This window comes from Phalacrocorax carbo, assembly GCF_963921805.1.
Source record: "Phalacrocorax carbo chromosome W unlocalized genomic scaffold, bPhaCar2.1 SUPER_W_unloc_7, whole genome shotgun sequence".
Lineage (NCBI taxonomy): Eukaryota > Metazoa > Chordata > Aves > Suliformes > Phalacrocoracidae > Phalacrocorax > Phalacrocorax carbo.
Window position 1 is genome coordinate 310,927 of NW_026990258.1, and position 72,089 is coordinate 383,015.

The 72,089-nt window shown below is 42.8% G+C and overlaps 1 long non-coding RNA gene and 2 pseudogenes across 1 annotated transcript; all 3 read right to left on the reverse strand.

The window, feature by feature from the left end:
- Nucleotides 1-599: 599 nt before the first annotated feature.
- Nucleotides 600-2,024, reverse strand: LOC135310904 (ciliogenesis and planar polarity effector 1-like; annotated as a pseudogene).
- A 10,752-nt stretch (nucleotides 2,025-12,776) lies between these two features.
- On the reverse strand, nucleotides 12,777-14,414 carry LOC135310901 (ciliogenesis and planar polarity effector 1-like; annotated as a pseudogene).
- A 36,149-nt stretch (nucleotides 14,415-50,563) lies between these two features.
- Nucleotides 50,564-54,184, reverse strand: LOC135310900 (uncharacterized). The gene is made up of 3 exons (XR_010370850.1): nucleotides 54,133-54,184; nucleotides 53,570-53,700; nucleotides 50,564-50,601 (listed from the first exon to the last, which is right to left on the reverse strand). It is a non-coding gene; the product is annotated as an uncharacterized LOC135310900 (long non-coding RNA).
- Between the last annotated feature and the right edge of the window lie 17,905 nt (nucleotides 54,185-72,089).

The window sequence follows — 72,089 nt, forward strand, 5'->3', positions numbered from 1 at the left end:
AAGTATCCCCCCCTTCCTTCTTCTTCCCCCCAGGTTTATACACTGAGCATGATGTCATATGGTATGGAATATCCCTTTGGTCAGTTGGGGTCAGCTTTCCCAGCTGTGTCCCCTCCCAGCTTCTTGTGCTTTTTCAGCATGAGAAGCTGAAAAAGTCCTTTACCAGTGTAAGTGCTACTTCGCAACAACTAAAACATCACATTATCAACACTGTTTCCAGCACAAATCCAAAACATCACCCCATACTAGCTACTGTGAAGAAAATTAACTTTATCCCAGCCAAAACCAGCACAGGATGGATTTAGAAAGCGTGCAACATAGAGAAGGACTGAAGAAGCGTCTTTCAAGGAAAAAATATTTTAATTCTTTTAAACTGTAACAGAATCTATCAGAACAACATTTCTCAAAACATTGAGTTCCCAACATCCAGAAGACAAAGTTTTCTTACTAAGCCTTTAAGCATTTCATCTCTTACTGCATTCTTTGTATTTCTGTAAATCTATTTAAATTTCTGTAAAAACAGAATTATTTTTTACCACATAAATATTATCCAGTATTTTAGCTAGTTGATTCCTTATACATTCAGTACTAGCAGTCTGAGTGTTGATGAACTATAGAATGTGGAATCAATCTAAGGTTGTTGAAAACATTTCCAAGCTTGCAGCCCATCTCATATTGACATGCCAATAAGATGGTACCATAGTTCCAGATCCCTTCTGGTAGCTGTGCTGAACACTTCCAAATTCCTTACTCTGGAAGCATTAACTTATTTTTGATGAATAGGAAACCATGAATCTGAAAAAAAAACCCTGCACCTTAGAAAAATATATTATTAAAACCCAGTGCCGCCTTTTTTTGATGTAAACTAGCATGGAATAGTGATATTCCTGTGTGCTGTTGTGTTTCTCTGCAGTCAGTCTCCTCTTTTACAGGTTTAACAGGTAATTAAAGTAGTGATTGGCTGTCTTACAGCTGTTGGAAGTCTACATACTGGGTCAAGTTGCAAGTGCAGTAGTGGAATACCAGCAGGGCTGTAGGTAATCAGTGCTTTGTCCATATTCACATTTGCCGAGAACTGCTACTGAAGTGAAACGTCTTGCTGTCCTTCATACTGATCTAGATTCAGGTGTTTGGGAGGTACCTTATGCACAGTTTCTGCCTATCTTTTCTGCTCCTCATGCATTTGCCTTTGGATCTCAGGGTCATATCTACTCATGTTCAAATGTGCTGTTGACTTACTGTTTCTTGGTTTGTATGATGATTGATGGTCCCATAAGGAACCTGATGAACACCAAGCTATTCATAGTATGGGGGTGGTCTAGCAAAAGCTGATGACATTTCTATTGGATGTAAAAAATGCTGGTTTGAAATTATAACCTGATTCAAGCTTAAGCAAAGGAAATCGATTTGAGTAATTCAGTGTTGGTTTTTTTTTTTCCAATAGGGATAAGCTTGGGTGTTTTCTGGATGTCTGAGGAAGGAGCTAGGAGATGAAGTGGTTTAGCAGGTGCTGAAGAATGCAAATCTTGAGACAGTGGCATAAATCCTGTTTCTCTGCTGTGGCTTTCTAATAGGCTTAAGGAAACATTCACGTTCAGATTATTCTAAACCAGAAAAGCAAACAAAACAGCATTTACAAATACCTTGAAATAGCAATCATGCACTAAATATGCACAAAAATGGTATAAATCTGTTTTGTCTACAGCAATCACTACAAAAACATTTCCTAATTTAACAGGACAGATAACATATCAGATATACAGTCTTCATAAACGACACTTTGCTATACCTACTTTTATATGGCCATTGTTCCTTTCATCTCTTAAACTATTCCTTCGTTGAAAATCAGAGCTCTTTTGATCAGTTTTTCCTTTATCTTCTTGAGTGGGCAGTTGTGTTTTTAGAGGGCCATTGCCTTTGGCAGTGTGCGCAGGCTGGCTTCCTTCCAGGTGAACAGATGGATACTGTTGCAAAATTTGTTGCACGTTTGGCAGGTTGGCAAAGGATGACTGCACTATTTGCATTGAACTCATGAATTTGATTTGCTATAGCTGGATGCACATACACAAAGTTAACACTGTAAAAACCTTTAATAGGGATCTTAGCAAAAATTCTGTGTCTAGGCTATGTTATAACTGTTCATTGTCCTAATATAGGTGACAAAATAAACCACCACCCAAAGTTTCAGTAATGATTCAATTGTATGATTTTTATTGTACTGGACTTTCTTTTAAGATACATTAAATACCTGCCACAGACAGGTTATGCTAAAGCAAGACAAATTCCTTCACTTTTTTTTTTTGGTGAAATTTAAGTAAATGAAAGGTTAAATAAAATTGCTTCAATATGCTAACAAAAATTAATTTCTAGTATAGCTACAAAGTTATTACAGCTTCAGAATCTTTTCTAATTTATACTATTAGAGCATACCAAGTTATGTGAACTAAAACACACTCAAACTTATTATAATATTACTCATTTTCTTGAGTCAAAAATCAAGAGTTAAGTCTAAAATAAGTTTTCACAGTAGTTATGTGGCAGTGGAAATCTCTTTTAAAAACAACAAAACACAGAATACCTTTAAAACAGTATCCCCATTGTTTTAAATAGCATAGTTTATACTGTGAATGCTATTTTCAATAATGAGATGCTCTCACCTGAACTAACGTAAACATTTCATGTTGGAACATCTGCCTGACAGTTTCTGACAGTGTTTAGTTCATCTTCTGTAGGGACTTCATTCTTGATGCCTTGCTGCTTTGCACAAATGGAAGTATTGGAGGCAACACTTGACATAGTTGACACAAGAGTCTGAGAAGGCTGACCATCACTCAGACAAATCTTTATATTACTTAAGACCAGAAGGAAAAGAACAAAAGTATTAAAAACATTTGTAGTTCAGAACACCTATAGGCAGCTTAAATCAATCCAGAAAATTTGAAAGACATAATTTTTCTAAAGCATATTTAATTTGTAGGATCAATTTAATAATTAACACTGCACAATCTTCACTGGAGAGCATGTATGACATCTTTTTCCTAATGATTCCTAATATACTGAATTAAAAACAGCAGTAAAGACATAAGCTCTATCTGATTTTTTTAGTCACGGGGTATCCAAAACATTATCTTTGCTAGATACAGGCAGAAACCAATGATTTGACAGAAAGAGGGCCTGTTAGTCATAAAACCAAACAGATGATGGAAAATGGATAAGGACATTGTTAGCTGAAATAAGAGAGATGGCAGATTTACTTTCACTTACATTATTAAATGCACCTTTATCTATTTGGAATTAAAAATCAACAACAAAATTTCAGATCAGAAAACAATTAAAATTAAAATAACATGCACATGATGCAATATATTGAATTTTCCAATTACTCACAGAGATAATTAGATCTTATAGTAGGTAAAGACTGTTAAGTAGATGAAGTACTTAAATGAAGAAGAGAGGGTTAGGATTTACATGAAGTTATAAATAAACTGAAGGACTTTATCTACATCAACAGAAATTGACCCAAAACATATTTCTCTCTTTAAGAAAAATGCTAACTTTGCTACAGGTACAGGCAAACTTTGGAAGATTTTTCACAACTGAACAGGATGGTCTCCGAACATATGAAGAAATAATACAGAAATGTAAAGCAATGGCTAATGAGTAATATTGGAAAGGTTTTGGATATGTAATGGGTGTGAGTGGCACAGGAAATCTTTTGGAAGACAATTAAAATGTGTAAGCATGGCACAAAAACCTAAAGTTGGAGAAAGGTTTTTTAAAAAAAGCTGGCATGAAAAACTCAAGAAGGAAATGAGACTAGAGACACAGGAAAATGGAATCTGAAGGGATGTGTACTATAAACTGAAAAAACCACATATTATAGAAGACACTTCTAGAAGCAAAAGCCTGAGACTGCCTCCTGACCCCTTTTCCCAGTTCCAACTTTCTCCCTGTTTATAGAAATATTAGGTATATGTTTATGTGCACCTAGAAGTTACTGTAGGACATATAAATTTTAATAATTTTATTAAAAATTAGTATAAGTTTATAATATTATTTTATGTGGCAATATCTTCTATAGTAATATTATATAATTGTAATGATTCTGTCTGGAACCAAAAAACAAAAGTGTCACTTCTCTTGAAATCTGGTAGCTCTGAATTAACATGATTGATTCATGTGATATTCTGGACAACATGCAAGAGTACATGATCCTCAAGGATTACAGTACAAAGAGGTTTCAGAAAAGGCTACTTAGTACTACAGTTTGCAGGTACAATATACTATACCTGCAAACATTTTATACTCAAATCTACACATCATGTTACTTGAGACTGAAAATTTAGTAGGGGTAGTCCATTATTTATTGTATAAAACATTATAGGTTTACCTTACCTGGGAACTTCTGCATCTTGTTCTAAAGAGAATTAGTAAGAAATGGTGCTAGTAACAACCTCAGTCCTTCTATAAAGGAAAAATTAGTATTGTAAACACTACAATAATTTGTTATGCTGTTTATTTTCATTTTATATACATATATTTTTATATAAAAATATATATAACCATCTGAAAAAAATTTTAATTAGTATGAGATAAAATACCTGAAAGCCACATGATCAGAGCTATACTGATCTGCATTGCTTCTATTACTGCATTATACTGCAATTTGAGCTGGCAAATATTGACATTCATGCTTTGTCTTCCTAACAATCAGAAACTTAAACAAAAGCACTGAAAAGGTTCTTGCTGTCCAACACAAACAGCAGGAAAAAAAAAAAAAGAGGTTGACTGAGTTGACAGAAGAAGAGAAAAATCTAATTTAAGCAACATTGTTAATCTGATTACAATCTGCATTCCTAAAAAAGAAAACCTAGTATCATAAGAAATCTTTGAGGGGCATCTAATGTGCAGTTATTTTTGTTTCTTTCAAAATAAAGGTATATCAGTTCAAAATTTTAGAGAATTCTGTGTCTTTTAAAAATTAGGCCATTTTAAAGTTTTTAACAAATGTACATACACAGGAATATTTATTTATATGCCATCACAATTAATAAGATTTCCTAAATATTAAGACATTCAGGCACTGTATATCAGAGGAAAAGGTTTCATTATTACAAACTGAAATAATAAAAATAGGCTGATATTGTTCTATCATTAAAATAAATGAAAAAAATCTCAACACACCAAGATTCCTCATGGTAAACAAAGAACCCTGTGTTCACAGAATATAGATTTTCTTCTCTTGAAAAACTTCAGAGAACTCAAACTGAGCAGTAATTGATTCAAACAGACAATGTGACAATCAGGTTTATGGACAGTTTCTATAATTTTATATACATTATATTATAAATGCAGAGATATTTTAAAACAAATTTTTTAAAAATATCACAATGAAGTAAGTTTCTTTAATTTCTTAAGTTGTGTAAAATATCATCCTCTCTCTTTCAGGAACTAACCTATCCATTTTTATCTTACCTTCTGCTTCCTAGACACCAATCTCTTTTCTAAATTGTGCAACAAATTAACTGTTAAATTTCCTAGAATAACAGCTCTCCACCTGTATTTAGCCTGAAGATGCTGCTCCTATTTCAGATCTGGAGAAGGAATTGTATATCTGAAAGCTTTTCCAATTATTCTCTATCCTTTGCCCAGATATAAAATACACCTTCCTGAAAAACATGCCTCATTTGTTCATTACTAAAATATCCACTCATCCACCCAGCACTTTGTATATGTGAAATAGAAGATGACTTAAATTTTGTTTCAAACTATGACTTTATTGCTATAAACAACAGCAAGAACCCATTGAGATTGGACTGGACTCCATAACTAAAAAAACATACTATAGATTTTTTAAACAAAGTTAAAAGAGAAATTAAAACAACAAAAAGTCTCATGCATTTTCAGCCTTTCCTTCTTTTGGCTTTTTTTTTTTTTTTTTTTTTTTGCACCTTTTGGTCTTCCTGGGGACTATCTGAAATTGAATAGAAAAAGATGCATATGAACTTGTATATTTTTATATCCCCTTCTGCTTCAACACAGTATTATTGTATTAGCCCAAGGCAAACATACTTTTGATTAATCAGCCACCTGAAAAAAAACTGATTGAAAAATAATCAAAATTACATACTTTTCAGAAGACAACTGAAGATCAGAAATAAGGAGATATCCTAATGATTTATCCAAGCATCTTTTTTTTAAAGCCATTATTATGAGTTTTTATTTTCAAATTCATATCCATATAGTACTGATACCATGAAAAGCCAAAATCAGGACTCAATAGTCTGAATGACTATTAAGCAGGTATTCTTTATTGCAGCACTGGACACACAGGGGCTCACTCCTCCTAGTGTGAGTGCCTGCACAGGGTTAGTTGCATAACTTAGACAAGCTTTACATACATATTCATTAGTTTTCTGAGAAAAGATATACATATTCATTAATTTTCCAAGAAGTCATTATCATATGCAAATGTCCTTTGTACATGCCTGTTGGTGTCTCTGGGTGGTCATCAGGGGTCTCTGGATGAAGGATATACTCTTCCTCACTGTGTCCGCTAGTTAACTTTTGCTTTTGTGCAAACTCAGTTCTGAGAACGCGTATATACTGTCCTTGAGGGATGGTCTGTTCTGGTTTAGTGTTTGCTCTGCAGTTCCTTATCTTTATGGTTCTGTACATCTGCTTTTCTAAGGTCAAATGTTGTCATCATAAATTTTTGTTTTGGCACTTCTTGTCTTGAAGCCTTTCTGACTCCCCCAAAGCAACAAGTTTTAGTCACAACAGCTCTATCAGTACCCTGGAAATATACTCTGCTAATCTTGCACCTCCTAGGTAAGGATGAAAATATGTAAACAACCCTATTATACACAAACTATTTACAAACTAAGGAATTAAAAACAAATGCAGGTTTTTACACATGCCAGAGAGTCACAATAATAAAATGCATTGTAGAATTGAAGAGCACAACACATTTATTGTTTCTAATCCTATTAACTGCACTGAATCTAGAGTACTACAGGCAAGCAAACCAATGCTATTGCAATTCACATTTCAGCATAATAGCCCTTAGCCAATTTCAAAGACAGGAGACACAACCAAAGATGATGCATGAGAAAAAGGCTTGTTTACAGATTCAGACTGAGTTTTCAGGCAGGAGCAAAATAAACATCTTTATACATTTAATTTAAAAACAAGTGAGCAAGCAAACAAGTGGTAGAGTCTTTACTTAATCACCCTGTGACAACTTCAGAGACAGCACACATTTTTAAACAAAAAAGTTGTTAATACAGCTTGCTAATATAACATAAGAATCTGGTCTATTAACCAGACGACCATCTGTATTTTTTGAATTGACATACTTTTGTATATATGTGTGTATGCATGATCTTATATATTTATAGTTTTATACATTATATAGATTTAACAATTATATATATCTGTTTATGTAGGCATACACACACATTTAGTTTTACAAACAATGAATCAGCTTTCAAAAGTGCTCACAGATCTCACTTTTCTACTGTTTCATTATTTGTGACTTTTATTATTAAGTAGGGAAAAAATTTTACCAATTCTAAATATTTTAAACCTTCCATTTCTTAAGTATTTTGAAGGATATTTTGAAAAGAGTATTCATAATAATTTGCTGCTTCTATGCAAGATGGTAACTTGCCTTTCGTCTTTGATGTTCTACAGGTTTGATCCTGACAGAGCTATTGGAGGTCTTTGGAGGTTCATATGGCTCCTCAAAGAACTCTACAAAATATACACAATTACTCTAAATTAGAAAACTACATGACATACAGCATTGTTATGTGCTTTCTGCCAACTGGTTACATTAGTCCACTTTTTTCCCCTAGCAAGGAGAAAGGCATTGAGAGAGAGCTCAGCAAATTCAAAATTTGTGTTACTACTACTGATGATCAGAAAAAAATAAAAGCTTATTTTCATGGTAAGAATATGATAAACTTAATCTATGCATACTCAGCTCTTAAAAATTTCAAATTGGATTTCCATGAATATTTTGGAATGAAAGTAAATGAGAGAATTAAATATGTTAATATACATTGTCCCATCTCTATAGCAAAAAAGTTACATAAGTGAAAAACTGATCAGAAAAAATCTTAAGAAAGCATAAAAATATAAAATTTAGTTATAATATAAAAGTGATACAATAATAATATAGTAATAATTTCAATAAAACTATGAAAACATTTCCATTTCTGATTAGAGGGTCATATAATGCTATTCAGGCAAAACTCGTACTGTTTTATATATCAGACCATAGTAAAAGGATATACCATAAAAACAAACCTTCACTTTCTGATGTTACATCTAACTCCTCCTGAACAAATGGTCCCACTTCATTAAGATCTGCAGTCATATAAGGTACAGAATAATTCCCATGATTAAAATCCTTCTTATAAAAATATGTTGACTTTGTAGACATTCTGGTAATTGAATTAATAAAACATAATAACAGTAGAAACAATGTAAGTACCTGACAAAGTATGCTGTTCCATTCAGATTGCAGGCTAGTAGTGATATCCCTAAGAAAATGGAATTTTTGCAACTGTCTGCTAAAGACATAACAATGAACTATGCAAGCCTGGCAAAACAGAAGTTGAGGGCCAGAGAGGGAAACTGAGAGATAGGGAAGCACTTGTTTTACAACTATATCCTTGAGGAGAGCTGAGAGACTGATCAAAGCAAGCATCCTGCCTTAAAAGATGCTGAGAACGGGGCGATAAAGTGTGTAGTCAAGGAAAACAACTAATTGGGATGTAGATAAGAACTAAACCAAAGTGCCCAGTAGGGGAACTATCCTTGTTATAATGCTAAAAATCAGGCCCATAGGCCAGGAACTACCCCCCCTCTAGTAAGTCCCTTAATCTATGAGCATGCATGGTAAATTAAAAGGGAGCTGGACTGTTACATCCAAGCGAGAAAGAAATTAACCAATTATTAGCTGAGTCATGTGAATACTAACAGTGATTGACACATTTAACTGTATAAATGCCTTGTAGTTTCTCAGTGCATTGTGCTAGCCTTGTGGGTTACCACCTAGCACCAATCTTGGCACAAAAAAATGAATTAAATAAAATACCTCTGCTCTGTGTGTAGTTTGGCATTTTGCACACCAGGTGAACAAACCCGCTTTTTGGGATAACAGTAGGTAATTGTAAAGTAAACACTGATGTGATACAATCAATGTTCATATAAATTTTGTCTCTAAATTTCACTTAAACCAAGTGTGGTGGGTTGGCCCTGGCTGGATGTCAGGTTCCCACCAAGCTGCTCTATCACTCCCTCTCCACAGGTGATGAAAGGCTCATAGGTCCAGATAAGGACAGGGAGCAATCACTCACCAATTACCATCATAGGCAAAACAGACTCAACTCAGGGAAATTAATTTAATTTATTGCCAATCAAATCAGAGTAGGGTAATGAGAAATAAAACCAATTCTTAAAACACCTTCCCCCCACCCCTCCCTTCTTCCAGGGCTCAACTTCACTCCTGATTTCTCTACCTCCTCCCCCTGAGCAGCATGGGTGATGGGGAATGGGGTCACATTCAGTTCATCACACATTGTCTCTGCTGCTCTTTCTTCCTCACACTCTTTCCCCTGCTCCAGTGTGAGGTCCCTCCCATGTGAGACAGTCCTCCATGAACTCCATGGGTTCACAGCCTCCTTGAGGGCACATCCACCTGCTCCAGCATGGGGTCCTCCACAGGCTGCAGGTGGATATCTGCTCCACTGTTAACCTCAGTACGCTGCAGGGGGAAGCCTACCTGGCCACCTGGCCACCATGGTCTTCACCACAGGCTGCAGGGGAATCTGTTCCAGTGCCTGGAGCACCTCCTCCCCCTCCTTCTTCACTGACCTTGGTGTCTGCAGAGTTGTTTCTCTCACATGTTCTCTCCTCCAGCTGCTGTTGCACAGCAGGTTTTTTTCCCCTTCTTAAATATGTTATCACAGAGGCACAACCACCGTTGCTGATTGGCTTGGCCTTGGCCAGCAGCAAGTCCAACTTGGAGCCAGCTGGCACTGGCTCTATCCGACATAGGGGAGGATTCTAGCATACACCAAGATTAATATTGCTCTTTTTTTCCCTATAACTGTAATATTTTATTGACATTAATGGTACAGACTTTCAGATGGGCTGTTTCTAGAAAAATGTAACCGACACACATGATCTACCAAAAAGAAAATGGAAGGCATAAACTGCACCATGACTTCAAAATCATCTATTTAATAATACATTTATCTCCCTCACAGAAGCTTCCTTTATTTAAAAAAAAAAAATCTTTTCAGGGAAGACACACACCAATCTCTTAGAATACTAATACCAAAGGTCTTTTGCTTCTTTAGTGCAGCAGATGAAATGTCACAAACACCTTTAGGTTATGGAATCTCCATCTCCAGAATTGTGTAAGATATTAGCAAATAAAATATTTACTGCCTTTTTCCATCTATTTTTCTGACTTGCACACATATGAACATAGCTAGATTACAGATCCAGGGAAAAAATAAACTAACATTGTGAACTCTTATCCTAGCATAAGGAAAATTACACTGAAGAAAGTTGAAGTTATCTGAACTCTTTGAGAAAGCAATTATATCAATTATATCAGAAATCTAGAGCCCATTTCCACATCACTAACTTTATAAACAGTCACGTACAATGCAACAGCTACTTTGTTTTCTACTTAGAGATACATCTGCTGTTGGAGAATATTTAATCTGCTTTTCTGTCTCTCAAGTGTAATTTTATGTCTCTCACTACTGAAGTTCTATAAAAAGTGAGGTCTTGTAACAACATTCAAGACTGTCAGCTTCCAACACTGTTAATACTAATAATGCTTAAAAGAGGGCACCTAATAGTTTTTTCATTTTTTCATTAAAATTAACAGGAGCACAGAACAGAATCAGCAAAATAATTTAGATGTCCTGAATACTTCATATTACAAATTTAGTCATTTATTTGAGAAGATCTGACACAATTGCATGTGATATTACAAGGCATAATAAAATTCGGATCTTTTACAAGGTTGATAATTGTAGCAGGAATTATGCAGCCTCCACCTAGTCCATGTTAGGAATTATGTGGGTGCCACCTCAACAGGGCTCAGCCCTAGGTTCCTGCTCAAAGATGAGTTGCCAATCTGCTGAGTAAATAAGTGATTTATTTAACTGACGTGCAGAGCAGCTCAAGCTGGGTGCCTCCGAAGAGGGACCCCTACTGCAGATTGCGCGTGCCAATTATACCCGTATGACCCATCACCCGATCCCCAAGTCCAATCACTTAATTGTGGTCAGTGGTCTCTTGATTTCTTATTGGTTTTTACTGTAGCTGGGCTGGCCGCCTTCTGAAGTTACATCATTCTCTTGGAATTGTTTCCTTGGCCCTTATCTTCTTCATTCTGCTCACATCTGCCAGTTTCAGATAGTTCTGTGTTTGCAGCATTAGTTTTATCAAAAAGTTTACTTGTGGTCAGCTCTAGCGGCCTAAGGCTTCAACTACTTTAGCTTCTAGTGCTAAGCAAGGCTATTAATCTTAACAATTCTCAACAAAATAGGCACAGTATAGAACACCTTAAAATTTCTAGTGGAATTACTAACTTATACAGCTACAGAATATATATAATAACTAAGGATCATATTTTGGGATTAACATCTAGTAATCATAGAATCATAAAATGTCCTGAGTTGGAAGGGACCCACAAGGCTCATCGAGTCCAACTCCTGTCCCTGCATAGGACAACCCCAAAATTCACACCATGTGTCTCTGAGGGCGTTGTCCAAGTGCTTCTTGAATATCGCCAGGCTTGGCGCCGTGACTACCTCCCTGGGGAGCCCGTTCCAGCGCTCCACCACCAACGTAATGTAACAGACTGCGTCAGGCAGCTGTAAACAATATGCATGAGCTTGACTTTGCACTCCAAATTAAACATGTATATAACATAATAACAGTAGAACTCTTCATATTGACATGCTGCTTAGCTTAGGAATTATAACCAAAAAGAGTTCTTACGTTAAAAAAAAAAAAATTACCCAAAACTGGTTTCACAAAGATCATCATAGGATTGTACGCTCTGGATATCAACTGGAGGATCTGCCGGTACAGAAGAGCCTTCATCCATGCTACTTTCTTTCTCTGTCCTAGGTTGGGCTTCTGATAGAAATGTAAATTCTTTCAGATATTGATTACCTGGACTCTATTAATAATAACAATAAAAATAATTTTTAAAATGTTTAAACTAATTTTAAAAATTCTGGATTTATAATTTCTTGTGGAACCTGAGTTTTGCCCCTTTTTGCATTAAGTGAAGCAATGGTCCTCAGAATTATCTAAAAGAATCAATGAAATAAGAGATATTTATCAGTGTCAATTAAGCATCAATTGTCACTGATGCTATGTGACAATTAAATACACTCTATACAAAGATATACAATAAGATTTGGCCTTCAGCACCAGTAATACAAAACTGGTATTAAACTACTCTAAATTAATATCACTGAAGACAGTATGAGAGGCAAAACCCCCATACATAATCATGCATAGTTAGAAACATGCACAACATTTTGGCAGTAAGTTGTAAGTAAAATACAAGTGGCACTTGTCAGAAAACAGAAAACACAAACCAAAACCAAGAGAAAAATCTATTTTGACCTGGGAGAAAAGCCTTCTCAGAAAAAACCAAACCCCAACCAAACAAAAAAAACCAACCCCCCAAAAAATCAACAACCCTCCCACCAAAACAAACCCAAAAAACCAAACCCAAAACCCCGCAACCCTCTCCCCCCAAAGCCTTTCATGTAGACTTAATTAAGGAGGATAAATGATCCAGCTGTTCCTAAATATAAAATAAAGCAATACTCATCGGGTTCTTCTGTAAAATATCTTCACATTTTCCAGATCTAACAGTGCTAGATGGAAGTTCAAATTTACTTTTCACCAGTCCACAGCTACTTTAAATACTTCAGTCAGACTGTATCTGTACTGTCCTCAAAGACAAATAAATCTAAATTCAAGTCTGCTCAGAGAAACTATTTCTTTATTCTTTGTCTTGGTTTTCTATAGTCTATCTCCAATAGTAGCTTTCTTCAAAGATGATGTCTAAAACTAGACACAGTGGTTTAACTTGTAAGCATTTGCTCAAATAATCTGGTATCTAGATAAATTAGATTTTAAACAGGAATTGCAGAGAGGACTTAAATTTCTAACCAAAGTCTTCCTACAGACAGAATTTCAGTATTCCTGGGATGTTTCTCTTTTCCTAGCAACCCTTAAAGGAAAGGCTATTAATCAGTATTCCATGTTTTATTGAGAATGGAACTATGAGGTAAAAGATGTGTGTGATTGTCTTTACTGGCATAACTAACTCACATATTTCATTGACACCAAACCCATCCTCTTTCTTACCTTAAATTTTATGCTCTTTGCTTGAGATCCATCCCTGTATAACTGTTCTAACAGCCATAAAGAAGTAAGGAGAGCAGCTGCTGATGTTTTCACATGTATCATTGGGAGACTCTTTTCTAAGGAATCTTGTTTATTGGAACCACAGAGCAGTTTTTTATCAGACCATCTGATCATCCACTCAAGCGATTTTGCAATATTGCTAAATTTACCCATCAATTCTATAGCTAATTGATATTGTACCAGGAGAAGAACTATATGAATAGTTTTGTAAATGTATTTAGAAGTTGCCAGAGTTTGCAGGCTAGAGAAAGTATGGTTAGGAAAGGTCTGACTTGCTGGTGTAATAGTTACACCTTCATTGTCACACTGAGCTCTGTAAATTGACTTGTATTTTAAAGCAAATAATCTTTCATTAAGTTCTTTCATTAGGTTATGCACAGAAGGTTCTGTTGTCTGTAGAATGGACTGTACAATGGTTGGATTTTCCAAAATATTTTGGTTTTCATTATAGACAGACAGTTTCAGGATCGCAAGATGCCAGGATAACAGTATAGCAAGACCCCATTCTAAACATGATTTGGCTTCTAGCTTTACCTTGTTGACAGTTTAGTATTATATGAACATCAAAAAAAGAGAGTTTAATTAATGCTCTTGAAGAAGTCCAGAAAAGCTAGTAGGAAACTGAATTCTAAGGTCACTATACTTTATCAGGTCTCCCTCAAGAACATGACTCGAAGAGAGTTCTAAAAAAATAACATATTAATCATCATCACATTCAAATTCCCATGCACCAACTATAGGTAAATTACATTGATTATTTGTGTCTTTTCATATACTTTGCCTTTATGTTTTGTTTTCCAGTTAAGAGCTTTTATCTTGTGGGTAGCAATTTTTCTACCTATGTTGCCGTACGCTTCTGTGGGAGAACTTATCTTGGGCCACACATCTCTGGGACACAGGGCTCTATCCACCCTGGGGACAGTGATGCACAGACATCAATATGATGGACGCAAAATGTCCGTTTATTTAACTGCGTCACACGCTTATATAGCTCTTGCGCTTCCTGTTCCTGCCACTCCTATGGGGAGGAGTCTATCTTTCCGTCACAGCCTGTGATCTTCCGGTCGCTGATCCCTGTCTATTTCCCTACATCTCCCCCCTCCCCATGCCGTTAAAAGTTCTACAAAGCTACTTGCATAAGCTGAAACATATTGCGGTCAGGTCTATGTTCACGTAACCCTTGCAGGCGCTCTCTGATTTGTCTTATAACACAGCATAACAATGGCAGCACACAAGTAACCATGATTACTACACACAACAAAATCCCCCCAATTATTACTATCCAATCCCAGTTCATATCTCTCTTTTGTCACCCTTTCCCAGTGTCGCTCTCGTTGCAATATTGCTTGCAATCTTGTCAAGGAGCTCATTTCTTTTCCCAATGGTATGGCTAGCATGAGGATCCACGTCAGCAGACCCTGCAAAGAGACAACTCAGAGAGGGATTATTCATTATACATCCTTGCACAGTTCTGCCTTCACACACTTTGCAGGCACCCATTCTATGCACCCTTCGTTCTCAACCACGGCGTAGCCCCTTCCCAGGCATCTCAGTTTCCATCCTCTCTCCCATTGCTCACTGCCTGGGAACCTTACTCGTACCTGCGGATAGCACTCGCCTGCTTGAGCTTTGCCAAAGTGCTTCTCCACTGCTGTAACTTGCTCCTGCCCACGTATAAAATGATTAAGCGAATATAGCGCACGCATTAAAATAGTTTGCTGAGCTGCTATGGGTATAGCTCCCTTATACCCCTCCCCCTCCCCAAGCTGCATTATCTTTGCTTTCAAGGTGCGATGAGCACGTTCAACAATTGCCTACCCCGTGCTATTGTAAGCAATGCCGTGTTTTAATACAATATTCCAAGCTTTACACCATTCTTCGGTACTTCGAACCCAAAAGCATGGTCCATTGTCTGTTTATATTTCGGTGGGCTTTCCAAGCCACGCCATCACCATAGTCCAATGCGCAGCCAACTGCGCTGCGGTCTGCTTCCGATGTTGAGTAGCCATGATGACTCCACTATATGTATCAATTGTAATTGCCAGGTGCCGTCCGGGGGCCAACTGTGGGCATTCAGTAAAGTCAGTCTGCCAGATCGCATTTGCTTCCAGTCCTCGAGGGTTGACTCCTGCCTCCCACAATGGTGAGTGCTGACAGTAAGGACAGGTGGCTACTACTTCTCTTGCTGCTCTTATTGAGATGCCACACTCCTTTGCCAAGGCTTTAGCACCCAGGTGCAGTTGTTCATGCAGTTTTTTTGCCTCCGTCAATGTCCAGACTCCCACGGCTGCCTCATCAGCCATGCGATTCCCCTCAGTCAGTGGTCCAGGCCCCGTCTGATGACTGCGAATGTGAATTACTGTCACAGTTGCTCCTTGCTGCGATAAAGCAACCTCTAGCATCAAGGCAATTTCCGTGTGCGGTACACCCTCCCGTTTCATGGACGTGACTAATTTATACACGTATAAAGAGTCCATGCACACATTTATATGCCGATCTCTATCCTTTCGCAGGGCCATCTCTAGCGCTTTCACTTCTAGCCACTGCACACTTTTACCCTGCTCCCCATACGTCTGGCGCATCCAATTATTCTCTTCTTCCCACACTACCGCCACTCTGTTTGTCTTTGACAAAGCGTCCGTGAAATATGTTGGTCCTGGGTGAGGGGTATCTAAAACTCTGCTATCCACACTTAAATCCACCACTTCGGCTATCTCGCCCCACTTCTGTACCGTGCCTGTGACGATTTTTTCCTGGGTACGAGTATACCGCCAATTGTATATCCTCTTCACTCTCTACCACCTTCCACCATTTCTCCCCATTCCACAGCACTGTCAGCTTATCTGGCTCCTTCCCAAAGATTTCCTTGCTTTCCCTTCGCAGACGCCAAATCATTCCCCCAGCTACCTTGACTTTTGTGGAGAATGCATCCTTGGGAACCTTCTGATATACCCATCGCAGTGGTTTTTCTTCCCCCGCCCATATTTGATAAAGTAATCCTAATCCTCCACCAGCGGTCAGAATCCAACCTGCGATTAATTCCTCCTGAGGGTCCCACCGCCATACTCCTTCCTTTTGCATTCAACGTTCTATCATCTGCAACTGCTGGACTGCCCCGGCGTCTAAACTCCTGGCCTCCCATGGGTCTGTCCCTTTCAGCAATGCATAGAAAGGTTGCATCTCCTCACTGGTGACGCGCACGAATGTCCGCAACCACTGCAGCGCTCCTACCAGCTTCTGTACATCGTGTAAATTTTTAACCTTAGGTGTAAGTTTAATGGGCTGAGCTTGTATGCAATCCCCTTCTATTCTAGCACCCAGAAATCCACACACTGGTCCTCGTTGTACCTTTGCCTCAGCTATCTTGAGGCCTTGTCCCTCAAGGCCCCTTTGGGTGTCTGAAAAGACTTGTTCACATAACCCCTCAGTGGGCGCAGCTATGAGGACATCATCCATGTAGTGGATCATGTAGATTCTCTCCCGATACTGTCACCTTACTTGCTGCAATGCGGAAGCCACATACCTCTGGCAGATCGCTGGAGAATTTTTCATCCCCTGTGGAAGTACTGTCCACTGCCATCTACTACCTGGTTCTGTGCGGTTCACCGTGGGCAGAGTAAAGGCAAATCTCTTTCTATCATCTGGATGTAGTGGAATGCTGAAGAAGCAGTCTTTGATATCTAAAACAATGACCTGCCATCCTTTTGGGACAGCACTCAGATCTGGTAGGCCGGGTTGGAGAGGCCCCATGTCCTCCATTTGCTGATTTACTGCTCTAAGGTCATGCAGCATCCTCCATTGGTTTTTATCTTTCTTTTTTATAGCAAATATAGGGGTGTTCCAGGGGCTCATCGAGGGCTCTAGGTGTCCCACTTCGTGCTCTCATTTTACTATAGCTCTTACAGCCTCTATTTTTTCCGTTGTCAGGGGCCACTGCTCCACCCAGACGGGCTGTTCGGTTTTCCACACCAACTTGTGCTGACGAAGCCCCTCTGAGGCAGTGGCCCCTATGCTAAATTTTTCAACCCGATCCCCATCTGGGCAAGGGCGTCCCACCCCCAACAAGGGGCTTGCTACCCCATCTGCTACTAGTATTGTCACTACGGCCGTGAGGAGCTTCCCTGCGTCCTCGTCCATGACTTCGAGTTTTACAGGGCAAGTACTAGTCCTCGTCTGTTGTTCTCCTCCCACCCCTATTATACGCTTTCCCATGGCGAGGGGCCAAGTTGGTGGCCACCGTTCGAGTGGCATCACTGTGACATCCACCCCGGTATCCACTAACATTCCCAGGTATATCCATGCCGGACAACTTGGCTCTTGTGGGGTAATCATCACCGCCGCCATGGGTCTCTTGTCACAGCCTAAGACCAAGGCCACGCGGGGGCCGTAACCTGCAAGTCTTGCTGGTCCTGCTCCCCTGCCTGAAGGTTCACTCCCCCTTGGCCCGCTATGGTGGGCCAAGCTCCTGGCACTGGCACCATGATGGGGGCCATTTGACTCACAGGAGGCGCGAATCCCCCTCGCTTCGCCCTCCCTTGGCCGTTTCCCAGCTTTGTGGCTCGACAATCTCTTGCCAGGTGTCCTGGCTTCCCACACGCCCAGCATCTCCCTACTGGGCGCGCTCCTCCTCCATTACGTCCTCCCCTTTCCCCTAGCGGGCACCCAGCTTTAAAGTGCCCTAGCTGTCCACACAAATGACATCTCGGCCCCACCCCCACTGCTTGCACCAGCATCCTTTCTTCGCTTCCGCAGTCAGGGTTCTGGCAGACGTGCGCTCCCACACCGCCATGCTGATTCAATGCCTCCTGGCACAAGACATGCCTGATGGTTTGACCCAATGATGCCCCCGCCGCCAGGGTGCAGAGGACATCTTGTGTCTGCGGATTTGCTTGACTTTGGAGGCAATCCATAAGGACTGCATCCTTGGCCGCTGGCGGCAATTCTGATTCTATAATAGCCGTCTGCAACCTGTCACAAAATGTTGTAAACGGCTCTCCCAGTCCTTGCTGTATCTTTTGCCAAGGTTCTGCTTTTTTTTTTTTTTTTGGATACCTGCCCACTTCGCTATATGCTCTACGGGAACTCTCCGTTACCGCTTGCAGCTCCCTGCCCCCCTTCAGGAGCTATTCGGACAGGGAATATCCCGGGCATCTCTATCCTTACTCCATCTAGGCTACAATCTCTGGCTATCAGCCGCCAGTTAGGTAACTCGACTGACTGTCGCTGGGGCGCCCCCTTCGTTAAGAGTCCCATCTGCCACCGAGTTACTTCCCCTAGTGTGCGCGTAGCCTGCTGCAGCTGCCGCAGCGCTTCCTCCGCGGACCCCTCCGGAGCTGCAGCGCTTCGGACCTCCCCTTTTGGCAATCTCTCTCTTCCCTCCTTCTGATTGGTCCTCCGAGTCCCTGCTGCCTTATGCCTCTTTTTTGCGCGCTGCAGGCAATCTGCCCCGTCTTCCCACATGTGGACATCGGTTTTTCCCCCAACTTCTGATTCGCTGCTACTCGAGCTTGATCTATACCCATCCTGTTCTCCCCTCCAGGCACCCCAATCCTCCTCCTCGTCCGACTCCCATCTCAAGGGTTGCCCCGGGAGCCAGTCTCGAGGGTCGGGCAGAGGGCGGCGCCGCTGCCGGCGCTGATCACCCTCCTCCTTCCGCTCCGTCACTCCCGCTGCGTCCACCGCTACGTCCCCCTCCCCGCGCGCAAGTACCCGCGCCTGTGCCAAATCGTCCCAGGGGTATGCAGGGGGGCGTTCCAAAGGTCCTGTTGGCTCAACAGGGAACACAGCCGCTTCCCGATCCACCTCTTCGGGAGCCTCAGACTGAGTCGCTGGCCAGGCTACTCCGTCCGAACTCCCCGCTTCTTCCCCATCCCCCGCGATGCTTGCCCCTGCCTGCGTCCCCACTGCCCATCCTGGGTCTATTTCTGGGCTATTGTTGACTGTGGCACCGTGCAGGCACAGCCGCGCCTGCCGCCACATCTCCCGATCCTCCCGAGCTTTCAATAGCAATCAGTGTATCTTTCCCCAGAGCTGTATGTACTGGGGTTTTCCCATCATAGCCCTTTCGGCTAACTCCTCTTTAATTCTCGCCCAATTATCTTTATTAAATATGTCCGCAGGACTCCGTATGAGCCCCTGTGTGATCATCCATCGGATACGCTTTGAGGTAGGCGCCTTCGAAATCGAAGTTCCAAATTCCTCCCCAATCCCTTCAGTACCTTTATGACTGTACCCATTGCGCGCCCGCCGTCCTGCGGCTTACTGTCCCACCCCTGCGTGCCTCAAGCTATCATTTCTCCCTGGCGAACTTGCCGTGTCTCCCCGCCGATCACGTCGGGGTCACCACTTGTTGCCGTACGCTTCTGTGGGAGAACTTATCTTGGGCCGCATATCTCCGGGACACAGGGCTCTATCCACCCTGGGGACAGTGATGCACAGACATCAATATGATGGATGCAAAATGTCCGTTTATTTAACCTCGTCACACGCTTATACAGCTCTTGCGCTTCCTGTTCCTGCCACTCCTATGGGGAGGAGTCAATCTTTCCGTCATAGCCCGTGATCTTCCGGTCACCAATCCCTGTCTATTTCCCTACATACCTATTTCAACTAGTCTCTGATGTTCATTATCCCTGTAAGACAATACACAAACATATAATCACAGAATGTCCTGAGTTGGAAGGGACCCACAAGGATCATCGAGTCCAGCTCCTGCAAGGATCATTGAGTCTAGCTCCTGTCCCTGCATAGGACAACTCCAAAATTCACACCACGTGTCTCTGAGGGCATTGTCCAAGTGCTTCTTGAATCTCGCCAGGCTTGGTGCCGTGAATGCCTCCCTGGGGAGCCTGTTCCAGTGCTCCACCACCCTCTGGGTGAAGAACCTTTTCCTAATAGCCAACCTAAACCTCCCCTGGCACATCTCCCTGCCATTCCCTCGGGTCCTGTCATTGGTCACCATAGAGGAGAGATCAGCGCCTGCCCCTCCTCCTCCCCCACTTGTGAGGAAACGGTAGACTGCAATGAGGCCTCCCCTTAGTCTCCTCCAGGCTGAACAATCCAAGTGATTTTAGCTGCTCCTCATATGGCTTCCCCTCTAAACCCTTCATCAACTTTGTGGCCCTCCTCTGGACACTCTCTAGTAGCTGTATATCCTTAATGTACTGTGGCACCCAAAACTGCACACAATACTCAAGGTGAGGCCGCACCAGTGCGGAGTAGAGCGGGACAATCCCCTCCCTCGACCGGCTGCAATACAATGCTTGATGTACCCCAGGGCACGGTTGGCCCTCTTGGCTGCCAAGGCACACTGTTGGCTCATGTTCAACTTGCCGTTGACCAGAACCCCCAGATCCCTCTCCACGAGGCTGCTCTCCAGCCTCTCATTCCCCAGTCTGTATGTACATCTACCAGGGTTGCTGGGCCCCAGGTGTAAAATCTGGCACTTGCCCTTGTTAAACTTCATACTGTTGGTGATTGCCCAGCTCTCCAGTCTGTCCAGATCCCTCTTCAGGGCCTCTCTGACCTCGAGAGTGTCAATAGCTCCTTCCAATTTTGTGTCATCAGCAAACTGAATTAGTATTCCTTCCAGTCCTGCATCCAAGTCATTTATGAAGACATTAAAGAGTACTGGCCCCAAGATGGATCCCTGTGGAACCCCACTAGTGACTGGCCACCAGCCCGATGTAACCCCATTTAGTATGACCCTTTGAGCCCGACCCATCAGCCAATTGTTCACCCACTGCATTATGTGTTTATCCAGCTGTATGCTGGACATTTTGTCCAGGAGGATACTGTGAGAGACAGTATCAAAAGCTTTATTGAAATCCCAAAAGATCACAATGACTGGCTTCCCTTGGTCAACTAGGTGGGTAACCTTGTCATAGAAGGAAATCAAGTTTGTTAGGCAGGACTTTCCCCTTGTGAACCCATGCTGGTGGGACCACTGACTGCATTGTCTTTCAGGTGTTTTTCAATAACTCCCAGAATAATCTCCATAATTTTGCCAGGCACAGAAGTGAGACTGATGGGCCTATAGGTACTGGGGTCATCCCTATTGCCCTTCTTGAAGACTGGGACAACATTTGGCAGCTTCCAGTCAACTGGGACCTCTCCAGGTTCCAAAGAGCATTGAAAAATCATTGAGAGTGGTCTTGCTATGACATCAGCCAGCTCTTGAAGTACCCTCGGATGAATCTCATCAGGCCCCATCAACTTATAGGGATAAGTACCATTAATGCCAAAATCAATTTTAAGAAGAATTGCATGAAAAAAATAAGTAAATGCAACATTAGTTCCTCTTCTTCCTCTATTGTCAAAAACAGAAAACTAACAAAACCAAATTTACATTAATGTGGCAAGTTAATAAAATGCAAAAATCAATAGTTTTCACATAAACAGCAACTTAGCAGTATCATATGAATTTGGTCATAGCTGATAATAATTTACACTTTAAGGACATATTAGTCACAGAGTAACTGATATAACATTGGATATATATATGTAATAACATATATAACAGATTTAGTAAATTTGTAATTCTTAATTTGATAAATTACAGTGTCAATTATCCTATTTAGTGAAAAGATTACTTGAACAGTAGGAGACAATTTTTTTCTAAGAATTTATTTCTTTTTAATAGAAAAGCTTTCTGTTGCCACTTTTTTAATACATTTGGAATGAAGGTGTTTGAGCTCTCATTTCTTCAGTAAGCAAAGCATCAGAAAGTGTATCTGCTGTTTCAGCATCACTATATACCTGAGGATTCCCAAGATCAGTAAGTGTGCTTCTGCTTAGACTAGTGTCTAATGAGAATCTGTAATTTTTCACTGTCATTGCAGCGTTCCTCATCATCTGCTGCTCCCTCTTCTGCTGGCTCCCAAATATTAATTTCTATGGGGCCTATGTTCTTTATTACACATCTCAGGGACTTCATTCTCACTTTTTCAGTAGCTTGTATAACAACAGACATAATTTCTTCACTTTCAGGACCTACCCAAAGAAAGAAAACCAAGAGATTTTCAATGCAAACGTCTCAGTTTTCACTTTTTCTCTCAAATTGAGACATAATGAATTGTGAATCATCATAAATTATAGGCATTTAGGAATACAAACAGAAACTGTGACAATGTGAAGAAACACCATCAACTTGGATATTCTGTTATCGGTATAGACATATAGGAAAGAAAATACAGAATTTGCCACAGAACTCTAAGTTATCTAAGTGAAAATTGTAATAAATATTTTACATGGGGTATGAAAGAAGGTATTGTCACAAGTTATTTACTAAGTAGGGTAAAAAAGAGAATTCATTTAATATTTTCTGAAGGACGCACATTACCTTTAACAACACTGTCTGAGTCACTGCTGAAGACCATGATATTTAACTTAGTGGAATCCTTATATCTTCATGATTAGGAAATTCTTTTATGAAAATCTCTGCCACCTGCACAAAATAAAGTATCTTTTTAAGTAGCTAACTGTCATGGTTTAGCCCCAGTCAGCAACTAAGCACCACGCAGCTGCTTGCTCACTCCCCTCCCCTGCCCCGCCCTGTGGGATGAGGAAGAGAATTGGAAGAGCAAAAGAAAACTCATGGGTTGAGATAAGAACAGTTTAATAATTAAAATAAAATAATAATAATGGTAATTATAATAATTATAAAAATAATGAGAAAAATAATAATGACAATAATAATAATGATGATGATAACATAATGAAAAGGAAAATAATGAGATAAATGAAGCCCAGAAAAAAAGGGAAAAAAACCCCAAAACCACAAGACATGAAATCACTCACCACCCACTGACCAATGCTGCTGGTCCCCAAGCCGTGATCGCTGCTTCCCCCAGCCAACTCCCCCCAGTTAATATACTGGGCATGATGTGACATGATATGGAATATCCCTTTGGCCAGTTTGAATCTGCTCTCTTAGCTGTGCCCCCTCCCCTCCCGGCTTCTTGTGCACCCTGCAGAGCATGGGAAGCTGGAAAAGTCCTTGACTAGTACAAGCACTACCCAGCAACAACTAAAACATCAGTGTGTTATCAACATTGTTTTCATACTAAGTCCAAAGCACAGCACTATGCCAGCTACAGTGAAGAAAATTAACTCTATCCCAGCTAAAACCATGACAGTATCCACCCCTTACTCCATAGCATTTACGTCATGCTCAGGTCCTATACTATCCAATACAACTTCAATAACCACTACCTGCCTTCCCATACTTTGATAGAATACACAGATATCATTTATCATTCCTTTAGTCTATGGACCACCCCTGTAAAATGTCTGTAGAAGGTCCACAAATGTCCACAAAAATATCCACTGAGTTCATTTAGTCCTTGCCTTTGGGCTCTATCATAACTGTCTGTTGCACTAATAGGTGAATAAATTTGGCAGAAAATAAACCCCCTTGCAATCTAGCTGGTCCTCAGATGTCAGAGGGGCTGGGGGCAGCTGGGCTTAGATTCTGAGTGATACCCAATTCAGCACCGTTAGTCCACGAGGGATTCACTAACAGTATAATCACTATTAGTCTAGTCACGCCCAATAATGCTTCACGGCCAGATTCACTGATAGCGTGGTTTATTGAAGCAACAGAAATACAGGTTCTTATTGGATTGCCAGTGATAAATACACCGTCTGCAAAGCACATGCAGGTATAAAGCACTAAAACACAAAACACAAAGTAACAAGCTTGTTCTCTAAATTTCCCGGGGGATCACTTGGTATAACCAGGTGTTTGAGTCTCACTGAATAGGTGTCCCTATGGGGGAGAAGAGAGGTTCAGCCCATCGACTGATCCCAGTAGTCCTTGATGGCATCTTCCCTAATGTCCCTCTCTCTTGGGGTCATTTTTATACTATTTTATGTTTTAGTGGCGCTTGAGTGATACATACTTTTGTTACTGATTGGTGTAGAAATTCCTCGCTTCGATTTAAAGGTATAGACTAAGAGAAATACAGAACGCACGCTCGGTGACGAGTGGTCATAACTTGGAGGCCGGTAACTTTGGGATGGAGGTGTGTATTTTAGTATTATAACGATGTTACAATGAGCAAAGTTCACCCACAGGGCATGATGTCCGGGCATGGTTCCATCCAGCCCCCATATCTGTAGTGATTTATGGAAGAATTCACTTCACCCCCTCCTCCAGTTACCTCCCTTAGATTAGGACACTGACCTCCTCGGTGTTCCCAACATCTAAGAGTACAGGTAGTGTTGCTTAGGGAACATTCACTGAACCAATTTCCAGCATGCCAACCACATTCCATTCTGGAAGTTAACTTTTATGAAATGTGGATATAACTTCAGCTTCAATAATTTAAACTTCAATAATCTAACCCCCAGTAATCATTACACACCATCTTTCAGGACAGGAGAGATAGTGTGTGTGGTGTCGGATTGTTGCATGCTGAAGTCAGTCCTTATTCCATGACTGCTGCACTGCCAGTCCTTGCTCCATAACCACTGCATTTTGCTTGGATCAGTCAAAGTTCATTCTCCATTAATTTGGGAGATTCCCACCATGATACCATTTGATACGGCATATAGTAACCATAGTAGTGATGACATAGAACATTATATAGCAATTAACAGCATACCATTCAGTTCATTGGCTGTTTTCAACCAAAATAAAACCCCCTTCAGGTACACACTGCACTCCTCCATCCACCCGCATCACCCACCAAGTGCACACAAGTCCTTGAGCAAAAGCAATCCCACGAATGGGTTTGCGTTTGCTTGAGGCAGGAATAACCCAGACTGTTTTCCCCAGCATATTTTTTATGTGCGCTACAGGGACTTTATCCCCTTCCACAGTACGTAACAGTTTTGACGGGGCAGGGCCAGCTCAATTGGCAGATCCCCTGATGTTGACTAACCACGTGGCTTTTGCTAAATGTGTAGCCCAGTGCTTGAATGTCCCACCCCCCCGTTCCTCTCAGTGTAGTTTTCAATAGTCCATTGTATCTTTCGATTTTCCCAGAGGCTGGTGCATGATAGGGGATATAATGCACCCACTCAATACCATGCTCTTTGGCCCAGCTGTCTATGAGGTTATTTCGGAAATGAGTCCCCTTGTCTGACTCAATTCTCTCTGGGGTGCCATGTCGCCACAGGACTTGCATTTCCAGGCCCAGGATAGTGTTCTGGGCAGTGGCACGGATCACAGGATATGTTTCCAGCCACCCGGTGGTTGTTTCTACCATTGTAAGCACATGGCGCTTGCCTTGACGGGTTTGTGGGAGTGTGATATAGTCAATTTGCCAGGCCTCCCCATATTTATATTTCAGCCATCGTCCCCCATACCACAGAGGCTTTATACACTTCACTTGCTTAATTGCAGTGCACGTTTCACATTGGTGGATAGCCTGTGCAATAACATCCATGGTCAAGTCCACCTCTCGATCACGAGCCCATCTCTATCTTGCATCTCTCCCTTGATGGCCTGAGGTGTCATGGTGGACCTTATGTTGCCAGTCCAGATCCACCTCAGCCACTTCAATCTTGGCACCCTGATCTACCTGCTGGTTGTTCCGATGTTCTTCAGTGGCCCGACTCTTGGGGACGTGACCATCCACACGACGTACTTTTCCCAAACAGGTTCTCTACCTGGGCAGCAATATCTTGCCACAATGCGACAGCCCAGATGGTTTTGCCTCTGCACTGCCAGTTGCTCTTCTTTCAGTGCTGTAACCACCCCCACAGGGCATTTGCCACCATCATGGAGTCAGTATAAAGATAGAGCACTGGCCACTTTTCCCCTTCAGCGATGCCTAAAGCCAGCTGGATGGCCTTTACCTCTGCAAACTGGCTCCATTCACCTTCTCCTTCAGCAGTTTCTGCTACTTGTCGTGTAGGACTCCATACAGCAGCCTTCCATCTCCGATGCTTTCCCACAAGGCGATGGGACCCATCAGTGAACAGGGCATATTGCTTCTCATTTTCCGGTAAGTTATTATACAGTGGGGCCTCTTCAGCACTTGTCACCTCCTCCTCTGGTGATATTCCTAAACCTTTGCTTTCTGGCCAGTCCATGATAACTTCCAAGATTCCTGGGCAACCGGGGTTTCCTATTTGAGTCCATTGGGTTATCATTTACTCCACATAAAATCAGTTGCATGATGTGTAGAGGGGACGTTCCCTTTAAACATCCAGCCCAGCACTGGCAGTCGGGGTGCCAGGAGCAGCTGTGCTTTAATACCAATCACTTCTGAAGCAGCAGCTCGAACCCTTTCATATGCTGCCAACATCTCTTTTTCAGATGGAGTATAGCGGGCTTCGGACCCTCTGTATCCACGACTCCAAAACCCTAGGGATCGACCTCGGGTCTCCCCTGGTGCCTTCTGCCAGAGGCTCCAGGTAGGGCCATTCTCCCCAGCTGCGGTGTAGAGCACATTCTTTACATCTTGTCCTGCCCAGACTGGCCCGAGAACTACTGCGTGAACTATCTCCTGTTTAATCTGTTCAAAGGCTTGTCATTGCTCAGGGCCCCATTTGAAATCATTCTTTTTCCAGGTCACTTGATGGCGAGGGCTTATGATCAGACTATAATGTGGAATATGCATTCTCCAAAAACCCACAGCGCTCAAAAACGCTTGTGTTTCCTTTTTGCTAGTTGGTAGAGACATGGCTGCTATTTGGTTGATCACATCCATGGGGATCTGATGACCACCATCTCACCATTTGATTCCTATGAACTGGAGCTCCTGTGTGGGACCCTTGACCTTACTTTATCTTAAGGCAAAACTGGCCTTCAGAGGGATTTGGAATATTTTCTTCCCTTTTTCAAAAACTATTTCTTCGGCTGTATTGCCCCACACAATGATGTCATCAATGTACTGTAGCTTTTCTAGAGCTCCACCCTGGTCTAGTGCAGTCTGGATCAGTCCATGGCAAATGGTAGGACTGTGTTTCCACCCCTGGGGCAGTCGATTCCAGGTGTACTGGACGCCCCTCCAAGTAAAAGCAAATTGTGGCCTGCACTCTGCTGCCAGAGGGATTGAGAAGAATGCATTAGCGATATCAGTTGTGGCATACCACTTGGCTGCCATTGACTCCAGTTTGTATTGCAGTTCTAGCATGTCTGGCACAGCAGCACTCAGTGGCGGCGTGACTTCGTTCAGGCCACAATAGCCTCCACTCTCCATTAGACTTCTGCACTGGCCATATGGGACTGTTAAAGGGTAAGTGGGTCTTAATGATGATGGCTCTCCAGTCAACGAATGAGCTCATGGATGGGGATCAGGGAGTCTCAGCTGATGCGGTATTACTGCCAGTGCACCAATGTGCTGGCGATCGGCACCTGTTGTTCTTTGACCTTCAGCAATCCCACAACAGAAGGGTCTTTCGAGAGGCCAGGCAAGGTAGACAGCTGTTTAATTCCCTCCGTTTCCAAGGCAGCTACTCCAAAAGCCCACTTGTACCCTTTTGGGTCCTTGAAATACCCTCTCCTGAGGTAGTCTATGCCAAGGATGCACGGAGCTTCTGGACCAGTCACAATGGGGTGCTTTTGCCACTCATTCCCAGTGAGGCTCACTTCGGCCTCCAATACAGTTAGCTCTTGGAATCCCCCTGTTACTCCAGCAATGCTGATGGGTTCTGCCCCTATATAGTTTGATGGCATTAGGGTGCACTGTGCACCAGTGTCCACTAGAGCCTTATACTCCTGCGGGTTGGATGCACCAGGCCATCGGATCCACACAGTCCAATAAACCCGGTTATCCCTTTCCTCCACCTGGCTGGAGGCAGGGCCCCTCTAGCCCTGATCACAGTATTCGCAAGTCACTTCCTTTAAATACGAATCACAGGTGTCTCTGTTAAGATCATAAATAAAATCAGCACTTTCACTCCTCTGTCTGGGGACTTGCTTACTGGAAACTGGAGCAGCAACTTTCCTGGAGAACCCCCCCTGAGTGATTGTTTTTCCTTGCAGCTCACGTACCCGTGCCTCTAGGGTCGGTGTAGTTTTTCCATCCCACTTCCTCATGTCCTCTCCGGGGTCATGTAGGTAAAACCATAGGGTGGACTGTTGTGTGCTTCCTCTCTCTTGAGTATATGGATGCTTAATCCTAATGGCTGAGATACTGGTCCTTACAGCAGGTGAGTAGGAGATAGTAGGAGATGTGGAACCTCTGGGGATAGTTTCTCCACAGCTGAGACGAGGGAGTAAGAAATATTTGCTTTATAATCCTGGATTTTATCAATCAGATCCCCCACCATTGGTGCATCTTCACCTTTCCAGGCCAGTTGTTTGGCTTCCTTCCCCTCTAATTCCAGGCTACTGGCCCCGTTATCCTAGCATCAGAGTAGCCAGCTGACAATGTGCTCACCTGAATGATGGCTGATATCTTTTTGTGTATCTCTCAGCTCACTGAAGGATAGGGATTGGGTAGTTTCTGTTTCATTTATGACTTCTTCCTCTTCCTCCTCTCCTTATGATGGCCCTGCTTTTTCATCATCTCTTTGTGACTGAGTTGACTTTCTCTTCCAAGATTTCTTCTTGTGTATGAGGGTGATTGATACACAGGTTGATTCTCTGGTTCAGCTGCAGTGCCTGTCACAGGGATTGGAGTGTCTGCAGCACCTGTTGCTTTCTTTTTCTTTGTCATCTTAGATCCAGAGGCCTCCTTTTCCCCTTGGGGCTACTGAATAGTGTTAAACAGGGCCTGGTAGGCATGGGCCAGGCCCCAGCATGTTGCAGTGATCTGTATCTCTCTGCAATTGCCAGGGTGACAACTTACTTTCTCCAAATATTCTAGTAGTTTTTCAGGATTATGTGCTTGTTCAGGGCTCCAAAACACTGGGGGTGCCCCCCATCCTAGGTATTTGCCCATACTTTCCCACATACTTTGCCACTCAGCTATCGAGCCTTGGGGCAGATCTCTGGATGATATTCTTAAATTGCTTATTAACCTTAGACAAAATGGAAACCATCTCCAAAAAGAAATACCAATAGATGTATCTTAACTATCCAAGGATGTTCAATATACTGAAAAGTTGTTGTAATGAAGGAGAAGACATTATAGAAGATGGTAGCTAAGGTGCCATTCTGTATTTCCTCCATAAAAAACAACTCTCAGAGGAGGAGGTATAATTGCTAATTGTCTCCATGAGGTGGTACCCAAAGTACAGTAATGGCTTCAATATAAACCTCAAATACCAAATAAAATTCAAGGCTAGTGTTTTAATAACAACTCTCCCAGGCAAAACATTACTAATCACTGCAGAGCACATCAAACTACAAAAACCAACAGCAATTTTTAACAGGCACAATAAATACAAGAGCATGGTGCAGATCAAATAAACTAATATTGAGAACAGATGAATCAACGCTGTGAACCAGCAACTGTTATTATCTCAAACCCTTCGTGCCTTACGTTGGGTGCCAAAAAGGACTTTCGTGGTTTAGCCCCAGTCAGCAACTGAGAACCACGCAGCCGCTTGCTCACTCCCCCCGACCCCTGTGGGATGGGGGAGAGAATCAGAAGAAGAAACGCAAGAAAACTCATGAGTTGAGATAAGAACAGTTTAATAATTAAAGTAAAATGCTAATAGTAATAATGGCAATGATGATTATAATAATAGTAGTAATAATAATAATAATACAAAAATAAAAAGGAAAATAACAAGAGAAATGAAGCCTGGAAAAAAGAGGAAAAAACCCAACAACAAGTGATGCAACTGCTCACTGACCAATGCTGCCAGTCCCCGAGCTGCAATTGCTGCTTCCCCCGGCCAACATCCTCCAGTTAATATACTGGGCATGATGTCATATGATATGGAATATCCCTTTAGCCAGTTTGGATCAGCTCTCTTGGCTGTGCCCCCTCCCCTCCTGGCTTTTTGTGCACCTGGCAGAGCATGGGAAGCTGGAAAAGCCCTTGACTAGCATAAGCACTAGCTAGCAACAACTAAAACATCTGTGTGTTATCAACATTGTTTTCATACTAAGTCCAAAGCACAGCACTATTGTGCTGGTTTTGGCTGAGAAGGGGTTAATTCTCCTCACTGTGGTGGGGCTGGCTACCTTTCCAGCTTCCTGCGCTCTGCCGCATTGGCGGGAGGCTGGGAGGGGCAGGGCCACGGTGGGGGCGGCTGACCCCGACTGGCCAATGGCATGTTCATTCCATACCATGTGACACCATGACCAGTATATTAAGGGGGGCAGGTTGCGGCTTGGGGGCGGTGCTATGTCGGGTCGGTGAGCGGCTGCGTTGCGTGCAGTTTGTTTCGGAGGTTCATTCCCCTCTCCCCTCCTTTCCCACCCCCGCCGGGTTTCGCGGCTCTCGTTGTTCTCCTTTCCATTGCATTTTTGTTGTTGTTGGTTTCTTTTAATTTTAATTATTAAACTGGCCTTATCTCAACCCATGAGCGTTACCCTTCTGATTATCTCCCCCATCTACTGGTGGGGGAGTGAGCAAGTGACTGTGTCTGGCTGAGTTGCCGGCTAAACCACGACAACTATACTGGGTACAGTGAAGAAAATTAATTCTACGCCAGCTAAAACCATGACGGTAACAAAGTAGTAAGGTATCATTTCCAATAGAACTTACACCACCAAAAAGTCTATCCAGTAGCATTTACAAGAAGAAATATTTGTGATAATCAATATTGCTTTTGTTCTAGTTTTAATGTCTCTTACCTTTTTCACTGGTGGCAATTTTCCAACCAAATGCAAAATTACATGTTGGACTAGTTCTTCAACATTCATGAACCTGCAGAAAGGAAGCATTTAACAAGCCCTCTCCACTACATTTAGACAATGTTCAACTGTTGAGATATCATAATCATTCTTCTTCAGATCCTAAAAAATCCACCTTGCTATATAATCTTTAATTGATATGAACAATGTATTTCAGCTTACTTATTCACACATGGGAAATTGTATTTATTCTTGCCTACCTAAGAGAAAATAAAAACAGCTAACTTAACTGCTAGAGAAGAATACGATACTAGGAGACAGATCAAGGTTGTAATGGACCATAACCTATGTAAAAATAAAATACAATTTTAAAAAAAGCTTTTTTTTTAAACCAGCTTAGGAAATAATTACATTACCACTCTGCTGAAGAGTCTGTCTGCAGTCAGGGTAACACCTAAGGATCTGATTAAACTAGCTGTAACTGATGAAATATACTGAATTATCAGATGAAGTAATTAATTTTACTCAGACCTAAGGTGATCATAAATTCTTTCTTGGGACTAAGATAATTAAGACAGCTGAGAGGCTTTTAAGATGGATCAATTTATTTTGAAACAGTCAGTGGCTTCCATCTCATTTGTCACTGTTGCACGAAGCACAGAAAGATCAGAATATTGTACTATTTGAAACAGAGCCGTTCTGTTTATTTGAAGCTTTTTTTTCTGGTGAAGAGACATTTTGGACTAATTTTAAAAAGGAAGCAACCTTTGCTAAGGACAGCTGAGTTGCTAGACTAGATAGGACAAAAATCAACATCTGTACTGTTACAGAATATATGACAAATATCATAAAGCCAGTAGTTTCTTTCTTTTTCTTCCTTGACCTCTAACATCAATTGATGAGGGTATAATTAGAGAAAACATGATTAATTTTTAGTATTTTTCATTATTCTTCTGAAAACCGAAGACCTAACCTTCATCATAAAACCTGCTTCATACAAAGATAGTATGTTAAATTGGTCAGGAAACACCCAAAATAACTTAGTCTAATGTACAAAAACAAAAACAAACCCCCAAAACCCCAAACAAAACCCACACCAACAAAACTTTAGCTAGACAAAAAGCGTAGAAACTGTTGTACTTCTGGCAGTATCTCTCTTCAATTATCTGAGTTAAATACCAAGCAAAAGCCCAACAAATACCATTAGAAAGATGTCATTCACATGGACAACACTATTCTGTAGCATCACATACTTACTGCACATTATATCACTATGCTAATTTTGTTCTACTAAGCATTTAAGTCCTCACAGAAATGTACAGCACATCCTTAGAATTCCTCTTACAGCTCTATGCAATTAAAATGTATCTTTACTATATTAGTAATTATATTACCTTATGGTTGTTCATATTTTCCCTTGCAGTTTGGTACCGCCTACAACTGTGAGATAATCTTTCACAAACATGAAACATCCAACACAATGCACATAGCTCTCTGAACCAATTTACAACAGAAACACGCAATATGGTGAGATTCTATTTAAATAAATGAAAACAACTTGAGATTTATAGCTAGAAGAAAGGAATTAACATTATTTATCTTAACAGTAATTAAAGAAAAAAATTCCCATTCTTGAGTTTTCAACAGTGCTCTATGGCTAGAGCTCTTTAGTCCCACTTAGCGTTCATGTTCTTTCACATCTGTCAGAGCTATAAACACACACAAAAATCTAGAACAGGAACTTTCAGATTAAGAGTTTTGATAACTAACATAATTAGAAGTTGGAAAGGGAATGTGTTTCTGCATACATTACAGTATAATATTTTAAGCTGATTAGAATTTCTTTGCACCTGTGGATTCTCTCTTGCATTATTTTTTTAGCTCTAAATTATTCTATTTTATTGCATACAGACATAAAATTTTACAGGAAATATCATCAAACTGATGGTCTCCAGAAGATGTAGATCCATAGAAAACAGTGTGGAAATTGGAGTAATGGAGCAGTGTCTGAGAATGGACTCAGTGAAGGAAGAGATCCTTTCATTCAAATCTACAGTAGAAAAATGAAATAAACCAGCAATCAGTTATTTAAATATAATTTGCTATTTTATACATGTATCAACTAATTTTGTTTGCATGTCAAAATGGAAATAAAAATCAGTTAAAGTTTTGTATTTAGCACTATAAAATGTACAGCCTCTCAGTTATTAGCAGAATACTACAAGATCGGTAAAATTCCCTTAAGCTTGCTTTCCATTTTCTTCAAATCAGTATTCTGAAAATTAATTTAAAAGTATAAGTTTAGCATGAGCTACAGCACATAGAATGCTTTTGCTTGCATGATAATCATGAGTACCATGAAATACAAGAGCAACAAAGTATAAGAAGAATTAAGACCACAATTACAAAACCAGATTAATCCAGCACAGTTCAGGCTGCTGTCAACCAAGGCCAACTAGTTTTGCTTCCTGCTTCAGCTGCTACTTCTGATCACTTCCCTGTGCCAGCATTAAGCATTTGTGTGACCATACAATGAGCAAAAAGAAGGAAATATTTGTCAGTCAGACCAGTTCCTGATCTGGATCTCTACATGAATGCTGGTGCAAGGGGGTTGAGGGAAGGCAGATGGTCACACACACCCCCTTCTGTAGCAAGTCATAGAATCATAGAATAATTAAGGTTGGAAAAGACCTCTAGGATCATCAAGTCCAACCATCAACCCAACACCACCATGTCTCCTAAACCATGCCCTGAAGTGCCACATCTACACATTTTTTTAAATACCTCCAGGGATGGTGACTCCACCACCTCTCTGGGCAGCCTGTTCCAATGCCTGACCACTCTTTCAGTAAAGAAATTTTTCCTAATATCCAATCTAAACCTCCCCTGACACAGCTTGAGTCAACCTTTGAGTGGCTGTGTAACAATGACATAAGAAAACCCTGAGTTCACACAAAAAAATTTTATCAGTATATTCCGAGCTTGGTTCTGTGCAAACAAAATGCACAAGTAGAATGAAATCTTATAAGCCCTGTGCTTTGTGCAATAATGTGCTGGTTTTGGCTGGGATAGAGGTAATTTTCTTCATAGTAGCTAGTATGGGGCTATGTTTTGGAGTTGTGCTGGAAACAGTGTTGATAATACAGGGATGTTTTTGTTATTGCTGAGCAGTGCTTACACAGAGTCAAGGCCTTTTCTGTTTCTCACACCACCCCAACAGCAAGTAGGCTGAGGGCACACAAGGAGTTGGGAGGGGACACAGCTCAGACAGCTGACCTCATGTGCTGGCTTTGGCTGGGATAGATTTCATTTTCTTCACTGCAGCTGGTATAGTGCTGTGTTTTGGATTTGGTATGAGAATAGTGCTGGTGGCACATTGATGTTTTAGTTGTTGTTAAGTAGCAGCTAAGTGTCCCTAAGTAGTGCCTATACTAGTCAAAGACTCTTTCAGCCTCTTATGCTCCGCCAGGGGCACAAGAAGCTGGGAGGGGAGGGGGCACAGCCAAGGCAGCTGACCCCAACTGACCAAAGGGATATTCCATACTATATGACGTCATGCTCAGTAGATAAAACTGGGGGAAGAAGGAGGAAGGGGGGGAATATTCAGAGTGATGGCATTTGTCTTCCCAAGTAACCGTTACACGTGATGGAGCCCTGCTTTCCTGGAGATGGCTGAACACCTGCCTGCTGATGGGAAGTAGTAAATGAATTCCTTGTTTTGCTTTGCTTACGCATGCGTCTTTTGCTTTACCTATTAAACTGTCTTTATCTCAACCCATGAGTTTCCTCACTTTTACCCTTTTGATTCTCTTCCCCCATCCCATTGTGGGGGGAGTGAGCAAGAGGCTGTGTGGTGCTTAGTTGCTGGCTGGGGTTAAACCACAACAACTAAGATGACCACTTTACCTGAAGCAAGCATCACATTCTGTTACACATATTCAACCCTTAAGTGATCTGGAACACACTTCCAGTTAGCAGCTATAACTCCCAATTAAAATTAGCTTGTTTCTTTCAAATGGAGAAAGAAATGAGTTCATATTTTACCAAGTAGGTATGGAAAGACACGTAAGATGAGACACTTTTATGAAGTAGATACCCTATGTCTTTAAGTTCTGGTTTCCTTAAAGAACTGAACATGGAGTATAAAACTTTGAGAAGATGACATGTAAAAAACATGACATCAGCAAAGTCCATATGAGACTGAATACTCCTGCAAATCAATTGCAAGCTTGTCATGAATATTTACTACTGATAATCAAGTTACAAAAAAACAAGTTAAATGCTTACTTTTTGCATAACTTTTATCACCCCCTTCAGTTGTGCGATATACCACTGCGCTGCAGGGCAGGAACAACAAGCAGCCCAGAAGAGCAGGATAATTCGCTGAAGAGCTCCTGACACTTTCTGATTAATTTCTCTCTCAGTTTTTAGAACATCATTGCAGTCTTCCTGAAAAATGCAAATTCCAAGAAAAAAACAAGTCCCCAAATTAGAGAGAACATATACAATAAGGAATATGTTGTTTCTGCTCTTAAGAATACTTCCCTTCTTCCTTAGAGCACAGATCCTTTATGGAAAAAAAAAGAGGCACGCATACTTTCTTATCACTATGGTCCTACTTAAATAAATGACTGGACATGGAAAAAACAGACAGAAAGATGAGCTGAAAGGAACCAGAATACAGATCATGATTATTTCATAAATACATTCAAAGACGCAAGCAACTTCTATCAACACCTATACAGCTCATGCTATGATATAATACTGAGGTCAGAGCAGGCTATTTTTCTGCTTAAGAATGTGGGGTATGCAAGCATATGCAAAATTTGTGGGTTATTTTTACTTATTAAAGCTTTAATTCAAAATGATGGAACATTTGTAAGTATGCTACATATGCTTATGATACTGTAGAGGGTACACCTAAGATCAATGAAAGTTCTGAGAATTTTCCTAATGTACCCATATTGCATGTACTCATTATGCTGCTTATTGCAGAAGACAGAAAGCCACAATGCATTTTTAGGAAAGAAGAGTACATTATTGGACAATCATTAATGGGATGAAGTTTAAGAAGTCCAAATGACAGATTCTGCTCCTGGGATGGAGCAACACTGGGCACAAGCATAAATTGGGAGAGGAGTGGATGAAGAACAGCCCTGCAGAAAGGATTCAGCAGTGTGCCCTGGCAGCCAAGAGGGCAAACTGCATCCTGGGGTGCATCAGAGTATAACCAGCCAGTCAAAAGAGGCACTCGTACCGCTCTCTTCAGCATTGCTGCAGCCTTACCTTGAGTACTGTGTACAGTTCTGGGCCCCACAATTTAAGAAAGCTGTTAAGGTCCTTGAATACATCCAGAGGAGGGCAACAAGGCTGGTGAAAGGGCTGGAAGGCATATCTTATGAGGAGCAGCTAAGGACACTGGGTTTGTCTAGCTTGGAGAAAAGGAGGCTGAGGGGTGACCTCATTGCTCTCTACAGCTTCCTGAGGAGGGGAAGTGGCAAGGGAGGTGCTGATCTCTTCTCCCTGGCATTCAGTGACAGGATGTGTGGGAATGGTTTAAAGCTGTATCAGGGGAGGTTTAGACTTGACATTAGGAAGCATTTCTTTACCGAGAGGGTGGTGAAACACTGGAACAAGCTTCCTAGAGAGGTGGTCAATGGCCCATGCCTGTCAGTGTTTGAGAGACATTTGGACAATGCCCTTGATAACATGCTTTAATGTTTGGTCAGCCCTGAAATGGTCAGACAGTTGGACTAGATCATCATTGTAGGTCCCTTCCAACTGAAATATTCTATTTTTACGAGTGTGTACTGAGACAAACTAAGACAAATTTAGTGTTGTCTTCTTTCTTGAGGTTTAAATTTGTTTTTCAAGTTTTTATTTCCTGGTTTTCCTAGAGAGGTGCTGATCAACATTAACTTTAAGGAGTTCTTTGCTTTTCCTGTCATTTCTGTTTACTGTTGAAGCAATGACATTTAGGGAAATATTCACACTAATCCATCTTGTGCAACACAATTTTTCCAAGACTTTCTCACCATGTACATGGATCTTTGACTAATGCAAATATTGAAAACAAGGTCTTATTTTGTAGGCTTTATATGAAAATTTGTCCAATTAAAATATCAAAAAAGACCATGAACAAATATATACCAGTGCATGTTGTGGTATGGAAACATAAAAAAAAGAAATCAATATACTCAGATACTTTCAGAAAATCTAAGCAATCAGAATAAGTTGATATTGTAGACATGTATCTAACATTATAACAACTTATTAGTAGAATATTTACAATACTTACAAAATAACTCTTTATTCCTGTGGACATTAAATAACTCTGGAAAAATAAGCTTGGATATAAAAAGTTTCCTAACAAGGGAAATCTTTAAACAGAATCTCTTACAGAAAATAGATTATCCACCCATTGTGATAAATATTTAATCTTAGAAAAATGCTGAAAGCAGGACTTACTTGGGTTCAATAACAAACCAGCTTGACATTCCCACTTCTTGCGATTATATGGTGTCTGAAGCATTTTGGCTTCCAAGAGTCCAATTGTTGAATAAACAAAAAATGCTTTCCTCTGGCTTTTCAGTTTGCATCACACCATATCACAGATCCCATTTGAATATTTTTTTAAGCATTGCTTTTCTCCCACTTTTGGGAGGATCAGTCACACATGTCTAGGCAAAAGTAGTGCAAAAACCATGAAATTTTAATGTTGCTTAATTTGGGTGAAAAAAATTGTCGTGGTTTAGCCGGCAGCTCAGCCCCACACAGTCGCTCGCTCACTCCCCCACCGGTAGATGGGGGAGAGAATCAGAAGGGTAACGGTCGTGGGCTGGGATAAGAACAGTTTAATAATTAAAATTAAAAGAAACAACAGTAGAAATGCAATGCAAAGGAGAACAACGAGAGGCGCAAAGCCCCGGGGGGGGGGGGGGGGGGGAGGGGGAGGGGGAACGAACCGCCGAAACAAACCGCCCGCGACGCAGCCGCCCGCCAACCCGACACCGCTCCCGAGCCGCAACCTGCCCCCCCTTAATATACTGGTCATGGTGTCACATGGTATGGAATGAACATGCCATTGGCCAGTTGGGGTCAGCCGCCCCCACCATGGCCCTGCCCCTCCCAGCCCCCCCCGCCACGCGGCAGAGCGTGGGAAGCTGGAAAGGTAGCCGACCCCCACAGTGAGGAGAATTAACCCCTTCTCAGCCAAAACCAGCACAAAAATGCAGCATCCTATTACCTGAATATCAAAATTCAATTGCTAACCTCAAAGCAGGGTGGGGGAGAGTAGAGGAGGGGAAAAAAATAAATCAATATATGAATGACATAATTCAATTGCACACATCAAGCTATTACCTTTAAATCCCCCAAATATTTTCCATAATCAAGAGATGCAAAACATTAATCTCACACACAGACATACACACTTCTCAACAAAAATATATGGAAAAACTAAGTTATTTTATCTTTGCAATTAATGATGCTGAAACCATAAATTACCAAGTTAAAGCATAATAGACAGCATTAATATACATGCAAAAAACCTAATGGGTTAAGCACAACAAATTAAACCGCTTTTAAAGAAAATACCTTGTGTGATGCAAAGTAGATGCAGGCTGTCAACATTATCGGGGGGGAAAGATATAGAGCAGCTGATTTGTGAAATAAAGTGGCCATGAATTGTACCACGGATCGAACCACAGCCATAGCAGTTTCAGTATGAATATGTTACCATCCACAGTTCATGCTGAGAATACTTGGTATCTAAAAAAAAAACCAACCAAACACCAAAACAGATGTCAAATTAAAAATTATGAGGAAAAGTATTTTAAATTTGAATGCTAAAATTGTTTAATTACAGCTTACAAAACGTTTTTTTAAAACAAGTAAACTATGGTATTACTTAATTTTTTGACAAGCATTCAAGACTTAGAGCTTAATCTTTTACACTAATTACACATATTCATATTAAAAGATTTTTACTGGGTTTTTAATGAGTGGAGATGGACCTCTACTATCTAAATTTAGATCAGCACTGAGTCAAAAAAATGTTTAAATTTGGAAATTTAGATTTCATACTCTGACTTAATACAAAAAGTTACAAGGGCCTGCAAAAAAACCCCCCAACCTACTGTCTATTTAGGATTTGTGACCAATCTTAAAAAACAAACAAAAAGAACCCCAACAAAAACCAATTATTTTATCATATTGTATCATTAAAAAAAGTTAGATCGATACAAAATAAAATCACACCATTTCTCCCTTATTCTTCTTATCAAAAGTCTTTCCTTGAGCAGATTTGAACCTAAGAACATTTAACAGGCCATGTTTTCACTATTAATTATACAATGAAAGTTCTCTAAACACTTACTCCAACAAGTGCAGCTGAAAGATTATCTGAGGATCAGAAAAATATCTTTAAAGTCATTTAAAACAGACTTCAGTACAGTGTAAAGAGAAAAGCATAGTGTCAAGTGTGTGTGTGATGGCATAGAAATTAGATACTATGTTATTCAAGCAATATCAACATACATTATCACACTGTTATGCAATATAAACATACCAGAAACATTCTCCATCTGCCTCATTGAGATCTGTGATCACCTTAGAATCTCTCCTACAAGATGATCACAGAGTCCCTGAGCCTCACTGTCCTGGTTTCGGCTGGGATAGAGTTCATTTCCTTCCTAGTAGTTCGTATAGTGCTGTGTTTTGGATTTTGTATGAGAATAATATTGATTGCAACAACTAAAACATCAGTGCGTTAAGTAGTACTTACACTAAGTCAAGGCCTTTTCAGTTTTTCATGCTCTACTGACTGAAAAGGCTGGAGATACACAAGAAGCTGTGAGGGGGCACAGCCAGGGCAGCTGACCCAAACTGGCCAAAGGGATATTCCATACCATATGATGTCGTGCTCAGTAGATAAACTAGGGGAAAGCTGGCTGGGGGGGCTGCTGCTCGAGGACAGGCTAGTTGGTGGTGAGCAATTGTTTTTTATTTGCATCACTTCCTTGTGTTTTATTTCTCTCTCTCTTTTGTTATTTTGCTTTTCATTACAATTTATTATTATTATATTATTTTATTTCAATTATTAAACTGTTCTTATCTCAACCCATAAGTGTTCTCACTTTTACTCTTCTGATTTTCTCCCCCATCCCACTGGGGTGGGGGGAGTGAGCAAGCAGCTACGTGGTGCTTAGTTGCCAGCTGGGGTTAAACCACAACACTCACACAAGTTATATTGATACAGGTGGCAAAATAATATTGCAAAATAATATCTACTCTGAAGAAAACACCTTCTTTTTCCTCCTGCATTAAAAGAGAAAAGAAGGGCAGAAGTCCAGTTGGAAAAGAAACAATTAATACAAATAGACACAGCAGGTCTGAAAGCACTAGTTCCTCCCTCTTCAGAAACACATCTATGTAAACTCTGAGAAGGAGAACTGAGGAGCAGCTGTTTTGGGAGATATGATCCTCCTGCAACCTATAAGTTACTAGTGAGTTAATGCACATCCACAACAGTTTTACTTCTAGAGATCTGATAGTTTTTCAAATTGATACAGCATATAATTGTTAAGATGCAAAGACAGGACAGCTCAAGGGAGCCTAGCTTTCAAAGAAGGGATGCCTAAAACACAATGAAATTGCTTAGACATCCACCAAACTTCCAAAATCCAGAATTCTTTCTGCATGAGGTATTCCTTATCACAATAACTAGAATTCTTTTTAAATCAACACCTAAATAAACTCTTGTGTTAAATTATTTTGTTTTGTTACTCCCCAAATACTGAGACTTCTGATTTTACAGCTACTAAAAGAATTCATTTTTGTTCATCTGTTTTTCATTGTCTCTTTCTTGTACAGAAATATACTAAGAACCTTTCTGTACCAAGTACTTCACAAGAAAGCTCTGATAACAAAATAGAAACGCATGGAATTTTCTCAGGGAGCAGTCAGACTTAAGTTTTGACAGGTCTCTATTCAAATCCCAGCTTAATTTCAAATATGCGTCCTTTATTTGTTTTGCCTGCTATTTTGAAGGGCAAAGAGAGAATCACAAATAACTACATAAAGTGATTATAAAACTTCAACACACCCATCTCCCCACCCCCAAAAAAAGGAAGAAAGATTTTATCCCTTATCTTTTGCCTTGATTTCACAGAGAGATCTTTTCCAAATGTCCACAGATTTTCCGTATTAGCCTAAAAGGAACTACTCACCTTTAAAAATCAAATATACAACAAATTAAAAGCTCTACGTATTTACCGTTTTACATGTGCAAACACGAACGGACATACTTCAGTATTACACATTTATGAAAAACAGAGTAAAATATGTGTCTCCAGCAAATTTCTGTTGTCACAGCTAAATCTAAGTTTTGAGCATTTGAGAGATGATGACTTTGAATACCCCCCCTTTTTTATTAATTGCTATGTCACTACCAAATGAAAAAAATGACAACCCTTCATGTTATAGTCACTCCTACAAGGTTTTCAGTAATTAGGTTATTTATTTAGATTACACACAACGAGGTTATAAATGTTAACTATAGTTGGAAAATTCAGTATTCAAAATCCACAAGAGTTTACTAATGGGGTGTCATGGTTTTAGCTGGGATAGAGTTAATTTTCTTCACTGCAGCTGGCATAGTGCTGTGCTTTGGACTTAGCATGAAAACAATGTTGATAACACACCGATGTTTTGGTTGTTGCTGGGTAGTGCTTGTACTGGTCAAGGACTCTTCTAGCTTCCCATGCTGGGTGCACAAGAAGCCGGGAGGGGAGGGGGCACAGCTAAGAGAGTGGATTCAAACTGACCAAAGGAATATTCCATATCATGTAATGTCATGCCCAGTATGATAACTGGGAGGAGCTGGCCAGGGGAGGGAAGCGGCAATCATGGCTCAGGGACAGGCAGCGTTGGTCGGTGGGTGGTGAGCAGTTATATAATTTGTGTTTCTGTTTTTTTTCCCTTTTTCCCTTTTTCTTTTTATTATATTATCATTATTGTTGTTATTATTATAATTATTTTATTTTAATTATTAAACTGTTCTTACCTCAACCCACAAGTTCTGGGTTTTTTTTGCTTTTGCTCTTCTGATTCTCTCCCCCATCCCACAGGGGTGGGGGGAGTGAGCGAGCAGCTGCGTGGTGTTTAGTTGCTGACTGGGGCTCAACCATGAAAGTCCTTTTTGGCACCCAACGTAAGGCACGAAGGGTTTGAGATAATAACAGTTGCTGGTCACAGCATTGCTTCATCTGTTCTCAGTATTAGTTTGTCCAGTCTTTACCATGCTAATTGTAAAGTACACGTTAAAAATTGCTGTTGGTTTTGTCAGTTTGATGTGCTCTGCAGTGATTAGAGATGTTTTGCCTAGGAGATTTGTTATTAAAACAGTGGCCTTGAATGTTATCGGTTATTTGGGTCTTGCATGGAAGCTGTTACTGTATTTCGGCTACCACCTCATGGAGACAATTAGCAATTATAGCTCCTCCTCTGAGAGTTGTTTTTTATGGAGGAAATACAGAATGGCACCTTAGCTACCATCTTCTATAATGTCTCCTCCTTCATTACAACAACTTTTCAGTATCTTGAACATCCTTGGATAGTTAAGATACATCTGTTGGTATTGCTTTGGCAGACAGTTTCAGATCTGTCTAAGGTTAATTAGCAATTTAAGAATATCATCCAGAGATCTGCCCCAAGGCTCGATAGCTATGTGTGGCAGGGTATGCGGGATAGTATGGGCAAATGCCTAAGACGGTGGGCACCCCCAGTGTCATGGGAGTTCTCCCCTGAAAAAGTGCAGAATCCTGAAAAACTACTAGAATATTTGGAGAAAGTAAGTTGTCACCCTGGCATTTCCAGAGAGATACAAATCACTGCAATGTGCTGGGGCCTGGCCCATGCCGATTGAGCCCATAGAGCAGAAGTTTGTATGAAATGCACCATCGATGCATGGGAACTCATTGGCAGTAATGTCCTGGAAAGATGACAAGGAACTCAAGAGAAAGGATACACACAATGGGGTACCCTATGGTTTTACCTACATGACCCTGGAGAGGACATGAGGAGGCGGGATGAAAAACTACATCGACCCTAGAGGCACGGGTACGTGAGCTGCAAGGAAAAACAATCACTCAGGGGGGGTTCTCCAGGAAAGTTGCTGCTCCAGTTTCCAGTAAGCAAGTCCCCAGACAGAGGAGTGAAAGTGCTGATTTTATTTATGATCTTAACAGAGACACCTGTGATTCGTATTTAAAGGAAGTGAGCGATGAATACTATGATCAGGAATAGAGGGGCTCTGCCTCCAGCCAGGTGGAGGAAAGGGATAACCGGGTTTATTGGACTGTGTGGATCCGATGGCCTGGCATATCAGACCCACAAGAGTATAAAGCTTTAGTGGACACTGGTGCACAGTGCACCCTAATGCCATCAAGCTATATAGGGGCAGAACCCATCAGCATTGCTGGAGTGACAGGGGGATTCCAAGAGCTAACTGTATTGGAGGCCGAAGTGAGCCTAACCAGGAATGAGCGGCAAAAGCACCCCATTGTGACTGGCCCAGAGGCTCCGTGCATCCTTGGCATAGACTACCTCAGGAGAGGGTATTTCAAGGACCCAAAAGGGTACAGGTGGGCTTTTGGAGTAGCTGCCTTGGAAACGGAGGGAATTAAACAGCTGTCTGCCTTGCCTGGCCTCTCGAAAGACCCTTCTGTTGTGGGATTGCTGAAGGTCAAAGAACAACAGGTGCCGATCGCCAGCACATTGGTGCACTGGCAGTAATACCGCATCAGCTGAGACTCCCTGATCCCCATCCATGAGCTCATTCGTTGACTGGAGAGCCATCATCATTAAGACCCACTCACCCTTTAACAGTCCCATATGGCCAGTGCAGAAGTCTAATGGAGAGTGGAGGCTATTGTGGCCTGAACGAAGTCACGCCGCCACTGAGTGCTGCTGTGCCAGACATGCTAGAACTGCAATACAAACTGGAGTCAATGGCAGCCAAGTGGTATGCCACAACTGATAACGCTAATGCATTCTTCTCAATCCCTCTGGCAGCAGAGTGCAGGCCACAATTTGCTTTTACTTGGAGGGGCGTCCAGTACACCTGGAATCGACTGCCCCAGGGGTGGAAACACAGTCCTACCATTTGCCATGGACTGATCCAGACTGCACTAGACCAGGGTGGAGCTCTAGAAAAGCTTCAATACATTGATGACATCATTGTGTGGGGCAATACAGCCGAAGAAATAGTTTTTGAAAAAGGGAAGAAAATATTCCAAATCCCTCTGAAGGCCAGTTTTGCCTTAAGATAAAGTAAGGTCAAGGGTCCCACACAGGAGCTCCAGTTCATAGGAATCAAATGGTGAGATGGTGGTCATCAGATCCCCATGGATGTGATCAACCAAATAGCAGCCATGTCTCCACCAACTAGCAAAAAGGAAACACAAGCGTTTTTGAGCGCTGTGGGTTTTTGGAGAATGCATATTCCACATTATAGTCTGATCATAAGCCCTCGCCATCAAGTGACCTGGAAAAAGAATGATTTCAAATGGGGCCCTGAGCAATGACAAGCCTTTGAACAGATTAAACAGGAGATAGTTCACGCAGTAGTTCTCGGGCCAGTCTGGGCAGGACAAGATGTAAAGAATGTGCTCTACACCGCAGCTGGGGAGAATGGCCCTACCTGGAGCCTCTGGCAGAAGGCACCAGGGGAGACCCGAGGTCGATCCCTAGGGTTTTGGAGTCGTGGATACAGAGGGTCCGAAGCCCGCTATACTCCATCTGAAAAAGAGATGTTGGCAGCATATGAAAGGGTTCGAGCTGCTGCTTCAGAAGTGATTGGTATTAAAGCACAGCTGCTCCTGGCACCCCGACTGCCAGTGCTGGGCTGGATGTTTAAAGGGAGGGTCCCCTCTACACATCATGCAACTGATTTTATGTGGAGTAAATGATAACCCAATGGACTCAAATAGGAAACCCCGGTTGCCCAGGAATCTTGGAAGTTATCATGGACTGGCCAGAAAGCAAAGGTTTAGGAATATCACCAGAGGAGGAGGTGACAAGTGCTGAAGAGGCCCCACTGTATAATAACTTACCGGAAAATGAGAAGCAATATGCCCTGTTCACTGATGGGTCCCATCACCTTGTGGGAAAGCATCGGAGATGGAAGGCTACTGTATGGAGTCCTACATGACAAGTAGCAGAAACTGCTGAAGGAGAAGGTGAATTGAGCCAGTTTGCAGAGGTAAAGGCCATCCAGCTGGCCTTAGACATTGCTGAACGAGAAAAGTGGCCAGAGCTCTATCTCTATACTGACTCCTGGATGGTGGCAAATGCCTTGTGGGGCTGGCTGCAGCAGTGGAAGCAGAGCAACTGGCAGTGCAGAGGCAAACCCATCTGGGCTGTCACATTGTGGCAAGATATTGCTGCCCAGGTAGAGAACCTGGTTGTAAATGTACATCATCTGGATGCTCACGTCCCCAAGATTCAGGCCACTGAAGAACATCGGAACAACCAGCAGGTAGATCAGGCTGCCAAGACTGAAGTGGCTGAGGTGGATCTGGACTGGCAGCAGAAGTGTGAGCTATTTCTAGCTCGGTGGGCCCATGACACCTCAGGCCATCAAGGGAGAGATGCAACATACAGGTGGGCTCGTGATCGAGGGGTGGACTTGACCATGGACGCTATTGCAGAGGCTATCCACGAATGTGACACATGCGCTGCAATCAAGCAAGCGAATCGGGTAAAGCCTCTGTGCTATGGGGGACGATGGCTGAAATATAAATATGGGGAGGCCTGGCAAATTGACTATATTACACTCCCACAGACCCGCCAAGGCAAGTGCCATGTGCTTACAATGGTAGAAACAATGACTGGCTGGCTGGAAACATATCCCGTGACCCACGCCACTGCCCGGAACACTATCCTGGGTCTCGAAAAACAAGTCCTGTGGTGACATGGCACCCCAGAGAGAATTGAGTCAGACAATGGGACTCATTTCCAAAATAGCCTCATAGACAGCTGGGCCAAAGAGCATGGCATTGAGTGGGTGTATCACATCCCCTATCATGCACCAGCCTCTGGGAAAATCGAAAAATACAATGGACTGTTAAAAACTACACTGAGAGCAATGCGGGGTGAGACATTCAAGCACTGGGACACACATTTAGCAAAAGCCACCTGGTTAGTCAACATCAGGGGATCTGCCAATCAAGCTGGCCCTGCCCGGTCAGAAATCCTACTGTGGAAGGATTGTTGTGGAAGGGGATAGAGTCCCTGTAGTGCACGCAAAAGTATGCTGTGCAAAACAGTCTGGGTTCTTCCTGCCTCAGGCAAAGGCAAACCCTTTTGTGGGATTGCTTTGGCTCGAGGACCTGGGTGCACTTGGTGGGTGATGTGGGAGAATGGAGAAATCCGGTGTGTGCCTCAAGGGGATTTGATTTTGGGTGAAAACAGTCCATGAACTGAATGGCACAACGTGAACTGATATATAATATTGTGTGTCACCTCTGTGTTGTATCAATGATATCAGAGTACGAGCCTCCCAACCCATGGAAGATAAACTATGAAACAAGCCGTGCAGCAGTGATGGAATGATGACTGACTCGGTATGCAGCAACCCGACGCCACTCACCATCTCTCCCACCCGGAAAGACTGATACAACAGATGGAGCCCAGAGTCATGGACTGGGTGAACTCACTGGACATTTTAATGGACATTTTACAGGGAAGGTCCATAAACTAAGGGAATGATGTCTGCGTATTATGTTAAAGGATGGGAAGGGGAGGGGTGGTGTTTGGTACGGTTGTATTGGATGGTATGGGACCTGGGCATGGTGTAAATGGTATGGAATAAGGGGTGGAGAATGTGCTGGTTTTGGCTGAGAAGGGGTTAATTCTGTTCCCTGTGGGGCAGGGCCGGCTACCTTTCCAGCTTCCTTTGCTCTGCTGCATCAGTGGGAGGCTGGGAGGGGCAGGGCCATGGTGGTGGCGGCTGACCCCGACTGGCCAATGGCATGTTCATTCCATACCATGTGACACCATGACCAGTATATGAAGGGGGTCAGTTGGCAGCTTGGGAGTGGTGTGGTGTTGGGTTGGTGAGCTGCTGTGGTGTGTGTGGTTTGTTGTTGTGGTGGTTTGTTCCCCCTCTCCCCTCCCTTCCCCCTGCCCTGGGGCTTTGTGCCTCTCGTTGTTCTCCTTTACATTGCATTTTTGTTGTTGTTTCTTTTAACGGTTTAATTATTAAACTGTTCTTATCCCAACCCATGAACGTTACCCTTCTGATTCTCTTCCCCCATCTACCGGTGGGGGAATGAGCGAGCGACTGTGTGGGGCTGAGCTGCCGGCTAAACCACGACAGCTTTGCTTCCACGCGCAGCTTTTGCTTTACCTATTAAACTGTCTTTATCTCAAACCATGAGTTACCTCACTTCTACTCTTCCGATTCTCTCCCCCGTCCCACTGCAGGGGGAGTGAGGGAGTGGCTGCGTGGTGCTTGGTTGCCTACTGGGGCTAAACCATGACAGCTGTGTGCTTCAGTAATTGGAGTTTTGTATGTTTTTATTTACTGGAAACAGTTAATTTTGCTGCTGTAACATTTTGATATTTCTAAGCAGAATTAAGTAAAACCTTTGGTAAACTGTCTGTCTGCAGGAGGTTTAAGAACATCTAAAGATTACTACTTTCAAAGACTTGGAGCACTCATTGCTTCTCTCATAAACTGTTATATCAGAGATAACGCTGCTGTGGATGGCATCAGTGCCCATTTGCAAGATATCTGTCCTCTTCTTTATAGCACTGATGATGCTGTGTGTTCCAAGGTAAGGACACTTCCAGATTTTTACAGGACCAAAACTAAACTTTATGACACATTCAAATGATATAACTTGGGTAGCTTGTAAATCATTATGCTTAAATAGTTTCAGGAGCACAAGAACTAATAAAGGCAGGTCATCTGCATATTTGTTTTTTGTAGTTGATTAACACTGAAAATTATGCAAGCTCTGGTTTGAAGCATTTGCAGTTTTTTGTAGTGTTCATAGGGGCTCTACCTCCGATATGATGTCTAATAAAACAGTCTTTCTTACTGATGTTGATAAAATGTGTTCTTACTCCAGTCTTTCCTTCCCACTGTAGTCTCTTGTTTTCTGCCTGTTGCTGTGGAACTTGTAGCAATATAATTATGTTCAAAACCCCTCTTTGAAGCTCTTCAAATAAATTTGACAGAAGTAACTGGTGAAGGGAGAATGGGGAATCAATTGGTTAAGTCTTAAGCCCTTCTCTCTACTGCAGTTGTACAGTCTTTCTGCTGGAAACTTGCTGTTAGCAAGTGACGAGAGGGTGTTTTTGAGATGATGATGTTTCTACTGTTCTAGCTTTGAAGTTTGGCATAATAACTCATTAACTCACAACAATATCTATGATCTGTTCATGATATGTTCATGTGAATAACTTCCATTTTCCCATCGTCTGTAGGCAAATGAACTGCTTCATTGGTCTTGAAAGGCTCAAAGCAAACTGGAAAAAGAGAAGATGCTAAGAGACTCACTGAAAGAGTACCAAAAGATCAGTGGTCAATTGGACCTTGTTAATGTTTGTGCACGATATAAGCAAGGTTAGAGGCAATCACTGATTGTGTTCTGCTAAATACCTTTTTTCATGCCATCTTCTTTTTTGTTTACTAAAATCCAACTCATTTTATAGCGATGTGTTATAATAAGCAGTTTCTTAATATCTCTTAGAATTAATATACGTTAACCTGTTCTTTAAAGCCTTTCTAGATTTCAACAACAAATGAAAACAACCATCACTTCTGTATAAAAATATTCCTATCTACTTATTTCACATTGCAGTCTTTATTTGTGTCATATACGTGTGTCGTGCTTTCAGCTGGGACAGAGTTAATTTTGCCATAAAACAAAGTAAGGTCAAGGGACCCGCACAAGAGATGAAGTTCACAGGAATCAAATGGTAAGATGGTCGTCGTCAGATTCCAATGGATGTGATCAACAAGATAGCAGCCATGTCTCCACCAACTAGCAAAAAGGAAACACAAGCTTTCTTGGGTGTTGTAGGTTTTTGGAGAATGCATATTCCAGATTACAGTCTGACCGTAAGCCCTCTCTATCAAGTGACCCAGAAGAAGAATGATTTCAAATGGGGCCCTGAGCAACAACAGGCCTTTGAACAGATTAAGCAGGAAATAGTTCATGCAGTAGGCCTTGGGCCAGTCCAGGCAGGACAAGGTGTAAAAAATGTGCTCTACACTGCAGCCGGGGAGAATGGCCCTACCTGGAGCCCCTGGCAGAAAGCACATGGGGAGACCTGACGTTGACCCCTAGGGTTTTGGAGTTGGGGATACAGAGGGTCCAAGGCCCGCTATACTCCAACTGAAAAAGAGATATTGGCAGCATATGAAGGGGTCCGAGCTGCTTCAGAAGTGGTTGGTACTGAAGCACAGCTGCTCCTGGCACCCCGACTGCCGGTGCTAGGCTGGATGTTCAAAGGGAGGGTTCCCCTCTTCACACCATGCAACTGATGCTTTGTGCAGTAAATGGGTTGCACTGATCACCCAATGGGATTAAATAGGAACCCCAGTCGCTGAGGAATCTTGGAAGTGATTATGGACTGGCCAGAAGGCAAAGATTTTGGATTATCACCAGAGGAGGAGGAAGTAATGTGTGCTGAAGAAGCCCGACTGTATAACAAACTGCCAGAAAATGAGGAGCAATGTGCCCTGTTAACAGATGGGTCCTGTCGCCTTGTGGGAAAGCATTGGAGATGGAAGGCTGCTGTATGGAGTCCTACATGACAAGTAGCAGAAACTGCTGAAGGAGAAGGTGAATCAAGCCAGTTTGCAGAGGTAAAGGCCATCCAGCTGGCCTTAGACATTGCTGAATGGGAAAAGTGGCCAGTGCTCTATCTTTATACTGACTCCTGGATGGTGGCAAATGCCCTGTGGGGTTGGTTACAGCAGTGGAAGCAGAGCAAGTGGCAGCAGAGAGGCAAAACCATCTGGGCCGCCACATTGTGGCAAGATATTGCTGCCTGGGTAGAGAACCTGGTTGTTAAAGGTACATCATGTGGATGCTCATGTCCTCAAGAGTCAGGCCACTGAAGAACATCGGAACAACCAGCAGGTAGATCAGGCTGCCAAGATTGAAGTGGCTGAGGTGGATCTGGACTGGCAGCAGGTGTGAGCTATTTCTAGCTCGGTGGGCCCATGACACCTCAGGCCATCAAGGGAGAGATGCAACATACAGGTGGGCTCGTGATCGAGGGGTGGACTTCACCATGGATGTTATTGCACAGGCTATCCATGAATGTGAAACATGCGCTGTAATCAAGCAAGCGAAGCAGGTAAAGCCTCTGTGGTATGGGGGACGATGGCTGAAATATAAATATGGGGAGGCCTGGCAAATTGACTATGTCACACTCCCACAAACCTGCCAAAGCAAGCACCATGTGCTTACAATGGTAGAAACAACGACTAGCTGGCTGGAAACATCCTGTGACCCACGCCACTGCCCAGAACACTATCCTGGGTCTCCAAAAACAAGTCCTGTGGCAACATGGCACCCCAGAGAGAACTGAGTCAGACAACGGGACTCATTTCCAAAATAGCCTCATAGACAGCTGGGCCAAAAAGCATGGCATTGAAGGAGATGTGATACACCCACATAATGCACCAGCTTCTGGGAAAATCGAAAAATACAGTGGACTTCTAAAGACTACCCTGAGAGCAATGGGGGGTGGAACATTCAAGCACTGGTATACACATTTAGCAAAAGCCACCTGGTTAGTCAACATGAGGGGATCTGCCAATCGAGCTGGTCCTGCCCGGTGAGAACCCTTATGTACTGTGGAAGGGGATGGAGTCCCTGTAGTGTATGTGAAAAATATGCTGGGGAAAACAGTGGGTTATTCCTGCCTCAGGCAAAGGCAAACCCAGTCGTGGAGTTGCTTTTGCTTAAGGCCTGGGTGCACTTGGTTGGTGATGCAGGAGGATGAGGAAGTCTGATGTGTACCTCAAGGGGATTTGATTTTGGGTGAGAATAGCCAATTATTTGAATTGTATGATCTTAATTGTTATATAATCCTTTACGTGATCATTCCTATGGTGGCTATATGCCATATCAGTGGTATCACAGTAAAAAACTCCCAGATTAATGAAGAATGAACTTTGATGAAAGCGAGCAAAGTGCAGGGATGATGGAACAAGGACTGACTTCAGCATGCAAGTATCCAACACCACACACCATCTCTTTTGCCCTGATAGGCTATGACAGATGGAACTAAATGGACTAAATTAACTCTTTGTACCTTTTAGAGGGATGGCCCTTAGAGCAAGGGAACGATATCTGTGTGTATCTATGAAAAGATAGGGAAAGTGGTGGTGATTAATTGGAATGTATTAGAAAGGGTAGGACCTGGGCATGACATAAATGGTATAAGGAGTGGATGTTGTTGTGGTTTCAGCTAGGATAGAGTTAATTTTCCTCCTAGTAGCTGGTATAGTGCTGTGTTTTGGATTTGGATAACACACTGATGTTTTAATTGTTGCTAAGTTGTGTTTCTACTAGTCAAGGACTTTTCAGCTTCCTATGCTCTTCCAGCACAACAAGGTGGGAGGGACCATAGCCAGGACAGCTGACCCAAACTGGTCAAAGGGATATTCCATACCATATGATATCTTGCTCAGTATATAAACTGTGGGGAATTTGCCAGAGGGCAGCGATCACTGCTCAGGTACTGGCTGGGTGTTGTTCAGTGGGTGGTGAGTAGTTGCATCACTTGTTTTTTCCTGGGTGTTCTCTCTCTCTCTACTCTCCCACTCATTACAATATTATTATTTATTTATTCATTCATCATATTTTAATTATTAAACTGTTCTTATCTCGACCAATGAGTTTTCTTACTTTTGCTGTTCTGATTCTGTCCCCCATCCCACTGTGGGCGTGGGGCCCTGAGCGAGCGGCTGTGTGGTGTTTAGCTGCCTGCTGGGTTAAACCACACCAATGTGTTAAAAATGGTTTTAGCAAAACTTTTCGGCTCTTTGTAAGCAGAGGGTAAATGACTCTACTTCTGCAGGTGAGGCTGTATACCAAACATGTTGTCTGAAAGATCGTTCTGAATCCTGTTTCGTGTAGTGGAAGCTAGTACATAATTTAAATGTAGATATAGCTGTTGTAATAGTCAAGACTTCAGTCTCTGTACTACAAATATGTAGCTTCAAACTCGCATATATTCCTACAGGTTAAGGACAGATATTGTTGTGGTTTAACCACAGCCAGCAACTAAGCCCCACACAGCCACTCACTCACTCCCTCCCAGTGGAATGGGGGAGACAATCGGAAGGGTAAAAGTGAGAGAACTTGTAGGTTGAGATAAAGACAGTTTAATAGGTGAAGGAAAAGCTGTGTGTGCAAGCAAAGCAAAACAAGGAATACATTCACTGCTTCACATCAGCAAGCAGGTGTTCAGCCATCTCCAGGAAAGCAGGGCTCCATCACGCGTAATGGTTACTTGGGAAGACAAACGCCATTACTCCAAATGTCCCCCCTTCCTTCTTCCCCAGCTTTATATGCTGAGCATGACGTCATATGGTATGGAATATCCCATTGGTCAGTTTGGGTCAGCTGTCCCGGCTGTGTCCCCTCCTAGCTTCTTTTGCACCCGGTAGAGCATGGGGAGCTGAAAAAGACCTTGACCAGTGTAACTGCTACTTAGCAACAACTAAAACATCTCCACATTATCACCACTGTTTCCAGCAAAAATCCAAAACATAGTCTAATACTAGCTGCTATGAAGAAATTTAACTCTACCCTATCTGAAACCAGGACAAGAGCATAGAAATACATTATTTTAAATACATATTATATAGGAAAAATCATAGAACCATAGAATGGTTTAGGTTGGAAGGGACCTTTAGAGGTCATCTAGTCCAACCCCACTGCAGTGAGCAGGGGCATCTTCAACTAGATCATGTTGCTCAGAGCCCCGTCCATCCTGACCTCGAATGTTTCCAGGGATGGGGCCTCCACTACCTCTCTGGGCAACCTCTTCCAGCGCTTCACCACCCTCACTGTAAAAAATTGTTTCCTTATATCCAGTCTACATATCCCTTCTTTAGTTTAAAACCATCACCCCTTGTCCTGTCACAACAGGCCTTGCTAAAGAGATTGTCCCCATCCTTCCTATAGTCCCCCTTTAAGTACTGGAAGGCCACTATAAGGTCTCCCCGCAGCCTGCTCTTCTCCAGGCTGAACAACCCCAACTCTCTCAGCCTGTTGTCATAGGAGAGGTTCTCCAGCTCTCGGATTATTTTTGTGGCCCTCCACTGGACCTGCTCCAACAGTTCCATGTCCTTGTGCTAAGGGCTCCAGAGCTGCAGTACTCCAGGTGGGGTCTCACCAGAGCAGAGTAGAGGGGCAGAATCACCTCCCTTGACCTGCTGGTCATGCTTCTTTGGATGCAGCCCAGGATATGGTTGGCCTTCTGGGCTGCAAGCGCACATTCCTGGCTCGTGTGCAGCTTTTAATCCACTGTAGGGAAATAGACAGGGATCGGCAACCGGAAGATCACAGGCCGTGACGGAAAGATAGACTCCTCCCCATAGGAGTGGCAGGAACAGGAAGCGCAAGAGCTATATAAGCGTGTGACGCAGTTAAATAGACGGACATTTTGCGTCCATCATATTGATGTCTGTGTATCACTGTCCCCAGGGTGGGTAGAGCCCTGTGTCCCGGAGATATGCGGCCCAAGATAAGTTCTCCCACAGAAGTGTACGGCAGCAAGTGGTGACCCCGACGTGATCGGCGGGGAGACACGGCAAGTTCGGCGGGGAGAAATGATAGCTTGAGGCACACAGGGGTGGGACGGGGAGCCGCAGGACGGCGGGCGCGCAATGGGTACAGTCATAAAGGTACTGAAGGGATTGGGGAGGAATTTGGAACTTCGATTTCGAAGGCGCCTACCTCAAAGCGTATCCGATGGATGATCACACAGGGGCTCATACGGAGTCCTGCGGACATATTTAATAAAGATAATTGGGCGAGAATTAAAGAGGAGTTAGCCGAAAGGGCTATGATGGGAAAACCCCAGTACATACAGCGCTGGGGAAAGATACACTGATTGCTATTGAAAGCTCGGGAGGATCGGGAGATGTGGCGGCAGGCGCGGCTGTGCCTGCACGGTGCCACAGTCAACAATAGCCCAGAAATAGACCCAGGATCGGCAGTGGGGACGCAGGCAGGGGCAAGCATCGCGGGGGATGGGGAAGAAGCGGGGAGTTCGGACGGAGTAGCCTGGCCAGCGACTCAGTCTGAGGCTCCCGAAGAGGTGGATCGGGAAGCGGCTGTGTTCCCTGTTGAGCCAACAGGACCTTTGGAACGCCCCCCTGCATACCCCTGGGACGATTTGGCACAGGCGCGGGTACTTGCGCGCGGGGAGGGGGACGTAGCGGTGGACGCAGCGGGAGTGACGGAGCGGAAGGAGGAGGGTGATCAGCGCCGGCAGCGGCGCCGCCCTCTGCCCGACCCTCGAGACTGGCTCCCGGGGCAACCCTTGAGATGGGAGTCGGACGAGGAGGAGGATTGGGGTGCCTGGAGGGGAGGACAGGATGGGTATAGATCAAGCTCGAGTAGCAGCGAATCAGAAGTTGGGGGAAAAACCGATGTCCACATGTGGGAAGACGGGGCAGATTGCCTGCAGCGCGCAAAAAAGAGGCATAAGGCAGCAGGGACTCGGAGGACCAATCAGAAGGAGGGAAGAGAGAGATTGCCAAAAGGGGAGGTCCGAAGCGCTGCAGCTCCGGAGGGGTCCGCGGAGGAAGCGCTGCGGCAGCTGCAGCAGGCTACGCGCACACTAGGGGAAGTAACTCGGTGGCAGATGGGACTCTTAACGAAGGGGGCGCCCCAGCGACAGTCAGTCGAGTTACCTAACTGGCGGCTGATAGCCAGAGATTGTAGCCTAGATGGAGTAAGGATAGAGATGCCCGGGATATTCCCTGTCCGAATAGCTCCTGAAGGGGGGCAGGGAGCTGCAAGCGGTAACGGAGAGTTCCCGTAGAGCATATAGCGAAGTGGGCAGGTATCCAAAAAAAAAAAAAAAGCAGAACCTTGGCAAAAGATACAGCAAGGACTGGGAGAGCCGTTTACAACATTTTGTGACAGGTTGCAGAAGGCTATTATAGAATCAGAATTGCCGGCGGCGGCCAAGGATGCAGTCCTTATGGATTGCCTCCAAAGTCAAGCAAATCCGCAGACACAAGATGTCCTCTGCACCCTGGCGGCGGGGGCATCATTGGGTCAAACCATCAGGCATGTCTTGTGCCAGGAGGCATTGAATCAGCATGGCGGTGTGGGAGCGCACGTCTGCCAGAACCCTGACTGCGGAAGCGAAGAAAGGATGCTGGTGCAAGCAGTGGGGGTGGGGCCGAGATGTCATTTGTGTGGACAGCTAGGGCACTTTAAAGCTGGGTGCCCGCTAGGGGAAAGGGGAGGACGTAATGGAGGAGGAGCGCGCCCAGTAGGGAGATGCTGGGCGTGTGGGAAGCCAGGACACCTGGCAAGAGATTGTCGAGCCACAAAGCTGGGAAACGGCCAAGGGAGGGCGAAGCGAGGGGGATTCGCGCCTCCTGTGAGTCAAATGGCCCCCATCATGGTGCCAGTGCCAGGAGCTTGGCCCACCATAGCGGGCCAAGGGGGAGTGAACCTTCAGGCAGGGGAGCAGGACCAGCAAGACTTGCAGGTTACGGCCCCCGCGTGGCCTTGGTCTTAGGCTGTGACAAGAGACCCATGGCGGCGGTGATGATTACCCCACAAGAGCCAAGTTGTCCGGCATGGATATACCTGGGAATGTTAGTGGATACCGGGGTGGATGTCACAGTGATGCCACTCGAACGGTGGCCACCAACTTGGCCCCTCGCCATGGGAAAGCGTATAATAGGGGTGGGAGGAGAACAACAGACGAGGACTAGTACTTGCCCTGTAAAACTCGAAGTCATGGACGAGGACGCAGGGAAGCTCCTCACGGCCGTAGTGACAATACTAGTAGCAGATGGGGTAGCAAGCCCCTTGTTGGGGGTGGGACGCCCTTGCCCAGATGGGGATCGGGTTGAAAAATTTAGCATAGGGGCCACTGCCTCAGAGGGGCTTCGTCAGCACAAGTTGGTGTGGAAAACCGAACAGCCCGTCTGGGTGGAGCAGTGGCCCCTGACAACGGAAAAAATAGAGGCTGTAAGAGCTATAGTAAAATGAGAGCACGAAGTGGGACACCTAGAGCCCTCGATGAGCCCCTGGAACACCCCTATATTTGCTATAAAAAAGAAAGATAAAAACCAATGGAGGATGCTGCATGACCTTAGAGCAGTAAATCAGCAAATGGAGGACATGGGGCCTCTCCAACCCGGCCTACCAGATCTGAGTGCTGTCCCAAAAGGATGGCAGGTCATTGTTTTAGATATCAAAGACTGCTTCTTCAGCATTCCACTACATCCAGATGATAGAAAGAGATTTGCCTTTACTCTGCCCACGGTGAACCGCACAGAACCAGGTAGTAGATGGCAGTGGACAGTACTTCCACAGGGGATGAAAAATTCTCCAGCGATCTGCCAGAGGTATGTGGCTTCCGCATTGCAGCAAGTAAGGTGACAGTATCGGGAGAGAATCTACATGATCCACTACATGGATGATGTCCTCATAGCTGCGCCCACTGAGGGGTTATGTGAACAAGTCTTTTCAGACACCCAAAGGGGCCTTGAGGGACAAGGCCTCAAGATAGCTGAGGCAAAGGTACAACGAGGACCAGTGTGTGGATTTCTGGGTGCTAGAATAGAAGGGGATTGCATACAAGCTCAGCCCATTAAACTTACACCTAAGGTTAAAAATTTACACGATGTACAGAAGCTGGTAGGAGCGCTGCAGTGGTTGCGGACATTCGTGCGCGTCACCGGTGAGGAGATGCAACCTTTCTATGCATTGCTGAAAGGGACAGACCCATGGGAGGCCAGGAGTTTAGACGCCGGGGCAGTCCAGCAGTTGCAGATGATAGAACGTTGAATGCAAAAGGAAGGAGTATGGCGGTGGGACCCCCAGGAGGAATTAATCGCAGGTTGGATTCTGACCGCTGGTGGAGGATTAGGATTACTTTATCAAATATGGGCGGGGGAAGAAAAACCACTGCGATGGGTATATCAGAAGGTTCCCAAGGATGCATTCTCCACAAAAGTCAAGGTAGCTGGGGGAATGATTTGGCGTCTGCGAAGGGAAAGCAAGGAAATCTTTGGGAAGGAGCCAGATAAGCTGACAGTGCTGTGGAATGGGGAGAAATGGTGGAAGGTGGTAGAGAGTGAAGAGGATATACAATTGGCGGTATACTCGTACCCAGGAAAAAATCATCACAGGCACGGTACAGAAGTGGGGCGAGATAGCCGAAGTGGTGGATTTAAGTGTGGATAGCAGAGTTTTAGATACCCCTCACCCAGGACCAACATATTTCACGGACGCTTTGTCAAAGACAAACAGAGTGGCGGTAGTGTGGGAAGAAGAGAATAATTGGATGCGCCAGACGTATGGGGAGCAGGGTAAAAGTGTGCAGTGGCTAGAAGTGAAAGCGCTAGAGATGGCCCTGCGAAAGGATAGAGATTGGCATATAAATGTGTGCATGGACTCTTTATACGTGTATAAATTAGTCACGTCCATGAAACGAGAGGGTGTACCGCACACGGAAATTGCCTTGATGCTAGAGGTTGCTTTATCGCAGCAAGGAGCAACTGTGACAGTAATTCACATTCGCAGTCATCAGACGGGGCCTGGACCACTGACTGAGGGGAATCGCATGGCTGATGAGGCAGCCGCGGGAGTATGGACATTGACGGAGGCAAAGAAACTGCATGAACAACTGCACCTGGGTGCTAAAGCCTTGGCAAAGGAGTGTGGCATCTCAATAAGAGCAGCAAGAGAAGTAGTAGCCACCTGTCCTTACTGTCAGCACTCGCCATTGTGGGAGGCAGGAGTCAACCCTCGAGGATTGGAAGCAAATGCTATCTGGCAGACTGACTTTACTGAATGTCCACAGTTGGCCCCCGGAAGGCACCTGGCAATTACAATTGATACATATAGTGGAGTCATCATGGCTACTCAACATCGGAAGCAGACCGCAGCGCAGTTGGCTGCGCACTGGACTATGGTGATGGCGTGGCTTGGAAAGCCCACCGAAATATAAACAGACAATGGACCATGCTTTTGGGTTCGAAGTACCGAAGAATGGTGTAAAGCTTGGAATATTGTATTAAAACACGGCATTGCTTACAATAGCACGGGGTAGGCAATTGTTGAACGTGCTCATTGCACCTTGAAAGCAAAGATAATACAGCTTGGGGAGGGGGAAGGGTATAAGGGAGCTATACCCGTAGCAGCTCAGCAAACTATTTTAATGCGTGCGCTATATTCGCTTAATCATTTTATATGCGGGCAGGAGCAAGTTACAGCAGTGGAGAAGCACTTTGGCAAAGCTCAAGCAGGCGAGTGCTATCCGCAGGTACGAGTAAGGTTCCCAGGCAGTGAGCAATGGGAGAGAGGATGGAAACTGAGATGCCTGGGAAGGGGTTACGCTGCGGTTGAGAATGAAGGGCGCATAGAATGGGTGCCTGCAAAGTGTGTGAAGGCAGAACTGTGCAAGGATGTATAATGAATAATCCCTCTCTGAGTTGTCTCTTTGCAGGGTCTGCTGACGTGGATCCTCATGCTAGCCATACCATTGGGAAAAGAAATGAGCTCCTTGACAAGATTGCAAGCAATATTGCAACGAGAGCGACACTGGGAAAGGGTGACAAAAGAGAGATATGAACTGGGATTGGATAGTAATAATTGGGGGGATTTTGTTGTGTGCAGTAATCATGGTTACTTGTGTGCTGCCATTGTTATGCTGTGTTATAAGACAAATCAGAGAGCGCCTGCAAGGGTTACATGAATATCGACCTGACCGCAATATGTATCAGCTTATGCAAGTAGCTTTGTAGAACTTTTAACGGCATGGGGAGGGGGGAGATGTAGGGAAATAGACAGGGATCAGCGACCGGAAGATCACAGGCTGTGACGGAAAGATAGACTCCTCCCCATAGGAGTGGCAGGAACAGGAAGCGCAAGAGCTATATAAGCGTGTGACGCAGTTAAATAAACGGACATTTTGCATCCATCATATTGATGTCTGTGTATCACTGTCCCCAGGGTGGGTAGAGCCCTGTGTCCCAGAGATATGTGGCCCAAGATAAGTTCTCCCACAGAAGCATACAGCAACAATCCACCAATACCCCCAAGTCCTTCTCCGGCAGGGCTGCTCTCAATCTCTTCATCCCCCAGCCTGTATTGAGATTGGGGATTGCCCTGACCGAGGTGCCAGGCCTTGCACTTGACCTTGTTGAACCTCATGAGGAAAACACTAGATAAGAAAGCCATGTCAATGAAGACACTAGACCCTTGGATGCCAAAGGACAGTGAGAACTCTATATAACTTCCTGCTACCTTCACTATGTGTCGATTTTGTTTCATTTCTCTGTCAATAAGAATGGAATTAACAGTACCCCTATACTTCACAGGGCACTGTCATAATGCACACACTATAAAATGAGTATGTCACAGTTTTTAACAATGGGAACCATCTGAGTACTGCCATAGATGAAAACAATGATGGATGCAGAAAAAGGGGGAATTTAAAAAGGTCAAGGTCTGTACTCTTTCTGCTTTTTTATATTAATCTACGTTGAAGGTTAATAATTTTTTTAATTATTAGGAACATTTGCTCACATAGAGTTCACAGAATCACAGAATTACAGGTTGGAAGGGACCTCAGGGATCATCTAGTCCAACCTTTCTAGGTAAGAGCACAGTCTAGGCAAGATGTCCCAGCACCCTGTCCAGATGACTCTTGAAGGTGTCCAGTGTGGCCGAGTCAACCACTTCCCTGGGGAGATTATTCCAATGGTTGACTGTCCTCACTGTGAAAAATTTCCCTCTCCTGTCCAATCAGAATCTCACCAAGAGCAACTTGTGTCCATTCCCCCTTGTCCTCTCCAGGTGACTCCTTGTAAAAAGGGAGTCTCCATCTTCTTTGTACTTAAGTACCTTAAGTACTGGTACATGGTGATGAGATCCCCTCTGAGCCTCCTTTTCTCAAGGCTGAACAAACCCAGTTCTCCCAGCCTATCCTCATATGGCAGGCTTCCTAGTCCTTTGATCATCTTGGTGGCCCTTCTCTGGACCCCTTCCAGCCTGGCCACATCCTTTTTGTATAGAGGGGACCAGAACTGTACACAGTACTCCTGACAAGCGCTGAGTAGAGTGGGATGATGACGACTTCTTTCTCTCTGCTGGCGATGCCTTTTTTGATGCAACCCAGTATCCTGTTGGCCTTCTTGGCTGTAGCAACACACTGTTCACTCATGTTGAGCTTTCTGTCCACCAGGACCCCCAGGTCCCTTTTGACAGAGCTGCTCTCCAGCCAGGTGGATCGCAGTCTGTGCTGCACTCCCGGATTATGTTTTCCCAGGTGCAAGACCTTACACTTGTCTTTGCTGAACTTCATAAGGTTCTTGTTTGCCCACTCTTCCAGCCTATCCAGATCTTCCTACAGAGCAGCTCTCCCTTCTGGAGTGTCTACTTCCCCACTCAATTTGGTGTCATCTGCAAACTTCATCAGGCTACACTTGATCCCGTTATCCAGATCACTTATGAAGATATTGAATAACATTGGGCCCAATATTGATCCCTGGGGGACTCCACTTGTGACAGGTTGCCAGTTTGAAAAAGAGCTATGTATCACCACCCTTTGGGTGCAGTCTGTCAACATATTCCCTGCCCACTGCACAGACCACTTGTCTAGGCCATAACGCATCAATTTCTCCAGGAGGAGGCCGTGGGGAACTGTATCATAGGCCTTGGAGAAGTCCAGGTAGACAATGTCCACCGCCCGCCCCATGTCAACCAAGCAAGTCACTTTGTCATAGAAGGCCACCACGTTTGTCAAGCATGATCTGCCTTTAGTGAAGCCATGTTGGCTTTTCCCAGTCATGTGCTTCAATTGACTTGTGATGGCCCCCAGGAGGATTCGTTCCATAACTTTCCCAGGGATTGAAGTAAGGCTGATGGGCCTATAGTTACCCGGATCCTCCCTCAAGCCCTTCTTGTGGATAGGGGTAACATTTGCCTTCCTCCACTCCTCTGGGACATCCCACATTCTCCATGACTTCTCAAAGATTATGGAGAGTGGCCTTGCAATGATGTCAGCCAGCTCTCTCAACACCCTCGGGTGGATGTCGTCAGGGCCCATCAATTTGTAGAGGTCAAGCTCCTGTAGTAATTCATGTACTAACTCTTCCTTCACTGATGGTGGGTCTATGGATCAACCAGGAATTTCTTTCCCAAAGCCTGGGACCTGATAGTGTTGGTAAAGACAGAGGTGAAGAAGGTGTTGAGGACCTCTGCCTTTTCAGCATTGTTGGTGACTGACTCGCTTTTCCGTTTAGCAGTGGGCCTATATTTTCCTTCTTTTTCTGCTTGTAGTTGACATACCTGGAGAACCCTTTCTTGCGATTTTTGACGTCTACAGCCAGTTTCAATTCAAGCTGGGCTTTTGCTTTTCTAACTGCATCTCTGTACACTCTGGCAATGCCCTTGTATTTCTCAACTGATAATCCTCTACTTCTCCATCTCTGGTAGGCTTCCCTTTTGGATTTGAGTAGATCCAGGAACTCATGGTTGAGCCATGGGGGCCTCTTGCTCCACTTACTACTCTTTCCTTTATAGGGGATAAACTGGTTTTGTGCTTCCAGGAGAGCGTTCTTAAAGAACTCCCAGCACTTGCTAGCTTCTTTATCCTCCATGGAAGCTTCCCATTGACTCCCTCCCAACTGAGCTCCGAGCGAGCTGAAGTTTCCTCTTCTAAAATCCAGAACCCTTGTCTAAGTACTGACCTTCAGCGTTCTCAGCAGGATCCCGAACTCCACAATATTGTGGTCACTGCAGCCAAGGCTATCACTAACCGAGATATTACAGAGCAGCTTTTCTCGGTTTGTGAGTAGCAAGTCCAGCAGTGCCTTCATTCCTGGTTGGCACATCTAACATTTATATCAGGAAACAGTCCTCTACGCATTCCAGGAACTTGGTGGATGACATGCAAGCTGCCGTATTGTTCTTCCAGCAGATGTCTGGGTAGTTGAAGTCACCCATCAGGACCAGGTTCTGTTGGCCAGAAGCTTGCTTTAGTGCCCCAAATATTGCTTCGTCGGCATCGTCATTGTGGTTAGGTGGTCAATAGCAGATGCCCACTGTGAGGTCCTGCTTGGAGATGACCCCTTTGACTTTAACCCAGAGGCATTTGATAGAGCAGTTGCAATCACCATAGTTGACTTCGATACATTCAAGGTGTTCCTTGATGTAGAGTGCGACTCCTCCACCTCTTCTACCCTGCCTGTCTTTACAAAAAAGCCTATAACTGTCCATCGCAATCTCCCAGTCGTTTTAGTTGTCCCACCATGTTTCAGTTATTCCTATGATATCATAACCTTCTGAATGGGCATGGAGCTCCAGTTCCTCCTGTTTGTTACCTAGCCTGTGTGCATTCGTGTACATACACTTGAGGTGATTACTCTTCTGTTTCACCTCTTGGGAGACAGCTAAGGAACATTTGTCACTGCACTGGTTGGCCTGACTTACTCCCCTGCTGGATGTGCTGGTATGAGCATTTCCACAACAAATCCCACCCCCCAAGTCCTTTAGTTTAAAGCCAGCCTTACCAAGTTAGCTAGCCTACTGCTGAAGATTCCCTTGCCCCTTCTAGTCAGGTGGATTCCATCCCCCCCTAACGTGTTGTAGCCGTTGAAGAACACCCCATTGTCGTAGAAGCCAAACCCCTCATGGTGGCACCAACCACATGGCCAGGAGTTGATATACATTATGCACCTATTTCTGGCTGCTCCCTTCCCTCGAACTGGCAAAATGGTGAAGATAACTTGGGCACCAGTGTTTTTCACTTGCTCCTCCAGGGCTTGAAAGTCTTCCTTGATTTTACCCACGTTACGGCTGTCAGTGTCTTTCATGCCTACATGAAATAGTAGTAGTGGATAGTAGTCTCTTCACTTGACGAGTTGTGGCACTTTCTCGGCCATGTCTCGAACTTTAGCTCCTGGAAGGCAGCATACCTCTTGTGACTCCTTGTCATGTCGGCAGATGGGTGCCTCAGTACCCTTCAACTGAGAGTCACCCACCATGAGCACTTGTCGTTTGTTTTTACGATGCCCACTGTATATTGCTGGTACAGTTTCCCCTTGCAGGGGACTTTGCAAACCTTGCTCATGGGTGTCCTCAGCCGTTAAGGCTTCATATCTGTTTCTGATTGTGATGGTGGAGGGTACAGGCTGATGTAGAGTCCTGCTTCTGTGAGTCACCAGGGTCCATGGTGCCTCATTCTTGGCGGTGTCTGCCACAGGAACATGGTTCTGAAACCACCTGTCTATCTCTGCCTCAGCTCCTCTGATACTGCGCAGCCTCTTAACTGTTTCCTGCAGTTTGGCCACCTCACGTAACAGGTCATCAACCTGCACGCACCTCATGCAGGTACTTAACTTTTCACTGGGAGAAGGGTTTGGGCATTTGTTGCAACCCACTGCCTGTACCGATGTTTCCTTTCTTACCAGATCTGTCTGGGTGGATGCATCAGATGTCTCAGGGGCTTTCGCTGTAGGAACAGTGGTTTTAGCTCTGAGGTGAGTGCCCACCATTTCGCCAGAGACCAAAGCACTTGCCTGGGCTGTAGACCTACAAGCAGTCTGTGGAGTCCCTCCTGCACTCCCTGCCTGTGTGAACTGCCGCGCAAACTGCAACGCCACACCCTTCTGATGCACCACGCCCTGTTTGCCCATCCTGTTTGCCATACTCCTGGTCGCTCACACTCCCTAAGGGCCATTTAAATCTCCCACCATTGCTTCTGGCAACACCCACTCCATGTCAGCTGCATGTCAGCCTCGCTCATGAGAGCTGCCAGCTCCTGACAGGTCCCTCTGCTCACCCTCAGGTTTCCCAGGTTCGAGGAACCACCTTGCCTGCCCCAATCTAGCACTGAGCCACAGGACTTGCCCTTGCTGCCGCTATGCTCCTTGCCGACTGAGTCGAGTTGCCAGTAGTGTCTATGTAGTGTTTATGGATGACCACTAACAGCATGAAAATACTGCTATAAAAACCTAAAACTACCAAAGACAGAGGAAAAGGTTCTATTTGTTAAACAATTAGTTAACTATTTGTCCAACACAAGAGAAAAGCTGCCTGTGTTAGAAATCATGCTAACTCCCCAAAGCAATGGTGTGAAGAGCTCCAACTTCTGTGCATTAGTAAAGTTTAAAAATTGTTCTTTTTAATGACAAAGAAGACAACTTCTGAAATAATCTATTCTCCTATCAAGTGCTAGGACAAAATGCCTAATATTCAAATTAATAGCTTCTTCAAGGGCTGGATGCAAATTCAATGTTAGCAAAGGGTACACAGCAGTAGCACCCATAGTTCTGTAAGTTTTGTTCCTTACAAACGAGGAGAGGCTGAAAGAACTGGGATTGTTTAGCCTGGAGAAGAGAAGGCTTGGGGGGCGTTGTGTGTGGGATCTTACTAATATTCATGGGAGGGTGTAAAGAAGACAGACAGACTTTTCTCAGTGGTGTCCAGTGCCAGGACACAACACAGTGGCCAAAAGCTGTAACACAGGAAATTATGTCTGAACATAAGAAAAATCTTTTTTACTGTAAAAGCAGTTGAACACTGGAACAGGTTGCCCAGAGTAGTTGTGGATATTAAAAACCTTACTGGACATGGTCCTGGGCAACCTGCTCTAGCTGACCCTGCTTTGAGCAGGGGGGACAGATAATCTCCAGAGGTCTCTTCCAAGTTCAGCTGTTCTGTGATTCTGTGATACATTCTAGACCCCTGCTTATGCAGAAGTGCAAGGTTTTGAAGTCTCTGTAACCCTATTGCTCTCCATTGTTAAACCTTTACCAACAGTAAGACAAAGAGAGAATTCCTCTAGTCTGGACAAAATTGGTCCAGTCTTTTCAGAACACATTTGGCAGAATGTAGTTATGGTGAAAACATAGTAGTTTATAAAACCAGACTCATTATTAACTGTCAGTAAAAGTAAAATTAAATCTATTGTTAGTGACACTTCCAATTTGCTAAAATTGGGAGATGGGATCAACACTACACTTTAGTCTCTTAAAAATAAACACTTGCAACCTGAATTTAAAAAAAGAATAAAAATCTATATGTGGTTTAAAATTCATAATATGCTTCTCAATGAATTAAATGCCCCTTTGGGAATATCTAAGTAGCAAAAGAAATTCAGACATTAAATATGAACAAATTAGAATAATATGATTCAGATCGTACCTTCTGAAGCTCACCTACAACAACATTGAATTGGTGCTCACACAGCAATTTCCATAAAGCCAATGCCTGGCAGGTTTTGTGAACAAGCTGCTGGATGCCTTGAAGTGAGGTCTTCTCAGTTAGCTGTGCCTCAGCTGAAAAAGCGGAGATTGTCAATAAGTAACTGTTCTACATGTTTTGAATTAGTACGTCAATTTTTAAGGTTTTATAATAACAATTTCCTTAAATTTCTAATTTTTTTAATCCTCCATTCTTCATTAATGCTGTCTAGCTCTCTTTGGAGGAAAGTGCCATGTTAACGTTTCCCCCCAAAAAATACCATTTGTTAACATTTATTTCAAACTATGCAACACAGGAGGAGTCCTTTCTGAAAAAGAAGTATGGCTTCATGTGAGTGCACAGAATTTACATAATCAGTCTTGAATTTTAACTTGATATCCCCCCCGAAATAGTTATTAGACATATATTTATCATTAATATAAAATAAATAAAAAATAAATACGTACATATTCCCTTCTTGTTTGGTTACCTGTATTTGCTTTTAGAAAGATCAATTATAATTGCATCTTTGGTCAACACTGTCTATAATGTCTTTAAAGCTCAGGCCTCAAAGGAACAACAACTACACTGAAAACTAGCAACATATAAATCTGGTAAGATGTATTATATTCACTGAAAGAATATAATAGACATACTTATTACCTGGGTGGAACATAATTGCAACAATTTATATCTTTACTTTTGAGTGCTTACATTTCAAAAATAAGGCAGCAATAACTATATTGTGTCATTTAGCAATCCAAAAGGATTTATTGGCTTTGGAATGCATGAAAACAAAAAATAAAATGATTAAATGCCTACTAATTTCTACATAATGACTTTTTGTTTTCTTTCTTAAATTTACATTCACACTATTGGAAGTGAGTAGTACAGAAAAAGTAGCAGAAATGAAAAAACAGGATTATACCCACATGGACCAAAACCATCTCTGTATACGCATCAGCAATACTTCTGAACTTGCCTGCAAGTGCTGGGCAAAAGCTACACTAAAGGAGGACATGAGTTCAAATGGGCTGTGTGACAGGACTCTGATTTCTAAACAAAGTTTTGTAGACATTTCAGGGATTGGAACTTTGGCAACTTGCATTACAGTATTTGGACAACATATTAACTCATCTCACAAATGAATTGCTTAACAATTGCTATCCTGAAAATATAAATGGGTATGCAGCTACTAAGTATTGTAATGAAGAAATGAAACAATATTCTGAAATATGGAGAACATTAAGAAACAAAAAAGAACTCTAGTTTTGCATTTCAAAATTATTTGAATGTGGAAAATAGGATAAAGAGGACACATATCTACACAGAATTGTAACTTAATTCCTTGTATGAGAGAGAAGTTCAAAAGTGTTTTAAAGTTCAAGCACTTATATTTTAGCTTAATAAATTGACAGATATAACTTGTGTTTTGCAGTGGCTCAAGACCACTAGATGTTACTGTGCCGAAATCCAGATTCTCTTCACAGAGATGTATTCTCCTTTATGGACTGCTTTAATTAGTTGCAATATTAAAGCTTACAGTATCAAACTGACAGGTAATATCTGCAGTGTGTAACAAACGAAGTCTCTTGCCACAGTCAACCTAAAAACTGGAATGTTCCTCTATTTAGATTTGAGTTTTTATTCTGGGTATATATTTCATCTCCAGTACAGTCATATGTAAATGACTTCATATCAACATCACTGCAGAAGCACTACTCCTGATGAAATGTTATGATATGGCATGAAAGCAAAAGCAAGGTGCTAGCAAAGTTAATTTCCAGACCACAGTGCTCTTTCTGAAGAGCTTATTACTGGGTAAGACATATTGATAAATGTCAAATTTATATGGGAAAAAAGGCATTTTTATTCAGGGTTTTTAACAGGAAAAGTGAGAAATTCAGCATCCAGATGCACCATTCTCTGATACTTCCTGTTCAAAATTGCATAACATGGTTTTTCCTTTGGAGTTCTTGTTGGACTTGCTGAGAACTTCCACCATCAGGTCGCATGAAACCCAGGAGCCTCTGTTGCAGATTAGCTGGTGTGCTAAAACTTCAATTCCAAAATAAAAAGAGATGCTAATATGATTAAAAATACTGAACCTTTTTAAGATTAAATTTAAACAATTCATTTTTGGCATCTGAATAGTTGAAGCTGGAGACCATACCTACACTTCAACTCAATGAACACAGATATGCACTGGATAGTTAGAGCTGGACATTAAGCACCACTAGTAAATTTAATGCAGTGAATGATACCTTGGGTTTCCAAGGACTCCCACTGTAGCAAACTGTGAATTTCTATCCAGAAATTCTTGTAAACCTTTTAGTTCTTGTAGTACACATTCCAGCACATGGAATGGAACACCGCTTTCGACCTGCAACAGAAGGCAACTTCTTTACAGAAAGCTTAGAGTTTCCAAACATTTTTCCAAAAGTTTACAATTTCAAGCTAAAGCCACTAAAAAGACAAATGCAAAGAGGGTACAGCAAATAAATAGCATAATAGTAATGCTATCACTAGAACACAACATTGATTATACCACAACTCATTGAGGAGGGGGCACATATGTGAAGAGGCAGTAGTCCTCTGAAGATATACAGCATTAAAGATGCTTTGTTTGCCCCACTGATAACCAAATCATCTGTGTTTTACTATTTCCAACTCCAAACTAAAACAACAATTGAGCATTTCTAAGACACAGAGTATAACTGCCAAGGTCTTCCAAAGGCTCCCAGTTACCTTATAACTGGAGGAGGAAAGCTTATGTAGCAGTTAATCTGCATTGCTGAAATTACTCAGCTCAGGGTTCTATTAACATCCAAAGTCAGAAAAGATTTTGTTATTTTGATCATGGACAAAAAGCGAAACACAAAGATGTTAGCCAGGAAGATGCTGGAAAATTATATGATGTCCTTACATAACTGCAATGTTTATCCTAACCCACTAAAGCATTTTATTTTTAGACATTGTCTGGAGGGGGTATGTAGAAACGAAGGAAGTGTAATTGCTGAACATGGAAAAAACTGGCCATTGCTAATTAACAACAGATATCAAATTATGGTTAGGTTTCTTAAAAAGTAATGTTCAAAATAGTAACTTAAAAAGATTTTAACATCTACAGTTATTCCTCAGTTAAGAGCACAATACTTAAATACAATCAAGAAATTATTCAAATGACAATTATGTTTTTTTTTTCTCTTTATCAGTTTATAATTGGGAACAGAAGTTATAGCAGAGCTTAAGAGATATACTATAAAGAACTTTTAAAAATACAAAATAATCTTTTACATACTGCAACAACTTCTCAATTGCCACTTTTGAAAACTCTCTCCACAACTATACTGCCATCCCAAATATTTCTGCAACACAAAACAGTACTGTGTTAAGAGCCCAAGAATTTAAGCAAGTATTTATAATTTCTTTAGAAAAAAAATTGGTAATGTTTTTGACTTCATGGTCTAACATCAGAATTGATTTTGAATGAAAATTAAACATTCAAAAAAAGGTTAGCATTAAACATTTCTGAATGGTACAGATATATATCATTAACAAAATTTCAAATTTTAAAACTTTAATCAAGTGGAGTTTGATGCTGTCAAATAGTTTTTATATGAGCCAATATTATTCTCTGGAAACATAATGTAGGCAAACAAGTGTCATAATAAATATTTATTTCCAAACCAGCATACAGAGAGATGACCAGCGTATGAAGAGCTCTGTTCTTGCTAAGGGAGTTTAGTAACACAAGACCCAACATCCAAGTAACAGAATCCTCTTTAGTCTTGCTTCATTGCTCTGATTTGAGCATGCTGTTTAAAGCTTCTTAACAGAAAAGACTTCAAGACAGGACTTTGATCCTGTAAGTCCTTCTGCATTTCTGTTTCATCCTTTAATAGGAGTTGGAAACATACAGCTCATAGGATTGAAAAATAAACCAGCAGTTTTCGGAGTTGTGCATATACACTTGATTGCAGGATCAATGTCTAAGCAACTTTCCTGCCCTAGCCATTCACTTAATATATTATTAATAGTGCTATAAAGATAGCAAGTACTTCATAAGCATAACATAAAAGAAGCGTACTTTACTAGTTTCAAATTTAAATGCTATTAAGATAGAATCCACCACCTACAAGCATTAGGGGACAGAAAACTAATTGAGTGACAGAATCTCTTTTTTCACAAACACCTCACCCTATAATACAAGCAAAGTATATGCAGATGCCCTTGTGTCTTCCAGAAAATACTATCTCGGGATCCATCATACTGCTCATGGATGTACCAGGGTGAGACATGGTATTCCCAGAAGGAAACATGGTGGTTGTCATACTAGGAGGCTGTAAACCTAAGGTAAAGGCAGGCAAATGTTACTCCAATTATTTTTGATGCAAATAAAAAAACCTAGTTGAAAATAAAATTCTCCATTTCTCCAGCAAAGGAAAAGAAGTCTTTACCTTGCCCAGGTGTTGTCAAAAAGCTAGGATTAGGATATGGACTATCAACAGTCAAGGGGGAACCTAAAAAGGAAAAGAAATAAAAGTAAGTTTGTTTTAAAAAGTTAAATTTTAAAAACAAAGCAAAACACAAAACAGAAAATAAACCCTAAAAATCCTATGCTAAATCAGCAAAGTTGTCAAATTGCATACTTTAAATTTAGAAAACATAGAATTTAGTGGCTACACAAGACCCTTCCACAAATCCATTCCAACAGCTTTTAGTTCTAGTTAAAGCCCAAATTGCACTCATTTCTGATGGACCCAACATTCCGTAAGTGACCCAAATGGATGTGATTCTTTCAATGGCAATTAAGTATTTTTTTTCAGCATTCATGTGTTATTTATTGCACACCATCTGTTCCCTGCATTGAATATAATACTGTCCACATACTTTTTCTTGTTCTTCATCTCCTGACTGCTCCCATACCTGAGATGGGCACCTACTCTCAAAGCACTCACTTTCAGTCATTTAGATCTTTTCAAAGAATACCAATTTCACCTTCAAAGCACTCAACTGAAATAAATTAGTATTATTACTCTTTTTTTTTTTTACATAGGGCAGTTGGTCAAACACTACAGCAACACTGTTAACGTGGGACATTAATTTTGAGACATCCCGAGTCTGCTTTTTTGCCCAAATGAGTCTAGAGCAGAACTGTCCATGGCCTCAGATTCAGCAGTGAATACTCATCTGTCCAAAAGCATGAAATGCTTGCTACTCACTGGCAGGAACAGAAGAACTAAAAATAGGTCCAATGTTATTTGGATGAGGCAGAGTTGACGGAAATCTCATTTGTGCTTCTCCACCATACATAAATTTTACATGCAAAGACAAAAATTCCTCACACTTCATGCACAGTCCATTTAATTTTCATATATTTGATAATTAACAGCAATTCCTTTAAAATGGGGAATAAAAAAAGCATAATTTCTCAGAAATATTTGTGACTGATACTTTTGGCACAAGAAAAGAAAACTAACATAATACATGTTATATGAAAAGCATTAACATGCAAGTGAAACGATAAGTTAGACGAACAACTAAGTAATTTTTTAATGGATGTTTTAAGTTCTGTGGTGATATGATATAGAATCATTAAGGTTGGAAAAGACCTCTAGGATCATCAAATCCAACCATCAACCCACCACCACCACGCCTCCTAAACCATGCCCTGAAATGCCACGTCTACATGTTTTTTGAACACCTCCAGGGACGGTGACTCCACCACCTCTCTGGGCAGCCTGTTCCAATGCCTGACCACTCTTTCAGTACAGAAATTTTTCCTAATATCCAATCTAAACCTCCCCTGACGCAGGTTGAGGCCATTTACTCTCATCCTATCACTAGTGACTTGGGAGAAGAGACCAACAGCCACCTCAATACAGCCTCCTTTCAGGTAGTTGTAGAGAGCAATAAGGTCTCCCATCAGCCTCCTCTTCTTCAGACTAAACAAGCCCAGTACACGCAACCTCTCCTCATAAGACTTGTTTTCCAGACCCTTCACCAGCTTTGTTGCCCTTTTCTGGACATGCTCCAGCACCTCAATGTCCTTCTTGTAGTGAGGGGCCCAAAACTAAACACAATATTCAAGGTGTGGCCTCACCAGTGCCGAGTACAGGGGCGTAATCACTTCCATACTCCTGCTGGCCACACTATTCCTGATACAAGCCAGGATGCTGTTGGCCTTCTTGGCCACCTGGGCATACTGTTTGCTCATGTTCAGCTGGCTGTCAACCAGCACTCCCAGGTCCTTCTCTGCCAGGCAGCTTTTCAGCCACTCTTCCCCAAGCCTGTAGCGTTGCATGGGGTTGTTGTGACTGTCGTGGTTTAGCCGGCAGCTCAGCCCCACACAGTCGCTCGCTCACTCCCCCACCGGTAGATGGGGGAGAGAATCAGAAGGGCAACGCTCGTGGGTTGGGATAAGAACAGTTTAATAACTAAAATTAAAAGAAACAACAATAGAA